The sequence below is a fragment of the Papaver somniferum genome, chromosome 9 (genome assembly GCF_003573695.1).
Source record: "Papaver somniferum cultivar HN1 chromosome 9, ASM357369v1, whole genome shotgun sequence".
In the NCBI taxonomy this organism is placed as follows: Eukaryota; Viridiplantae; Streptophyta; class Magnoliopsida; order Ranunculales; family Papaveraceae; genus Papaver; species Papaver somniferum.
In genome coordinates, this window is record NC_039366.1 from 139,290,423 (window position 1) to 139,362,511 (window position 72,089).

General features: G+C 35.9%; 1 protein-coding gene across 1 annotated transcript; it reads right to left on the minus strand.

Moving 5' to 3' along the window:
* Window positions 1-41,289: 41,289 nt before the first annotated feature.
* LOC113308606 (kinesin-like protein KIN-5C) lies at window positions 41,290-47,556 on the minus strand. Its single transcript, XM_026557065.1, has 23 exons — window positions 47,366-47,556; window positions 47,126-47,255; window positions 46,764-46,922; window positions 46,295-46,644; window positions 46,075-46,213; window positions 45,882-45,979; window positions 45,640-45,796; window positions 45,276-45,345; window positions 45,081-45,157; window positions 44,831-44,884; window positions 44,646-44,726; window positions 44,440-44,551; window positions 44,275-44,361; window positions 43,985-44,160; window positions 43,724-43,885; window positions 43,489-43,596; window positions 43,215-43,373; window positions 42,964-43,047; window positions 42,676-42,881; window positions 42,449-42,550; window positions 42,161-42,270; window positions 41,883-42,034; window positions 41,290-41,731 (listed from the first exon to the last, which is right to left on the minus strand). The coding sequence occupies exons 1-23, from the start codon at window positions 47,422-47,424 to the stop codon at window positions 41,534-41,536; spliced, it is 3,030 nt and encodes a 1,009-aa protein (XP_026412850.1). The 5' UTR covers window positions 47,425-47,556; the 3' UTR covers window positions 41,290-41,533.
* Window positions 47,557-72,089: the final 24,533 nt, after the last annotated feature.

Genomic DNA, 72,089 nt, shown 5'->3' on the forward strand with positions numbered 1-72,089 from the left:
GACATATGCATACTCTTGGTTCCCGGTTTATGGATTTATACACTAATGTGCGAACACACTATATATGCTTATATCCAAAGATGGTTACATCATCAACTCTTTATTTCAATCATTGAAACATTCTTCTATAATGACAATAGACGTTTTCACACTCTATTAGCATCAAAGCAATTTTCAAGATATTAAAATAATCATTATCGAAACATTCCAAGCCTACATCAAATGATTGTATCACACAAACCATGTAAGATGTTACTCGGCAATTTTCTCATGATATAAGATGAACTTGGTCGAAGCGAAAGCTTACCAACACATATTTTGAGAAATATGTAAGCGGGATATTCTCAGCTCGAAATCTCAAATGTGTATAGAGAAAACTATATCGTAACACGATGTCTCGATCTAGGAGATAATAGAAATAGACTTTCCAAGTGATAGATAAGTTCAAGTCTCCACATACCTTTTGTCGAAGAAATTCCACAAGCTCCCCTTAGTAGTTCTTCGTCTTCAAGAAATGAATGTCGAGAGATCTAAGTTCAACTACATTATCTATGTCCTAGTCTGAGACATCTATAAATAGGCTAGAAATCAAGACTTATAGTTTTGATCACTAACATTGACAAACATGCTTGAGATAGCAACTCATGCAAGTTCGACCGAGCAATGCTCTAACAATCTCCCTCTTTGTCAATTTTAGTGACAAAACTATCAATACATATGGATTACAAAAAAGATAAAAAATGTAGCTTCTCATCCACATGCTTGATCTCCTTGGCATCTTCAACGCGACTCGAAATCTTCGTCACTTCCAAGTACTCCATGATCCTAAAGGTTGTAAGTTCAGCATCTCAGTTGTTGAAGATCCGTAGCTATAACAATGAGAAAACAAAATGCTTTCAACCATTGTTATACAGTGTCATAGTATTATTACACAGCATCAAAGTTCAATTGTATCACAACTTTGACAACAATACTATGGTGATATGTATCACTCCCCCTTAGTCAATACATATCTCAACATGAAAACCACCCCCCCTTACATAATGATTCGTAAACTATATGTATTTGTAGTGTGAACTACACATTAATTCTCCCCCTTTTTGTCAAAAAAATTGGCGAAGGTACGAAAATTAGTGGGATCCTAATGAAATTTCCACGGAGATACTTCATGACTAAAAGGTGTATTAACATACCAACAAATTTAGATGCAATCATAAAGCCGAAGCTAAATGCATTCATCAAGGAGTTAATAAAGATACAAGATAACCCCTTAATATTCCACAGCCGCACTCCCCACAAAGATTTGTCAATTAAGCACAAGTTCAAAATGGACTCTCCCCCATAAAATGTCATCCCCGAAGGAACAACAAAGGCAACCTTACTTTTACAAGAAAAGAAGGATTTCTTTTGGACAACCAAATCATATGAAAAACATGAATTTGAATCCAAAAATATTCAATTGAAATAACCACAAGAAAACCCATGGTTAGTTCAATCGAGAAGTACAACCAAATTAATCACAAGAAATCCCATGATTAATTTAATTGAAATACACAACCAAATTAACCACAGACTGATCAATTCAATTGGTCATGCTCGACATAAGAGAACTTACGGAGCAACAACTAAACTAACCAAAAGAGAATGATTAATGTAGTTGGTCATGCTCGACATAGGGAACCTCACAGAGCAACAACTAAGTTAATCATAAGAGAATGATCAACTCAGTCGGTTGTGCTCAACATAAGAAACCTTATGGAACAATCACAGTATATGCACAAAAATGTGGATCGGAGATCGACCAAATACTGCGGAATAGACAAGGATTCATCCTATTTTCCATCACTATTTGCACAATGACATACAATAGGCTTCATCCTCGTAAACAAAAAATTTATCCTTTCTTCCATCAAAATATGACATAAAAGGCTTTAACTTTTGGCCAAAAGTTCATTCTATCTTTCATCAATACATTCATATCGACATAATAGAGATAACTTTTGAACAAGTATGGGACAGTCACAGGTTCACGGACGTAAACAACATATCCCATAACAATTTGCAATATATAAAATCATAAAGATTAAAAATTGCAAAAATTATCTTCCAAAAAACTTAGAATTTAAATAAATAAATCTAAAAACATGAAGATGAAAAATCATTCGACATAGCTATGTGTACTCACAATAATGGCTATTCCAAACCCTAGTTATTCTTCTAAAAACATAAAAAGAAGATTTACTAGATAATAAAAGTTCATTGAGAACTTCATACCTTTCAATGAATCCATCAAAGAAGGTGTCACTGATTTCCTTTATTCTCTTGACCGTAGACACACCATGTTCGTGAGTTAGAACACAAACTTTTCGATCAACAACCCGAGCAAGTTGTCTAGCTTTGACACAGTCCATGATGAGTTTTTCTGATTCCGTATCAGAATATTTTGATCTGCAAGGATTTTTTCCTGACCATCTAAGAGTTGGTTTATTTGCAGTTGAAGATTTGCAAACTCGACCTTTGAATCGTTCTGAAACGAATTAAATCCTTGATAGATTCACCTATCCAGGATTTGTGTTCCTTCCTTTCAAGCATCTTCTTCAGAACCATCTCTTGAATCGAATCACATCCTTGAGTGTCTTCCTCCATATCAAGATGCACAATCTCCTGAGATTTTGCAGAGTTCTCCATATAATTTTTATTAGGGATGGATTAATACAATATAAGATGCATATGTATTATGAGAAGACACTTCTCATTAAGGAAACCCTATGAACTCACAGGAGTAGGACACAGACGATTACGGACCGTTCACAAGAGAAGAATGGATTTAGACTAAATCCAGTAAGAGGAGAAATACAAAGTTTGTCAACATTTCTCAATAATCCTTAAAATTAGAGCCTGAGTCATGAGACAGACTTGCATAACTTTGATTGATTGACAAAAGAAAACAACACACAAAGATGTACAATAAATCTTGAGACTCCCATAGTCATCATCCATGTACCTCTCAAGATAGATTCAAGTATGAGGTTACCTAAAGTTAGGTAAACGAATGAGAAGTGATCTCACTATCAAACATGGGAGAAGGGTTGTACAGGTTGTTTGACCGTTTTACTTGTATATTCCATTCTTTCCATCGATTAAAACGTATTCCAGAGGAATTAGTCATAAACCCTTTCAAAAGTCTATCCGAAGGATTTTTCTGAGGACTGAGTCTAGGACCTCTAGAAATAGGTTCCAGAAAAGGGAATTTGGAGGATTTCCATTTTCTTGATCTAGACTTACCAGACTTATTCTTATAAACACAGGGAAAGTCTTCATTAGTGGCACAAGAGTTTATACCTTAATGAGGAATATGCAACCTGTGATGATTTCTTGAAGAGAAATCATTTTTATAAGATTTCTGGGTTTCTGTAGGTAAGAAACTCACTTTAGATGTTGTCAGACAGTTTACTCCATTGACAGTAGAAAAAAGCAAATTATGAATATTAGAAATCTGTTTCCTTCTGATAAAACAATGAAGAGCATAGTGATTCTTTTTCCCACAGAAAGAACAACATCGTGGAATTGAGACATGATTGCCTTGATCCAAACCTTCATCCTTCACACACACATTTTGCAAGTGATTCTCAGTAGGTACTTCCTTGTAGGAATTTTTATTTACACTAGGTAAAACCTTGTGAGTATCAGGAGAAGGTGTAGAAGATGACTTAGGCATCAAAACAGAGTTTTCCTTTTTCAAGGCGTTACACTGTTCTCGGGCAAGTTGCAGAGATGCAACAAGTTTCTCTTTTTCAACACTGTAGCCGTTTATTTCTAATGAATGGGCCTTGATCAAACGCTTTTCTCTAACAAAGTCTTCTCTAACAATATTTTCAAGAGTACTAATGTTTTCACACTGTAGAGTAGTTTCTTGAACATGTTTTTTGATGTCGTGAGAGAGAGATTCAACGAAGAGATAGAGTTCACGTTCCCTTTCAAGAGATTTCTCAAATTCATCAATGAGTAGATATTTTTTTTCTTCAAGAGTCATAATTTTAGAGAGTTGAACATCAATGATATCAGCATATTTTTTTAATGATATGGTGTGTTCCATTTCGGATTCTGATACAGTCCCACAAATCTTGTTTTTCCCTTGGGACTCGGAAGAATCTACTAAGGAGTTATCCTTTGAGCCAAACCCAATATTTTTTGCATAATCCGAACTTTTTGAAGACATATAATATGCGTTTATCTTAAGAGATACTTCTGAAGTACTCAGAACATAGATTTCTACAAACACAGACTTATGAGGTCTTTAACGTGTTTGCCTGCTCTGATACCAATTGAAAAGGCAGGGGGGTCTAACAACCACACCCAACAATTCGTTTGGCAATCTGAGAGGATTTACTCCAATACACTTTCTAGAAAATCAACTAGACAGTCAAACTCAATCTGAAAAGGCGAGGGTACCCAAATGTACCTCAAGCTAAAACTTTTCCTACCTATTAGTCCTTTCTCTGAAAGTGATTGTCTATGGACTGAGTCGAGTCAATCCAACTAATCGCTTCACACTTCGTGTGATCGTCTATGGATACGAGATCGAGACAATACAACAACGAAGTATGTTTACTTGATAAAAAGATTCGGACTTAACCAAACACAATAGGTTTGCTTATCAAGTAAATAGGAATTAACGTTTGTGTAATGTACTTTAATTATAATAAAACAATTATAATGCAGAAATATAAAGTAAATGACACAACAAGATTTTGTTACGAGGAAACCGCAAATGCAGAAAAACCCCGGAACTTTGTCCAGAATTGAATACTCTCAGGATTAAGCCGCTACACAAAATTACACCAACTTCGTATAGTTGAGACCAAGCAACTAAACCTATAGTTCACCTAGTTCCGTATGTATTCCCACGCCTCCAACTTATGAATAAGTCACGTACTTGGAACAATTCCTTTGGTTCGTATTCCAAACAGTAAAGGAACAACAAATCTGATTGGTATCAACTCTCTTCAACCAAGTGATGTGAGTTCGACAAAGGCTCTTCTGTTTATCTGAAATAAACTCATTCGTCGGGTTCTTAGATCTATCTTATGTTCAACTAACAAAGTTAATTGTTAATATTTTGCAATCAATACTTTTAATCACAAAGAATTGCATTGGTGCCGATCTACACAACTAATCAATCCAATCTACCACAAGGATAAACCGATTATAGTTGGATCCTCTTATACCGAAAAAAGTATTGTGCACACCAAAGATTATGAACCCAAAATCAGAAATCTTCAATATCTTCTTTGTCTTCAAATATTCTTAGATCTTCAATAAACACCTGCACACAACAACTTGAATCTCTTTCGATCAATCACGCACAGAACGAAGTCTGTTAACAATGGATTATCACAAAGATCCCTGTCGAAAATTCGATCTAGTTTGAGTGAATCTCATATCAGAAGAGAAGATTCTCAAGCATAAACAAACTAGGTGCAATCAAAGTTCAATCACCGTTAGTCAATCAAACCAATCGAAAACACAAGATAAACCGCAATTATCTAGTTTCCCACCAACGATACTAGTATAGCTTCTCAATCCCAAAGAAGACTTTAAACTGAGCGGTCGTAAGAGATTTCGCCTAATTAAGTTACTCTCCTCTCGGAATAGGCGGCTTCACCAATAACAACACAACCGAGGAAGTTTGCTGTCACGAAGGATTAGTTTGCTAGAAATGCAAACTTCAAGTATTTATAGACAAGGAAGCTTGGACACCAAGGAATTTCCAAAACCGAAAATATTCTCAAGGTATGCAATATAATTCCAAATTCGGTTTCCATAATTCCTGGAAATGCTCTGTGCAAAATAATGACCGAAAATCTCTTTAAAAAATCTTTAACTAGTAAATGCACATTACTAATTCTCATTTTTCTAAAATAAAATTAAGACCTTAATTAAAAGATTCTTAACTTATTTATGTTTCGATCCTGGGATTTTCTTCCTTTATCTATTAAGGAATAACTTTGAACAATTAAAGATAAACATTACTGCATGTGTTCAAAGTGTGTCGACATCCTTACTTTGTAAGTCCTCTTTCATACTTATAACCTTGAAACCGATTTGCCACACTTCCAAACAAGTTTAGAATTGGTTCATCTGAGTTTCAAGAACTATGTGATTGACCAAGAACACTCAATCACAAATCATGGGTTTAACGGTTCTACCAAAACAAGTTTCGGTTCTACCTCCATGTGAGTATTGTGCAGAGTCACACTAGCTTTCCAAAATTCTGTTGACTAGGTACTAGGATCGGTTCTCCACATATATATGGTATCTAACTTATATGTGTTGCACATGTCCATATGATCGGTTCCCCTTTGCCTAAAAATGTGTTGCACATGTCCATAGGATCGGTTCCCCTTTCTTCTACAAACTTGTTGCACCTCATACAAGGATCGATTTCCCTTTGTGATGTGTTGCACCTCTTACTAGGATTGGTTCCCCTTTACCCAAATTTGGTCATACACAAATCATAAACTCGATCATACCATCTCAGGTGATTACTTAAGATCGGTTTCACTAATAAAAGTCATACCAATACATAAGTCAGGCCTTTGTGAATAGTTTTACCAAGAACACAAACAAGTCATGATCGGTTATAGTAAATCACACATATTGGTTGTTCACAAGATATGCAAAGAGTAACAATACCAATAACGCCTGGCGATTTCCTTTTCGATTCATAAACAAGTTTATGAACTTACTTCCTTAAAACACATGTAAAACATTGTTTCCTAGGATGAAATCCTCACCTCATACCCATACATAAAATCACAATAGCATTTACACGATTATGTCGATGTTTTATCTACAAAGTTTAATGGTTAAGCAATAAACCTCGTATTGTATTCCTTAATACTATGTCTATCTAGAGTGTTCATACTTCGCAGTTTTGTTTTCAATATGCACGACTTGAAAGATACGTTAGGGAATGAAACAGTTCAAGTCAAATATCACTAACCTCAAGTGGAAGGATGATGTTGTCGTTGTAGCTTCTTACTTCTTCACTTCTTCAAATCTTTGCAATACTTGTAATGTCTCATATCCTAATACTTTCAGGCTAACCTATACGAAGTTGACTCTAGTACATAATCAAGTGACTCTTAAATGAGTTTTGATTCACTAAAATATGACAACCAAACTTGACATACCAACGGTTGGTGGGTTTAACCGAGCTATGCTCTAACAATCTCCCCCTTTGTAAATTTTAGTGACAAAACTCTTACAATTATATGGATAAACAAATTACAAGAATTCATTACACATACGCTTGATTCACGAATTCAACAACACAATAACCTATATACATTCAATCCTTAAATGTCGTTGTTGATATTATAATAACAAATCTAATACTCCCCATAAAGGTGAGATAGGTATATTTTATCAATTCGCACGTCTTTGTTATACCAATTAATATGATATGTTACTCCCCCTTAGTCTATGCTTTCACTCTTTCGTTAGATAAACGTTTAAGCACAATTGTACTTTTCCTTGTGATACCAATCAATATAAACTTAATGCCAGTATCACTTGTTTACTCCATATATTTCTCCCCCTTTTTGTCAGAAAATGACAAAGAAACGAAAAAAGAAAGCACAAACCGAAAAGAATCTTACAAATCTCAAAATAGACTTGCAACCTATAGAGTTAAGCGCGACGGTTCCACACACCATTTTTGATAACCAATATCAAAACCAAAACTACAAAGTAATTTTTTTTTGATATGTTATCAAGGAAATAATTGCCCGAAGAAATTTTCCCAATTTAGTTTAGCAAACCAAAAATCAACTAAGCACCTTAGTCCCTTTGCTAAACCGATTGTACAAATACAATCGCTTCATTCGATAAGACCAAAATAAAGATAACTCTATTTTTCTCATCAGGTTCTAATTATCCATATAACTTAGACCTTTAAATTTTAAACAAGACAAGTACTAGGTTAGTTAACTAGCATTTCCTGTTAAGGCATTCGATTAGACTTGAATAACCGAAACCTCCACTTTGATAAGTCTAACTAAGATAAACTTAGCTTCTCTTACCCGGAATCAAATTGGACTAAACAATCCATCCCGTAGACTTTTTCTTTCGTTAAACCATAAATAATTCATACAAACCAAAATAAATCAACTTGCATAATTATTCACCTCAACACCGCAATTGCACCAAAATTTTGTAAGCCTAAACAATTGATACCACACAATAAAGCAAGATAACAATAGTTTTTCTTAACCAGAACCAATTGAATTACACACACATCCATACACACATAATGGAATAAATCATCAATTGTACCGAAATTTTGTTAAGCAAAAGCAAAATATATATGAAATAAAATCAGGCTTTTCTTAAACAGGAAAACAATTAACTAACAAAATTGTTACCTCAAATTTCGCATCCACTTCTCCAATATGTTTGCATCTTCTTCCAGGGCGAATTGATATCGAAATATCATTATGTTGTCATCCCCATGCATAACAAAAGAATAACAACAACCAACCTTTACCATAGAAAGGTTGAAAACCGGTTTTTAACTATTGCAAGCAAAAGTTGAAAATCCCGAAACACATATGCTTTTATGCTAAACCAAAACCGATTCAACATATTGTGAATTTTTCGCATATTGTTTCTACCAGAACCCCTCATGATCCTTTGATAAAGCCTACCAACATGGGCTAGAACTTAATCCCGCTAAATCAAAAAGTCACCCAAACCATAAGGGTTCACAATATTATGAGATCGAAATATCAAGGTAATAAAACCGAAATCAAACATCCCATAAACATCCATAGCAATAATAAAGCATTCAAGCATAGGCTATGTAAATCAAAAACCATCACAAGAAAAATTATAAATCAAATAATTTTATTCATAATAGTTTTATTCATAATAGACTTAATACAATCATTGAAAGAAATCAAAAATTGATGTCTATTTTCTTAGATTAAGTATTACATCATATAACTTAATCTCTAGTGGTGCTCTTGTTGTTCACTGAGGTTTCTTCAGTGTTCAAACTTTTAAAGCACGTCTCAAGAGACTTGTCAGCAACCACTTCTTGTTTCTCAAGCTTTTCAACTTGAATCTTCACATCAGCAATATCAACTTTTGTTTCCTCAATCTTATCTTTGAGCCAATCTTGATTTCGTACCGTTATTATGAGATTGGTTCTTAGTTCCTCAAAACCTTGGATATAGTCAATCATACCGTCAGAACGAATCCACTTGGTTTTGGTTGGATCTTATAGGTATAGACATGACTCATATTGTGATCCAACCGAACTATCAGAATCACAATAAGACATGATATTTGATATGAGTTTCTTTTCCCTCTCTGTATTGATTCCTTGACAATCTTTAACCTTCTGAGCTTCCTCCTTATTAGCCTTTGAGATACTGCGAGTTATTGGAGGCATGCTTGCTCATATATATAAAATGATTGATCAGGGTATCGGAATACAAACAAGAGATGGTTTCCCTTTTAAAAGAGACAACTTTCGGACCGAAAGATATCAGGGGAAACCGAAAATATTAAACAACATATTTCGTTTCCTTTTTCCAAACTTCTCAAGTTGGAAGGTTTATTAAAATTCGAAAATTCAAAATATAACCTAATTTTTGGAAAATTATGATAAACATGAACATTTTTATACAACTATGGATTCGCAGCTATCCATAAAGTTTCACAATTTTTCTGATAAACAACTGCACAAACAGATGTGCTCCGGATTTGTTGTGCCTTTCCCATCCATGAATAAGAGCACGAAAGAGGATGAGAATGCACAATTTTGATACAACTAGGTTGCATCTTTCTAGCTTACAGTGAATATCAGAAACATAGTTCATGTTTCTCTTAGGGAATTTCTGCCCAAAAAATTTTCTCCCAAGACGATGATCTTTACTAACTCTAGAGATATGATCATGTGGAGAAACTGTACTGACGTGAGAATTTTCGGAGATACATAAATCTTTCTTAATTCTTTCAATGAGATTTTCATAGGATTTTCTCATTCTAAGGACTTCCCTATGATTCACATCAGTGTGATTTTCTGAAACAATTATCGGAAACTCCTGATTGTTTCTCTTGGCAGAGATTCTCTGTTTCCCTTTCTTCTGGATTCGTTCTTCATCAAAACAAGGATTGTTTCGATATGGATGAGAAGGAACATTTTTCCAGAAGCGATTATCAACCCTTTCCTCTGATTCATTTGAGTTGATCTTATCGGGTAGTGGTATAATCTGTCTTTCTACAGAGGAATGGTCTTTCAGTTTTTTAAGACAAGAAACTTCCTTCAATATTTTTACCACCGTATGTTGAACAAGTATAAGTTTTCTTTCAAGTGACTGAAAGTTGTATTCCTTAAGATCACGATTACGGAATCGGTTCAAAGTTTCCTTTGTAAAAGATTTCGTTTGATCATCAGTAGATCTAGAAGCTGGTTTTTCATCCTCTTCCGACTATATGTAGTTAGGAAAACTATCATCATCTTGATCTGTTTCAGATGTGACTAAACCGGTTTTATCACAGTCTGTAAAAGTCGAGCAAGGAATTTTAGTTTCCCCAGCATCATAAGAAATCACAACAGCATCATTAGACAGAGTCATATGACGTGTCTCTTTAACAGCAAGAGATTTACCGAGAGCTTCTAGTTTGACAGTGAGATCCATATTTGCTTTGGCCAGACAATTCAGTTGAATGTCTTTATCTCTGATCTCCTGTTTAAGAAGATTTGTCTCTGTCTTTAATAACACCACTTTAGAAGACTGAGATTGTATAGGCTTTAGGAGTTTTGCCAACTCTTTATCAGCATCTTCCTTTCCATCATAGATGGACGTAGATGTTTTCGCAACTCCTGGATCATGAGTCAACGAAGTAGTAACATCTTCAACTTTTGAGTATTCAAACTCTTGCATAACGTTAACTGAATCACACATAGATTCAATTTCTTATAATTGGATCGCACCAAACACAGATTGTTAGATTTTTTCGTGTTTGCCTGCTCTGATACTAATTGAAAAGGCGAGGGTGCCCAAATATACCTCAAGCTAAAACTTTTCCTACCTATAAGTCCTTTTTCCGAAAGTGATTGTCTATGGACTGAGTCGAGACAATGCAACTAATCGGTTCACACTTCGTGTGATCGTCTATGGATACGAGATCGAGACAATAAAACAACGAAGTATGTTTACTTGATAAAAAGGTTTGGACTTAACCAAACACAATAGAATTGCTTATCAAGTAAATAAGAATTAAAATTTGTGTAATGTACTTTAATTACAATTAAACAATTATAATGCGGAAATATAAAGTAAATGACACAGCAAGATTTGTAAACGAGGAAACCGCAAATGCAGAAAAACCCCGGGACCTTGTCCAGAATTGAATACTCTCAGGATTAATCCGCTACACAAAATTACACCAACTTCGTATAGTTGAGAGCAAGCAACTAAACCTATAGTTCACCTAGTTCCGTCTGTATTCCTACGCCTCCAACTTATGAATAAGTCACGTACTTGGAACAATTCCTTTGGTTCGTATTCCAAACAGTAAAGGAACAACAAATATGTTTGGTATCAACTCTCTTCAACCAAGTGATGTGAGTTCGACAAAGGCTCTTCTGTTTGTCTCCAATAAACTCCTTCGTCGGGTTCTTAGATCTATCTTATGTTCAACTACCAAAGGTAATTGTTAAGATTTTTGCAATCAATACTTTTAATCACAAGGAATTGTATTGGTGCCGATCTACACAACTAATCAATCCAATCTACCACAAGGATAAACCGAGTATAGTTAGATCCTCTTATACCGAAACAAGTATTGTGCACATCAAAGATTTTGAACCCCAAATCAGAAACCTTCAATATATTCTTTGTCTTCAAATCTTCTTAGATCTTTAATAAACACCTGCACACAACAACTTGAATCTCTTGTGATCAATCACGCACAGAATGAAGTCTGTTAACAATGGATTATCACAAAGATCCATGTCGAAACTTCGATCTAGTTTGAGTGAATCTTATATCAGAAGAGAAGATTCTCAAGCATAAACAAACTAGGTGCAATCATATTTCAACCACCGTTAGTCAATCAAATCAATCTAAAACACAAGATAAACCGCAATTATCTAGTTTCCCACCAACGGTACTAGTATAGATTCTCAATCCCAAAGAAGACTTTAAACTGAGCGGCCATAAGATATTTCGCCTAATTAGGTTACTCTTCTCTCGGAATAGGCGGCTTCACCAGTAACAACACAACCGAAGAAGTTTGCTGTCACGAAGGATTAGTTTGCTAGAAATGCAAACTTCAAGTATTTATAGACAAGGAAGTTTGGACACCAAGGAATTTTCCAAAACCGAAAATATTCTCAAGATATGCAATATAATTCCAAATTCGGTTTCCATAATTCCTGGAAATGCTCTGTCCAAAATAATGACCGAAAATCTCTTTGGAAAATCTTTAACTAGTAAATGCACATTACTAATTCTCATTTTCCTAAAATAAAATTAAGACCTTAATTAAAAGATTCTTAACTTATTTATGTTTCGATCCTGGGATTTTCTTCCTTTAGCTATTAAGGAATAACTTTGAACAATTAAAGATAAACATTATTGCATGTGTTCAAAGTGTGTCGACATCCTTACTTTGTAAGTCCTCTTTCATACTTACAACCTTGAAACTGATTTGCCACACTTCCAAACAAGTTTAGAATTGGTTCATCTGAGTTTCAAGAACTATGTGATTGACCAAGAACACTCAATCACAAATCATAGGTTTAACGGTTCTACCAAAACAAGTTTCGGTTCTACCTCCATGTGAGTATTGTGCAGAATCACACTAGCTTTCCAAAATTCGGTTGACTGGGTACTAGGATCGGTTCTCCACATATATATGGTATCTAACTTATATGTTTTGCACATGTACATATGATCGGTTCCCCTTTCTTCTACAAACTTGTTGCACCTCATACAAGGATCGATTCCCCTTTGTGATGTGTTGCACCTCTTACTGTTAGAGCACTGCTCGGTTGAACCCACTAGCGTTGGTATGTCAAGTTAGTTGTCAATTTTATTTGCCAAAATGCATTCTTTATTTAGCATACTAAATATAGTTTCGGACTAGATTAGATCTAAGAATTTGAATCGAAGTTATCCTTAAAGGGTGAAGATTGAAGATTGAAGACTACAAGAAGACATCATCAAGTACTTCATCAACAAAGGTTTGTGATTGATTTCATTTGGATTCTTGTTCAATTCTACCTTTCTAATCTATCAAGATAAATGCTCACTCCATGGAACAATTCCAATGACGGTAAATGTACATTTATGTATATATACTTGAGGTTATTTGATTCATGACCTTGGAGACAATAACCTTTATTCTTATAAAGAATCTCATGTTATATTGAATGAGCTTATGAATCCAACGAGCAAAGAATCACTCAATTCCGAGTTATAACGATGAAGTTATGAGTGATTTATTAAAGTAACAATTATAAGTGTTGCTGTGATTGTTACAGTTCGTTAGTAGGAAACAATCCATGGGTTGTTTGCAACAGTTCACGGACTTGGGCCCAATTACGTGACTAAAAGGCATTTTTGGTCAAACTGGTGATGTTTCCTTATCTAGGCAAGATGGCTATTGGTCCAAACATTTTTGATTGCCATATTAAAGTGTTTGTGATTCCTTACTAATTTAATTTGTGATTTATTCACAAAAATACAATTTGCTAAATTAATTATTTATTTAATTATTTTGGCAAGAGTTGTAACTTTGGAAAGACTTCCTTATTTAGGAGAGTCTTGAAAAAGGGAAATAGCTTTGCTTAGCTTCCAAGCTATTGTTCATTATAAATAAGGAGTTCGTGATTTTACACGTTTTTTATCCCTTTGGAAAATTGGCGTAAGCTCTGCAGGTTGTTTTCCACGTCTTCCGTTCTTCGTGAACGAGAGTGAGATAAAAGTCTTTGTATTAGGGATCACAAACGCCAAGTTGGATTTAATCTTCGTGATTGATCATACAACTTGTAATCTAGGTTTTTCACTTCTTGTCTATTCTAAGGTTTTCTCTTTTGATATAAAACCATTCAAGAGTTGTTGATCATAAACCCTAGTTTTTGATAGATTTCAGTTTTCGATCATATACCAACACTTGTTAGTCGAAATCGGAGACTAGAAAGAAAAACTTCTTTTGAGGCATCTCGTAAAAATCCTTGAGAAGTTTTTAAACAAGATATCTCTAGATTTATTCTAGTTGTTCTTGTTGTAGATTTATTAGGGTTTTCTTAACTTGGAAATTGATCTTTGGAATCACCCAAGTTTACTTACGGAAATCAGGTTCACGGACTCCTTGTGTGTACGCATACTGATTGTAAGTTAAAACTCTAATCTACAAGTTTGTTTTGATATTACTTTTACCTAGTAATTGTTTTTATCAAAATAAACACAAGATTTCCAAAACCTTGATTTACATCTAAAGGGAAATCAAACCGGTGTTTTGTGCAAAAAAAATATCGATCAATCGTGATGGTGTATCTTCTAAAGAGAACCTTGGGTTCTGCTAGAAGATTTTTGTGAAGAATTTTTAAAGAGAATCAGTATTCTGCTAGGAGTTCTACAAGTTCTGAAGAAGGTATTACATCTAGTACGAATAGGTAGTAGGAAATTGGTGTAACATCTTATTATCAGTGTGTGTTTATTCTGGACTAGGTCCCGGGGTTTTCTGCATTTGCGGTTTCCTCATTAACAAAATTCTGGTGTCTGTGTTATTTATTTTCCGCATTATATTTTATCTATATAATAGAAATATCACAGGTTGTACGCTAAGATCAATCAGTTCTTGTATCTGGCCTTAGGGTTGTTGAATGAATTGATTGACACTTAAACATTGGTCTTTGGTACCATTCAAGTTAATCCTCTTATATTCAATCGGGCTCGCAAATCCCTATTTGCTGATTGCGGATTGAATCAAGATATAGAGATATAAAACTCTATGATATACTTTTTATAGACTGAGTTTAACTGTCTAGTTGATTCTCTTGAAAGTGTATTGGAGTTTGTCTATTCAGATTGCCAAACGAAATATTGGGCGGCATTGTTAGACCCCCGCTTTTTCACTTACTAGGATCAGTTCCCCTTTACCCAGATTTGGTCATACACAAATCACAAACTCGATCATACCATCTCAGGCAATTACTTAAGATCGGTTTTACTAATAAAAGTCATACCAATACACAAGTCAGGCCTTTGTGAATAGTTTTACCAAGAACACAAACAAGTCATGAGCGGTTATACTAAATCACACATATTGGTTGTTCACAAGATATGCAATGAATAACAATAACGCCTGGCGATTTCATAAACAAGTTTATGAACTTACTTCCTTAAAACACATGTAAAATATTGTTTCCTAGGATGAAATCCCCACTTCATACCCATACATAATCACAATAGCATTTAAACGATTATGTCGATGTCTTATCTACAAAGTTTAATGGTTAAGAAATAAACCTCGTATTGTATTCCTTAATACTATGTCTATCTAGAGTATTCATGCTTCGCAGTTTTGTTTTCAATATGCACGACTTGAAAGATACGTTAGGGAATGAAGCAGTTCAAGTCAAATATCACTAACCTCAAGTGGAAGGATGATGTTGTCGTTGTAGCTTCTTACTTCTTCACTTCTTCAAGTCTTTGCAATACTTGTAATGTCTCATATCTTGATACTTTCATGCTAACCTATACGAAGTTGACTCTAGTACATAATCAAGCGACTCTTAAATGAGTTTTGATTCACTAAAATATGACAACCAAAATTGACATACCAACGCTTGGTGGGTTAAACCGAGCTATGCTCTAACACAATCTAAAATAAAGTATATCAAAGAGTTTAATATCTCTAACTCTTAATTCAATCCACAATCAGCAAATAGAAATCTGCGAGCCCGATTGAATAATAGGAGTAACTTGAACGGTACCAAAGACCAATGTTCAAGTGTCAATCAATGTAAATCAACAACCAAAGGTTGGATATTATAATTGATTGATCTTAACGCACAACCTGTGATATTTCAATTATATAGCAAAATATAATGCGGAAAAAAAATAACACAGACACCAAAATTTTGTTAACGAGGAAACCGCAAATGCAGAAAAACCCCGGGACCTAGTCCAGTTTTGAATACTCTCAAAATTAAGCCGCTATACAAAATCTAAACCAACTCCGTATAGTTGAGACCAAGAAGACTACCCCCAGCTTAGTTTCCTCCATATCCCTGCGCTTTCGACTTCTAGAGTTACACACGTGAATCACCAATCCTTTATATCATATTCCAAACAGTAAAGGATAAATATGTTTGGTATCCACTTTATTCAATCTTGGTAATAAGATATTATGAGTCGTTGACAAAGGCTCTTCTGTTTAATCTAATAAACTCCTTTTTATGGTTAGATCAATCAATTTTTTGATTACCGAAATAATCAAATTCTAAATTCGCAATCAATCAATATAGATCTCAAAAAAAAAAAAAAAACTATAAGGTGATGATGATATCATACAACTAATCAATCAAGTCTATCAAAGATAAACACGATTCTAGTTGGATCCCAGCCGGTCAAAGTTTGTGCACACAATTCACAAGATACGAAAACTAATAAGAAAAACCTCGTCGTCTTCAAATCTTCTTTTGTCTTCAATATAACGTGCATAACACCACTTGAATCCTCTTGTGATCAATCACGGACAGAAAAGAGTCTGTTAACAATTGATTATCACAAGATGTCTTTAGATCCGAAGATGGTTATAAGATCCCGTCAATACTTTGATTTAGTTTGAGTGAGCCTTATATCAGAAGAGAAGGTTCTCAAGAATAAAAAAAACTAAGTGCAATCAAAGTTTCAACAATTGTTAGTCAGTCAAATCAATAATCGGAAACTACAATAACAATGCAAGTATATACTTTCCCACCAATAGTACTCGTAGAGCTTCTTGATCCCACAATCGGTTGTCATCTTGAACTCAGTTCAAAGACTCCGAATATCTTAAGATTTCGTATCTATTGAATTAAATTGGTTCATCAGTTGCTAGGAAAGTTAATGAAATTGGATAAACAAAATGCAGTGCAGTGGTTAAGTTAAACCAATTGTTTAATAACTGCTACTAATAGGTTAAGCAGGAGAAGACTTAATTGCCATCATACTCAGCTTCAACCTAATCATCCCCACCAACAATCCAACTGCCAATACACTTTAAAAATATGATTATAATAATTTAGATAATTCGCACGTTTAGGTTTCCCGGAAATTTTGAGGCTAAAACATCTGCAAAACCAACAATTGATGGTGCAGGTCCATCGAAATTGCAAAATCAACTTTCTTTTGCTCAATTACTGCATTCTGAATCTCTGTATTGCAGTGTCCATAGGAAACATAAATCATTCCAGCAAATTCATGATAATGCCTTCCATTCACATCAAACAAAAGTTGCATCTTGCTTCGACTATATTTAGTTGTAAATATGTAACATCGAAATTTTAAAAATAAGTAAAACACAAAATGCCAAAGGAAAAATAATAACGTTAATACGTCATCTTACCATTATGATTCCGTTGAGATATACCATGTGTGATTTTCGGAAGGGCCGTAAGACTCTTAATAATTAGTGACGTCAAACCTTAACATAAGAAATCTCTATTCCCCATTTAGAAAAAGAAAATTTTGTCGTAAAAAAAAAGCATTGTGTTTTACAGTATAATTCATATCAATTTCAGTACATAGGATTGAGAAAATGAAACTTTTCTACGGGCTACTCATTTGGTCTGATTGCTTCCATAAAAAAATCAATGTCTAGCTACAGTCAAAGAACCTGCAACATACCATTTTAATTAGAAGTGCATTATCTTATTACCATTTATACTGTTGTATGAATTATTATGTAAAAGACATTATTGAACCCATCAGAGAGATGTTGGAGTTTTCGTCCATAAAGCGACACATTTTGGATGACCTGGATGTCTACATTTTCAACAGTGACATACAGTTTGTCGTTCTTCTAGTTTGGCCCCAAACTGGTGAGAAGACCCTTTTTTGGATTAGCCGAAAGAAAGCTTATATATCAGCAAAGTAAATAGAATTACTCATAAATATCAATATATGATATACACTCCTTGTACCTCGGAAGCTACACTTAAAGTTAGACTTCTGTTGTCAAATACTCAGACGATCTCGAAATCATTGTCAACAAATAAAAGGCTAGATTCGTTTCCGAAAAATATTGAAATCCTCAACTCACCCAAAATCATAGAAGTGATAATTTGGAACTGCCTTTCAATCTCTTCTTCATCGTGCATCAAGTAGTAGGCATTCATATTAGTGACATGATGTTAGGCTTAAGGTAAGAACTCAAACTGGTAGTCAATATGTTGAGAGCTTTATCTGTAGAGAAATGGTTTCTTATCCGCTTACCATCACCCATCTGCCGATCACTATCACAAAGGTATTGAAATGGTCAGTCACACACTATTAATCTTACAGACTATTAAGAAAATTAAGACAACATACATGAAGAAAATATCGATTGCACGAAAAATAATATTAATAAGCAAAATATAAAAGCTAATTTGACATTGATCTTGAAAAACACAGTGGCATACTTACTTTTGTTGGCGTAATGCACTGGATGACAACTCCAAAATATGTTAAGTACTTCTTGTTCCCTGGAACAAAAATATTAACCATGGTAGTTAAATGCATATGATAAAGTAAAACATAACATAACAAAAAAGATAGTATAAGTTCACTGTCGACATATGGCAAAGGAACATCTTACTAAGTATTGAGTAAGAAATGGAAGTCAATAAAGTATATTTCAATCACGCCCGTAATATATGGTTACTTCCTGAAATCTGAGTGCCTGAGTCACTAATTAGAATCTATATATTCATCACTGTGGGAACCGATTTCAAGCTTTCCCCAGCCCCTTCTCATCAATGGACCATCCATATCAATATATAGGAAAAAGAATTCAATTACTTTAGAAGAGATTGTAAAAAAAATTCATGAATATCTCGCGGCGTAAAAATAAAATTAGAAATTCCTTCAATTGTCTAACAACAACAAATCATAAACCAAGTGAACTTTAGGTACCCCCAATAGTGTATGAAAAACAACACCATTCCTAGTACATACTAAGTAACTTATTGCCATGTCCAACAACCCTAGAAAATCTTGTTTCAATTAAACAATAAGTAACAGTCAATACCTAAACAACATTTAAAATTCAATACCCACAACGTAAAGTTCTAACAACAACAAAATTTAGTTCAAAACCACCTAAATAAACACCAATTTGGTTAATAAGATAACTTCATCGAGCTAACCAACTCTAGGGTCTTGGGTTGAAATAACAAATGGAGAAATGGAAGTATGGAATTTACCTCACTAGCTACTATGGAGGAAACATCATCATTCATCTTTCGATTTTTTTAACCGAAGTTGGGTTAGTATTTATATTTCTAAGAGAAGTGAAATCGATTAGACGTACAAATACTAAGACACCTCAGCTAATAGTTGTATTCTTTCATATTCATCAATCAAGCCTGAAAGTAAAGAATTGTAAGCTTCATCATTTTCGTGTTACGCTGAAACTCGTAATAGTTTTGTGCCTTTTCTGTGTCCTTGAATTTCTAATAAGACCAAAAAAGATAAATAATCAGTACTCAAAAAACACAATAAGTAACCAAGTATCAACAAGTATCGGCAAAACCCAATCCACCGACTGTGGAAAGTATTTAAAAAATTTACATCTTGTCTTTGAGTTGCCCAAATGAAGATATATTCTCATAATTCATATAGTGTATATATATTCCACGATTAAATAAATAACACCAATTGTTACTCTTTAGTATCTAACACTGAGCACTTTCTGCTATAAAAACGGAAAATGGAAACTGTTATTAAGAGCCAAATGAGGTAGTCAGAGTAACGTAATAGCAGAAGTTTGCAAGATGGGGAAGAATACTTTACTTAATTGTAGAACCATCGAATTTAATATATAAGTGTGCTAAGGACTTCAAAAAAGTAGAAATAAAACTTTGAATTTGAATTGGAACGCTACTTAAATAAAGCACTGCTAATTTACGACCATGCTAGTTAATTTTTTTCATACAGGATTGCAGACCCTAGATTCTAAAGCTCCATCAAGATGTGTTTATATATGATGTATCATTAAGGATCATTTTCAATCAATCAAGTAAAATCAAAATAAAAAGTAGATGTTTGACAGCGGTGACACCTAAAAGCGGTTAAAGCCAAGTAATCACCCTTCTGGCTGACATATGGATACTGTCATGTTTAGGCGGTGGTTCCAGAGGATTGTGCTTTCATGTTGTGGAAGCTAATATGAAAACAATTAATAATCCTATAATTAGGTTGAAACATTAAAACCTAAACATTTAAGTATGTAGGTTGTTTAAAATGGAATCAAGAACCCTATTTATATTTCTGTTTAGAGTTTCCTCTAGGTTGTGGTTTGCTAAAACAATAATTTCATGAACCAAGACAATAATTGCATAAATTTGTGAAGGAACTAAGGAATGTCTTTGAGGGAATACAAAACAATCAGTGACCCGGATTTGTTGTCGACCTATTACACATCAAAACTGAAGATAGAAACATGAGAACTTCTATTAGTTGTTTCATCAAAAAACTCGCACGCATCTATATGGAATAATTATGCGTCAAAAATTCAAAGAATTATAAGAGATTTTCACAATTAATAGTTTTTACACTATCGATTTGGAAAAATAAAAATTATGTTCATAGGGTATTCTCTAGTTAAACCTAAAGCTCTCCGTAAAGGGTATTCTCTAGTTATTCGCAACTACAGAGCATGGCAAAAGTTCAACTTATAAATTAATGGATATGATTATGTACATAACTACCAGAGCTCATGCCAATGAACATAGAATACACATGATCTATAGTCCAGCTTATGTATTAGAGGAAATGATTATGCACATAGCTACCCGAGATCATGCCAATAAACATAGAAACCACAGGATCTGACAGGATTTGACAGGTAAAGCAAACGCTCCAAGATCAGATGAATAAAACCAAGTTACAGTACTAACGCTTATTCTAGATCAATAACTTCATTAAAAACATCTGCTAAAGTCCTTATAAAGCAATATAAAATATTAAAATTATGTAATAATAACATTTAGAGTATTGCTTGGTCGATCTCGCAAACGTTGTTATCTCAAGCTTGTTTGTCAAGTTTAGTTGTCAAAACTATAAGTCTTGATTTCTAGTCTACTTATAGATAATTATCGGATTAGGATAGAAAGTGTAGTTGAGCTTTAGACTTCACGACGTTCATCGATTGAAGACGAAGAACTACTAAGGGGATCTTCTGGAACTTCATCAACAAAAGGTATGTGGAGACTTGAACTCATCCATCACTCAAAAGTCTATCTACTCTATCTCATATTTGATATTTAAAGTTAAACTCAACAAAAGTCGTATAGCTATATAGACTTTAATTATACACATTTGATATTTCGAGTTGAGTTTAACTCGCTTACATATTTCTCGAAATATGTGTTGGTGAGCTTTCATTTTAACTAAGTTCATCTTATATTCTTGAAGAAATTCAAAATATGATCATGTGAGAATCGCCTGGTAACATCTTATATGATTTGTGTGAGACAATCATTTGGTGTAGACTCAGAATGTTTCGTATTGATCATTCGATCACTTGAGAATTTCTTTGAAGCTAATAGTTTGGGTGACACATCTATTCCCGTCTTCTAAGAATGTTTCAATGATTGAAATGGGAGTTTAGAAAAATTAACCATTAGTTGGATATAACACAGTATGGGTACTTGTATGCTAACTATTGCAAGTTCTTCCAAATCCGGGAACCATAGTATGCATACCCGTATGCGTACTGGTTGGTTAGTTGAAGTACGGGAACTTAGTATGCATACCCATATGCATATCGGCGTAAGTTCAAGTCCGGGAAGTCAACTGAGTTTGGTGGTGTACGATAGTATGCATACCCGTTCGCATACTAGCGAACCCAGACCAAGTCCGGCTACTTAGGTATGCGTACCTGTTTGCATACTTGAGTAGGTTATGTTCTAAAATCGGTTTGTTCATGAACTAATACATTTATAAATTAAGGAATGCAATCTTTTGCAAACCATGGCTATAAGTGAATCAAAATCGATTTTGCTTTAATTGTGTCTTATATACTTCTATGAGAATGTAAACAATTGAACAACTCCATAACTAGTTTCATTTGAGTCATTTGAACTAGTTGTGTTAAGATGAACAAGGTTGATATGAAAGTGTTTATACGGCTAACTTCGGTTAACTATTGTTGAGCCAACAAGGTGTACATGTTTAGGTACGTTTGCCCATATCTAAATAAAGTGACATTTTATTTTTATATAACAAGCTAAGTTCGATCTAACGGTTGAAAGATATTAGCTTGAGTCTAATCATGTGTTCATCTAACGGTGAATATTGAATGTTCTATCGTGATTGAGTACTATCTTCTCTAAGATTTGCTCGAGATTTAATCTCCGATAGGAAAGATAAAAAATAATCACAAACATCTTTGTCTCATCGTTTGTGATTCCACAATATCTTGTTTCGCTACCGTACGATTAAGATTATTATTAGGTGATTGATATTTCTAGGATCTTCTTCGGGAATATAAGTCCGGTATATCAATTGGTTCTTGTTCACCTTGATTTATCAAAGGACGGAACAAAACTTATAGGTTTATCTGTGGGAGACAGATTTATCTATTCGATAGACTTTTCTGTGTGAGACTGATTGGTTTATCAAGTCTTCGACTTTGGGTCGTAGAAACTCTTAGTTGTGGGTGAGATCATCTAAGGGAATCAAGTGTGTAGAGTCTTTTTGGGATTCAGAGACGTAGGGAGCGCAACTATACCTTGATCAATGTGAGATTGGTTAGGGCTCAACTACATTCCATTAAGAAGTTAACTTTGAGTAGGTTAGTGTATGTAGCGACTTAATACAGTGTGGTGTTCAAATCTGGACTAGGTCCCGAAGTTTCTCTACATTTACGGTTTCCTCGTTAACAAAACTTCTGGTATCTTTGTTATTTCTTTTCCGCATTATATTTGTTTATATAATTGAAATATCACAGGTTGTGCGTAAGTTCAATCAATTGTGAATCCAACCTTTGGTTATTGATTAATTGACACTTGGATATTGGTTTTTGATACCATCCAAGTTATTTCTTATATTCAATCGGGCTCGCAAATTCCTTTTTGTTTGATTGCATATTGAATTGATAAATTGAGATACAACTCTTTGATATACTTTTCTTAAGATTGAGTCTGACTGTCTATTTGATTCTCTTGAAAGTATATTGGAGTTTGTCCATACAGATTGCTAAGCGAAATATTGGATGTGGTTGTTAGACCCCCGTTTTTTCAATTGGTATCAGAGAAGGAAAACACGTTTAAGACCTTATAAGTCTGTGTTTATAACGATCTGACTGTATGGACAGAAGTGTTATCTCTATAAACGTACCACCAGTCTTCGATGGCTCGAATTTCTTGTGGTTGAAAATTGCTATGCATGCCTTTCTTCAAGCGCTTGATTTTCAATCATGGGTTTATGTTGTTAATGTCTATTTTCCTATGGTTGTTACAATAGGCAATGTAACTGTTCCAAAGGATATTGGTGATTATGATGTTGTTGAGATTCTTGCTGCAAAACAAAATTCTGACGGATTGAATGCAATCATCCATGCCATTACCCCAGATCTTCAGCACCATGTGCCTAGGTGCACTCGTATGGCAGATGAAGATTCATTTGATGAGTTTAATCACAAAGTGTCTGAAATTGTTAATGCATCTTTTGCGTTGCGTAAGACTATTCCTGAAAAGGACATTGTGATGAAAATTCTCCGATCATTGCCATTTAGATGCGATACTAAGAAACATGTCATTGTTAAAGGAAATAACCTTGATACACTTTCCAGAAATACTCTTGTTGGAAAATTAAAAATTCTTGATCAAAACACAGTCAGAATATTTGCGTTCAAAGTTGTGACCAACACAAGTGAATCTTCTAACTTGTCTTGGGTTGATGAATGTTGTTCCAATCATGTTGATTTTGATAAATCACTGATTACACAAAAGATCAAGGATATTGTAAGAAGAAGCAAAATATGTGAGAAAAGTCTCTCTCTGGTTAATGCTTCAGATGATTCAATACAAGAAACATCATCCCAGGTTGTCAAAATTGTGCATACTTTCAATGTTTGCAATGAACTTTCAGCTCTCGCAGAAACTTCTTCCTATTCAAATTTTGATTCAGAGTTTGAGTCTGACACTGATATTTTTGAATTCTTGGATCAGTGTGGAGAATTTCAGCAAGAAAATCTCCAACTAAAGGCTTCAGTGGAGAAACTTGAATCATCACTTCAGGTGAAAAATCTTGAGATAGATTGTCTTAATGATGAATTCACCAGAACCCTGTCTCTGAAGGAGAAAGAGATTAATACCCTTAAGTGTGACCTGCAAAGGTTGTCTTGAAGTTCAGACAAAATCTCAGCAAAGTTGTTAGAGCATAGCTCGGTCAACCTCGCATGCGTTTCTATCTCAAGCATATTTGTCAATGTTAGTGATCAAAACTACGAGTCTTGATTTCTAGCCTGTATAGCTAAATCTCGGACTAGGATAGAAAAGTTAGTTGAGCTCAAGGAATTCATGGAGATTCATCATACAACGACGAATATCTATACAAGGAACCGTGGAACTTCATCAACAAAAAGGTATGTGGAGACTTGAACTTATCTATCACTCAAAAGTCTATCTATTCTATCTCCTACTTCTTATGAGACAAAGTCGTATGCTATATAAATTTCGAGCTGAGCATTCATTGCTTATCTTTTTCTCGAAATCGTGTGTTGGTAAAGCGTTTCACTTTGATCAATTTTATCTTCACCTACTGATGAAAGTCATGAAAAGTTTCAATCACTTTGAGAATTGCTATGATGTGAATCGGTCTGTGAATAACGGCTACATAGCGTCCTATAAGAATGTCTCAATGATTGAAATGAGAGTTTAGATTACATAACCAAGTATTCCTTGAACCCAAGTTTTCGAACTTTGTTGATCAAGAGAATTCGGAAGGATTGTGGAATTGGCTTGCCAAGTCCACGAACCCAGTCCACAGACTTAGTCCGCGAACTGTCGGAAGTTCTTGACCAAGAATTTCTGTTGGATTTTCCAAAACTCGTTTGTGTGCTAAGTCCGCTAACTCAGTCCGCGAACTGGCGGAAGTTCTCTTTCCGAAAATTTCTGCTGAGTTTGGAAAACTCAACCGATTAACTTAAGTCCGCGAACTTGTTTGTGAATTTAGGAGGTTATGATCTAAAGATATGCTCTGAACATGAAACATTAAATTACTAAGGAATGCTTTATGCAAACCGTGGGTATAATGTTCATGAGCCAATTCAATCGAATCGAATCATCTTTGTTTCAATTGTGTCTTGTGTAGTTACATAATATCTCATAGCAATTGAACAACTCTTTAACTAGTTCATTTGTGTAACTTGAACTAGTTATGGTGAAGAAGAGCAAGGTTAATATGAAATGCTCATATGGATAACCTTTTGGGTTACTTGCTGAACCAACATACACGTACACGTTTGGGCACGGTTTTCACAAACCCAATAAACGTCTATGAAAGTGTGTGTGACAAGATAAGTTGTGAAAAACCCAGTAAACGTCTACCCAAGTGTGTGTGACAAGCTAAGTTTTCAATCTAACGGTTGAGAAATATTAGCTTGAATCTAAATCAGGTTTTCGTCTAACGGTGAACAAGGATTGCTTTGTAACTAAGGCAAAACCCTGATTTGAAGGCTATATAAAGGAGAAATCTAGCTTTCAGAAAAACTAATCCCCACACGTCTGTGTGATACTAGTGCGCTCGCTAGAGTCGATTCTCCTTTAACCTTTGGTTTTCTTTTATAAAACCAGGTTAACGACTTAAAGACTTCATTGGGATTGTGAAGCCAGACCGATACTACTTTTATCGTAGTTGTATGATCTGATCTTGCATCTTCTATCGTACGAGTACAATCGATTGATTGGATTGAGATCGTGAGAGTTCTCCGATAGGCAAGATAAAGAAGTCACAAACATCTTCGTCTCACTGTTTGTGATTCCTCGACAAATCGCCTGTGTAGTCAGGAAGGATTGTAGAGAGGTGATTGATTAATCTAGGCTGTTCATCGGGAATATAAGACCGGATTATCAATTGGTTCCTGTTCACCTTGATTTTATATCTTAAGACAGAATAAAACCTAGGGTTTATCTGTGAGAGACAGATTTATCCTTTGATAGACTTTTCTGTGTCAGACAAATTTGTTTATTATAAAGTCTGCGATTTTGGGTTGCAGCAATTCTTGGTTGTGGGTGGGATCAGCTAAGGGAATCAAGTGCGCAGTATCCTGCTGGGATCAGAGGCGTAGGAGTACAACTGTACCTTGGATCGGTGGGAGACTGATTGGGGTTCAACTATAGTTCAGTCCGAAGTTAGCTTGGAGTAGGCTAGTGTCGGTAGCGTCTTAATACAGTGTGTATTCAATCTGGACTAGGTCCCGGGGTTTTTCTGCATTTGCAGTTTCCTCGTTAACAAAATTTCTGGTGTCTGTGTTATTTCTTTTCCGCATTATATTTTATATAATTGAAATAATACAGGTTGTGCGTTCGTGATCATCAATTGGAAATCCAACCTTTGGTTGTTGATTGATCCTTGGACATTGGTCTTTGGTACCGTCCAAGTTGTTCCTTGTATTTGATAAAGACTCGCTATTGTTTTTAGATTGAGTAAAAATCAAATCAAAAGAGAGATATTAACTCCTTGAGGTACTTTTATCTAGATTGAGTCTGACTGTCTAGTTGATTCTCTAGCAAAGTATTTCGGAGTTAGTCCATACAGATTGCTAAGCGAAATATTGGGTGGTGTTGTTAGACCCTGCTTTTTGAATTGGTATCAGAGCAAGAAAACACGTTTAAGACCTAACAAGTCTGTGTTTGTAGCGATCTGACTCTATGGACAAAGGTGTTATCTCTATTAACGTACCACCAGTATTGATGGCTCAAACTACTCAGCATGGAAAGTTGCAATCCGTGCTTATCTTCAAGCGTGTGATTTTCAAACCTGGGTATGTGTTGTTAACGGCTATAATCCTCCGTTTAATACAAAATACGATGTATCTATACCAAAGGATGTTGGTAGTTATATTCCTGAAGAATATCTTGCTGCAATGCAAAACTTCTTTGGATTGAATGCTATCAGACAGGCTGTTACCCCAGATCTTCAGTACTATGTTGCTACTTGCACTAAGTATAAAGAAGCCTGGGATATCTTAGAAACTGTATTTGAAGACAAGAGATATGTTTCTAAGAAACAAGCCATCAATGGAGGAAACGACCCCAACACTCCTTCTATGAATACCTCCTGTGGACAGGTAACAATTCGTGATCCAAATTATGTTCAAACCTTTGCTTTCAATGCTATTTCCGAGACAAGTAAATCCTCTAACTTATCTTGGGATGATGAGTGTTCATCTGGTTATCAGTTCAATAAACTGTTAACAGAAATGATCAAGGATTTCATAAAGAGGAGCGTTAGATGTGATAAACATCCACTGTCAGCTATTGCTTTTAAAGATTCTATGGAAAATAAATCTCCTTGTGTCGACGTCTTGAATACGTCTGTCGAATGTGAAGTTACATCTCTCGCAGCAGAAACCTCCTTACACTCAAAATCTGATTCAAAAATTGAGTCTGACACAGAGATTCTCGATTTCTTGAACAAAGAGGTCCTTCAAGAAAATCTTCAATTAAAAGCTTTATTGAAGAAACTGGAATCATTAATCCAAGTGAAAGATCTTGAGATAGATTGTGTTAATAATCAACTCACCAGGACCATTTTTTTAAAGGAAAAAGAGATTAGTACTCTCAAAGATGATCTTCAACGATTATCTGGAAGTTCTGATAAAATCTCAGCAATGTTATTTGGTCAGAAATCCTTTGGAAACACCAATGGTTTAGGATTTAAGAGCAAGACTGCAGGTATCGTCAACTATGCTCCTAAGTGTCATGGGAAAACAAAGGTTGACAGTTGCAATAAAAAGAAGGCACTTCAACAAGACAAAGGATCGCCGGGTTGTTCGTTTTGTGGAGATGCAAATCATGTTCAAAACACGTGTTGGAGATTCAAGCAGAGGAACAAGAGAATTTCTAAACTACAAGAGAACATGCATATGTTGAATCTGGATAATCAAAGGTCGTGCAAAACCAATGCTTCCAGAATCAGAAGGAGGAAACCTGTTTTTGCAACAAGCCTTGACAAGCAAGGGGAGCATCTGGCTCACTTTGTCTCTGGTTGAGCTCGGAGACGCCTGCATCCTCATTCTTAGCTTGAGAGGATTGAGGCTCTGCATCTTGTGGCTCAAGTATGTATCTTTGTTTGTTAAATATCCTGCTAACAATTTTGTTTGTGGATCCTTAAACTGTGGAAGAATGTGTCAAGAATTAGGGTTTGACACTTTTAATCTTCTTATCTTCTTCCTTTTCATACGTTTTCATAGCTCCTGTAACTAGAGGCACTTATAAAAGTATTGCAGTAGAAGCAGTCAACGTACATCTATGCAAAGGAATTTCTTCCTCAAGGATGATAAACAAAGAAGTCTACAATCTATAGAAAAAGTTCTTCCTCTAACTGTCTCCTTTCTGGTTGTCGTGCTGATGATCATTTTAGAGGAATGGTGAAAGACTTCATCAGCAAAAGAAATGATTTAAAATCTCGAATCATTTCCTCTGTGGAAGAAATAACTCACTATGAACAAAGGTTGTCTTTAACCAAGAATACCTTGTGTCATCTAAAAAGGGGAACTTAGTGAGTTAACTGATATTTCTGAAGATTTAGAGGAATTGAACGATCCCATAATCAATGGGTTTTTCAATAACAAGAAGGAGTTTTCTGTAGATACTCTGAGAAAGATCTACAATACCTAGTAAGTCTTCTTTTTGATTAGTTGGAAGAATAACTAGTGCTTTGAATAACGATGATTGTGTCTACACATAGCTATTTTTGTTCTCATCTTCTTGTGTTATTTTTTTTAAGTTTATTGGTTTTTAAATTCTAAAAATATTTGGAGGATGATGTTATTGCAGTATTGATCGTTATGATTTTGTGATATTGCAATTTGATTACGGGATATGTATTGTTTGCGTCCATGAACTTGAAGGCCCCATACGCTGTCAAAAGTAAAGTCGTTCATGAATTGGTATTCGTATTGATGAAAGGACGAATGGACTTTTGACAAATACAAAAGTTATGCTTATGCAGTCATGTATTTGATGGAAAATAGGATAAAATCTTTTGTTTGACTAGGATAAAGTCTATTATGTCATTATGTTGGAAAATATAATAAATCTTTGTATGTTATCCACGGTATCGATCTTCATTGATCCATTTTGTTATGTATTACCGTGAAGGCTCCATTGTGTGACTTATGTTGAGCACGATACAACTAAGTCGATTATTCTTATTGGCTTGTTGGTTGTTCCATAAGATGCTATATGTCGAGCATTATGAACTAAATTAATCATCTTGGTTGGTTATTTAGTTATTTGCTTCGAAAGTCTTCTTTTGTCGAGCAAAATCTTTTGACAATTAAATTGATTACTTTTGTGATTAGTTTGGTTGTTTGTATTCCAATTAGAATAATTATAAGTTCTCTTGTAATTAGTCTAGTTGAGTTTTCATATATTCCACAAGTTCTTGTGTTGAGTATATGAACGGCTATACTAATCATGTTCTATTGGTTGATGTAGTCGTATATTCCGTAAGGTTTTCCTTATGTTGAGTATTTGAACGATAAAGGTAGTCATCTCCGTGTGATTAGTTTAGTCGTAGCTCCGTGAGTTTTCTTATGTTGAGCACAATCAATTAAATTGATCACTTTTGTGGTTTGATTTAGTTGCGTATTCCAATTAGATTAATCATGTGTTTACTTGTGATTAATTTAATTGAGTTTTGGATATATAAAATCATTTCTATGGTTTTTGGTGTCCAATTTAAAAATCCTTCTTTTCTTTCGAAATTAAGGTCACTCTTGTTGTTCTTTCGGGAATGACATCAAATGGGGGAGAGTTCTTTTGAACTTGTGCTTAATGGTAATATCTTGCGGGGTGTGCGGCTGTGGAATTTTATAGGGGTTATCTTGTATCTTAAAACTCCTTGATGAATGCATTTAGCTTCGACTTTATGATTACATCTAAATTAAGTTGGTATGTATTTTTCTTTTAGTTTATGAAATGTCTCTTGTGGAAATTTCATTATGATCCCGTTCTTGTACCTTTGCCAATTTTATTGACAAAAATGGGGAGAAATAATGTAGTTCACACTACAAATACATATGGTTTTCGGATCATTGTGTAAGGGGGAGTGGTTTCCATGATCGAGATGGAGTATTGACTAAGGGGGAGTGATACATATCACCGTAGTATTATTGTTAAAGTCGTGATACAATTGGACTTTAATGTTACATAATAATACTATGACACTGTATAATGATGATCGAGAATCTCGATTTCTCTCATTGTTATAGCTACGGATCTTCAATAACGGTGATGCTAAACTTACAACCTTTGGGATCATTGGAGTACTTGGAAGGACGAAGATTTCAGGGAACGTTGAAGATTAGACTATGGAATAAGAGCCACTAAAGTTTATCTTTTTTGTATTCCATATGTATTAATAGTTTTGTCACTAAAATTGACAAAGGGGGAGATTGTTAGAGCATAGCTCGGTCAACCTCGCATGCGTTGCTCTCTCAAGCATGTTTGTCAATGTTAGTGATCAAAACTATGAGTCTTGATTTCTAGCCTACATAGCTAAGTCTCGGACTAGGATAGAAAAGTATAGTTGAGCTCAAGGACTTCACGACTATTCATCATACAACGACGAAGATCTATACAAGGAACCGTGGAACTTCATCAACAAAAAGGTATGTGGAGACTTGAACTTATTTATCACTCAAAAGTCTATCTACTCTATCTCCTACTTCTTATGAGACAAAAGTCGTATGCTATATAGACTAGATCATACACATTTGACATTTCGAGCTGAGCATTCATTGCTTATCTTTTCTCGAAATCGTGTGTTGGTAAAGCGTTTCGCTTTGATCAAGTTTATCTTTACCTAGTGACGAAAGTCATGAAAAGTTTCAATCACTTTGAGAATTGCTTTGACGTGAATCGGTCTGTGAATAACGGCTACATAGCGTCCTCTGATAATGTCTCAATGATTGAAATGAGAGTTTAGATTAAATAACCATGTATTCCTTGAACCGAAGTTTTCGAACTTTTTTGATCAAGAGAAATCAGAAGGATTGTGGAATTGGCTTGCCAAGTCCGCGAACCCAGTCTGCAGACTCAGTCCGCGAACTGTCGGAAGTTCTCGACCGAGAATTTCTGCTGGATTTTCCAAAACTCGTTTGTGTGCTAAGTCCGCGAACTCAGTCCGTGAACCCAGTCCGCGAACTGGCGGAAGTTCTCTTTCCGAGAATTTCTGCTGAGTTTGGAAATCTCAACCGATTAACTTAAGTCCGCGAACTTGTTTGTGTACTTAAGAGGTTATGATCTAAAGATGTGCTCTGAACATAAAATATTAAATTACTAAGGAATGCTTTATGCAAACCGTGGCTATAATTTTCATGAGCCGATTCAATCGAATCGAATTATCTTTGTTTTAATTGTGTCTTGTGTAGTCACATAAGATCTCATAGCAATTGAACAACTCTTTAACTAGTTCATTTGAGTCACTTGAACTAGTTATGGTGAAGAAGAACAAGGTTAATATGAAATGCTCATATGGTTAACCTTTTGGGTTACTTGTTGAACCAACATACACGTACACGTTTGGGCACGGTTTTCACAAACCCAGTAAACGTCTACCCAAGTGTGTGTGACAAGCTAAGTTTTCGATCTAACGTTTGAGAAATATTAGCTTGAATCTAAATCAAGTTTTCATCTACTGGTGAATAAGGATTGCTTTGTAACTAAGGCAAAACCCTGATTTTAAGCCTATATAAATGAGACATCTAGCTTTGAGCAAAACTAATCCCCACACGTTTGTGTGATACTAGTGTGCTCGCTAGAGTCGATTCTCCTTTAACCTTTGGTTTTCTTCTCTAAAACCAGGTTAACGACTTAAAGACTTCATTGTGATTGTGAAGCCAGACCGATACTACTTTTATCGTAGTTGTGTGATCTAATCTTGCATCTTCTATCATACGAGTACAATCGATTGATTGTCTTGAGATCGTGAGAGTTCTCCGATAGGCAAGATAAAGAAGTCACAAACATCTTCGTCTCACTGTTTGTGATCCTCGACAAACCGCCTGTGTAGTCAGGAAGGATTGTAGAGAGGTGATTGATTAATCTAGGCTGTTCTTCGGGAATATAAGACCGGATTATCAATTGGTTCATGTTCACCTTGATTTTATATCTTAAGACGGAACAAAACCTATGGTTTATCTGTGGGAGACAGATTTATCCTTTGATAGACTTTTCTGTGTGAGACAGATTCGTTTATTATTAAGTCTGCGATTTTGGGTTGCAGCAACTCTAGGTTATGGGTGAGATCAACTAAGGGAATCAAGTGCGCAGTATCCTGCTGGGATCAGAGGCGTAGGAGTACAAATGTACCTTGGATCGGTGGGAGACTGATTGGGGTTCAACTATAGTTCATTCTGAAGTTAACTTGGAGTAGGCTAGTGTCTGTAGCGGCTTAATACAATGTGTATTCAATCTGAACTAGGTCCCGGGGTTTTCTGCATTTGCGGTTTCCTCGTTAACAAAAAATTTCTGGTGTCTGTGTTATTTCTTTTCCGCATTATATTTTATATAATTAAAATAATACAGGTTGTGCGTTCGTGATCATCAATTAGAAATCCAACCTTTGGTTGTTGATTGATATTGATTGATCCTTGGACATTGGTATTTGGTACCGTCCAAGTTATTCCTTGTATTTGATAAAGACTCGCTATTGTTTTTAGCTTGAGTAAAAATCAAATTAAGAGAGAGATATTAACTCCTTGAGATACTCTTATCTAGATTGAGTCTGACTGTCTAGTTGATTCTATAGGAAAGTATTTCGGAGTTAGTCCATACAGATTGCTAAGCGAAATATTGGGTGGTGTTGTTAGACCCCCGCTTTTTCAAAAGTTATTCGGTCAGAAGTCTTTTGGAAACACAAATATTTTAGGGTTCAAATGCAAAACTGTGAGCATAAACAACCCATTTGTTCCAGCCGGTTTTGGAATAATTAATGATGAATGTTATGATAAACATGAGGCAAATAAGCAAGACAATAAATCTTTCTTGATTTGTTCGTTTTGTGGAAATGAAAATCATGTCCAAGATAAGTGTTGGAAATTTAAGAGGAATAAAAAAAGGATTGTCCAACTTCAAAATGACATGCAAAGAATGAATCAGGCACTGGGTAATCAACATGGCACTCCTGAAGACAAGAGAAAATCCAAAAGAACCAGGTTCAGACGAGGTAAGAAGTTTGTTTATACAATGAACCTTGATATATCACTGTGTGATCACTCTGTCACTATTTAATACTAGTGATGTTTGCATCCTCATCTTTGTCTTGAGAAAATGAGGATTGCATAAAGGTTGCTCAAGTTTTATATTATTATTAATTTCTTATTTTATTTATGTTAAGAAAATATCTTCTTGTTAAAATAGATAATGGATCATGAACCGTAAAAGACTTGTTCAAAGTTCTTCTAGGGTTTGGATGTCCATAGGTCTAGTTATATTCATTTGCGATCGAAATGCCCTTCACTTCTCTTATCTTTGAAAAGATACAGTTTCATGGCTCTTGTGACTAGAGGTACCACAAAAAGGGATGCAATTGAAGCACTTAATGTGCATCTTTGTGAAGGAATCATTTCCTCAAGGAAGAAAAAGGAGAGATCCACAAATGATGAAGAAGGTTCTTCCTCTAACTGCCTCTTATCTGTTTGTCATTTTGTTAATAACTTTAGAGGTATGGTGAAGGATTTCATCAACAAAAGAAATGATTTAAAATCTCAAATCATTTTATCTTTATAAAAGATAGCTCACTATGAATGTATGTTCTCTCTAACAAAGAACACCTTGTGTGGACTAAAAAGAGAACTTAGTGAGTTAACTGATATTTCTGAAGATCTGTAGGAATTGAACGATTCCATAATCAATGGGTTTTTCAATAATGAGAAGAAATTCTCAGTAGATGCTCTGAGAAAGCTCTACGATGTGTAAGAAACTTCTTATGAGAATTTATTCTTGTTTTTTAAAAAGGATAAATAGGGTTAGGAATAACAATTATTATGAGTACACATAGCTATTTCCAACGATTTTCATCTTGCAATGTTAATGTTTTTAAGTTTGTTTATTTAAATTCTAAAGTTTATTTGGAAGATGATTGTGCAGTATTAATCTTTATGGTTTTACATATTGCAACTTGTTATGGGATATGTGTGTTTGCGTCCGTGAACTGTGATTGTCCCATATTTGCTCAAAAGTTAAGTCTATCATATGTCTTTATGCAAATATTGATAAAAGATAGAATGAACTTTTGACAACAAAAGTTAAGCCTATTATGTCATTGTGCAAATATTGATGGAAGATAGGATGAACTTTTGTCTACAAATATTGATGAGAAATAGAATGAATCTTTGAATATTCCGCAGTATTGGTCTTTCCCTGATCCACATCGTTGTGTAAATACTATGCGGCTCCGTAGGTTCTCTTATGTGAGCATTTCCGATTAAATTAATCATGGGTTCTCTTGTGGTTAATTTAATTGAGTATTTTGGATACAAATTCATGTTTCATGTGATTTGTTAATGTCCAAAGAAATCCTTCTTTTCTTGTGAAAGTAAGGTTGTCCTTGTTGTTCTTTCGGGAATGACATTTTATGGTGGGGGGGGGGGGGGGGGAGTTTTTAATTGAAGTTGAGCTTAATTGCCAAATCTTTGTGGGGAGTGCGGCTGTGGAATATTGTAGGAGTTTTCTTGTATCTTTATAAAATCCCTGATGAATGCACTAGTTTCGGCTATGTGAAATCATCGAAACAAAGTTGATATGTACTCTTTTGGTCATGAAGTATCTCTATGGAAATTTCATTAGGATCCCACTAGTTTTCGTACCTTTGCCAATTTATATTGACAAAAAGGGGGAGAATTACTTTGTAGTTCACACTACAAATACATATGGTTTACAGATCATTATGTAAGGGGGAGTGGTTTTCATGTGAGATGAAGTATTAACTAAGGGGGAGTGATACATATCACCATAATATTGTTTTCAAAGTTGTGATACAATTGGACTTTGATGTTGTGTAATGATACTATGACACTATATAACAATGATTGAGAGCAACTGTTTTCTCATTGTTATAGCTATGGATCTTCGACAACTATAATACTGAGTTGAACACGTTCAGAATCACTGGAGTACTTGGAAGTGATGAAGATTTCGAGTAATGTTGAAGAACCAATGAAACCAAGCATTTGGATGAGAAACTACAAAGTTTATTTATTTTGTAATCCATATGTATTGATAGTTTTGTCACTAAAATTGGCAAATGGGGAGATTTTTAGAGCACTGCTCGGTCGAACTCGCAAACGTTTCTATCTCAATCTTGTTTATCAAGTTTAGTTTCCAAAACTATAAGTCTTGATTTCTAGTCTACTTATAGCCAAGTCTCGGATTAGGATAGAAAGTGTAGTTGAGCATTAGACTTCACGGCGTTCATCGATTGAAGACGAAAAACTACTAAGGGGAGCTCGTGGAACTTCATCAACAAAAGGTATGTGGATACTTGAACTCATCTATCACTCAAAAGTCTATCTACTCTATCTCCTATTTGAGACAAAAGTCGTATAGCCATATAGACTTCAAATATGCACATTTGATATTTCAAGCTGAGTTTAACTCGCTTACATATTTCTCAAAATATGTGTTGGTAAGATTTCGCTTTAACCAAGTTCATCTTATATTCTTGACGAAATTCGAAAGATGATCATGTGAAAATCTCCTGGTAATATCTTACATGATTTTTGTGAGACATTCACTTGATGTAGACTCGGAATGTTTCGCATTGATCATTCGATCACTTGAAAATTGCTTTAAAGCTAATAGTTTGTGTGATACAGCTATTGTCGTCTTCCGATAATGTTTCAATGGTTTAAATAAGAGTTTAGAACAATTGGATATAAGCACAGTATGCGTACTTGCATATGTGTGATCCAAGTCAGAGAACCATGGTATGCATACCCGTATGCGTACTGATTGGTTTAGTAGAGGTCCGGGAACTAAGTACGCATAGTGTTAAGGAATTCAATCTTTTGCAAACCGTGGATATAATGTTCATGACTTGATTCGAGTGAATCAAAATCGATTTTGCTTCAATTGTGTCTTGCATACTTCTATGAGAATATAAACAATTGAACAACTCTAGAACTAGTTTCATTTGAGTCATTTGAACTTGTTATGGTTAAGATGAATGAGATTGATATGAAAGTGTTCATATGTCTAACTTCAATTAATTATTATTGAGCCAACAAAGGTGTACACGTTAGGTACGGTTACTCATATCTAAATGAAGTCACTTTTCATTTGTGTGTAACAAGCTAAGTTCGATCGAACGATTGAAAGATATTAGCTTGAGTCTAATCAGGTTTTCATCTAACGGTGAATATTGAATGCTTTGTTACCAAGGTAACATTGATTGCAAAACCTGATTTGAAGGCTATTTAAAGGAGAACTTAAGAAACTGGGAAACCTAATCCCCACATCTCCTGTATGATACTAGTTGCGACTAGAGTCGATTCTCCTTTAACCTTAGGTTTTTCCAAAACCCTGTAGGTTAACGACTTGAAGACTTCATTGGGATTGTGAAGCCAGACCCAACTATTTTGCGTGTTCTGATCTTGCTGTTTTTTTATCGTGATTCAATACTATCTTCTCTAAGATTTGCTCGATATTTAATCTCCGATAGGCAAGATAAAAAGTAGTCACAAACATCTTCGTCTCATCGTTTATGATTCCACAATATCTTGTTTCGCTACCATACGATTAAGATTATTGTGAGGTGATTGATATTTCTAGGTTGTTCTTCGGGAATATAAGTCCGGCATTTCTATTGGTTCTTGTTAACCTTGATTTATTTAAAGACGAAACAAAACTCATAGGTTTATCCGTGGGAGATAGATTTATCTATTCAATAGACTTTTCTGTGTGAGGCAGATTGGTTTATCAAGTCTTCTACTCTGGGTCTTAGCAACTCTTAGTTTTGGGTGAGATCTGCTAAGGGAATCAAGTGCGTAGAGTCCGACTGGGATTCAGAGACGTAAGGAGCACAACTGTACCTTGATTAGTGTGAGATTGGTTAGGGGTCAACTACATTCCAGTCCGAAGTTAACTTGGAGTAGGCTAGTGTCTGTAGCGGCTTAACACAATGTGGTGTTCAAATATGGACTAGGTCTCGGGGTTTTTCTGCATTTGCGGTTTCCTCGGTAACAAAACTTCTAGTGCATGTGTTATTTATTTTCCGCATTATATTTATTTATATAACTGAAATATCACAGGTTGTGCGTAAGTTCAATCAATTGTGAATCCAACCTTTGGTTGTTGATTAAATTGATTGATACTTGGATATTGGTTTTTGGTACCATCCAAGTTATTTTTTGTATTCAATCGGGCTCGCAAATTCCTATTTGTTTGATTGCAGATTGAATTGAGAACTTGAGATATAACTCTTTGATATACTTTTCTTAAGATTGAGTATGACCGTCTAGTTGATTCTCTTGAAAGTATATTGGAATTAGTCCATACAGATTGTTAAGCGAAATATTGGGTGTGGTTGTTAGACCCCCGCTTTTTCACTATTATATATTTATCTACTGGCCTCACAATAAAAATTTATCTTATGTAGTAAAACCAAGGGGTGGGCTATAGCACGGGTTAGCCCCTTGCTAGGCCCATCCCTGAGCATAAGTTTGCAAGATGGAGAAAATATAATTTACCTAATTGGAGAAAGCTTTATATATAAAATATAATTGTAATGAGGACTTCAAAAAAGTTGACATAAAACTATGGATTTGAGTTGGAACGCTAGTTAACTGAAGTACTACTTATTTACTACCTTGCACTTATAACTGCGAAATGACATACATACAACTAAATTTGCTAAACACATAAAATTCCCAGAAAAAAATACTAATTTTTCCAAAACCTAAAACCTAAATGGCAACAATATTACGATTCTTATCAGGACCAGTAAACAGGAGGAATTCGAATAACTCAAAATAACAACAAATCAAAAACCCAGGTATCGTATAATAAATTGAAAAGATGAGGTATTGATGCTTTCGCTAAATTATCTTATGAGAAGGATTTGTTGCTTCCATTATTTAGAGATTCAGACCTCTTCGAAGCACTACATCACCTTTCCCTTGACGATGTTAACACATACGAATCAACCAGACAAAAAGCTGCTCGAAGTGGTTTCAGAGAGGCAAAAGAAGGAAGAGGGTGCTTCAGAAATCTTAAGAAAAAAAAGTTTTACATGACGAATTCCCACCCAACCCTGTTTCTTTTGACCCACTCCCTATCTCGTACATTACTGAAGTTCCCCGACCGTCCATTAAAAACTCCATCCGGATAATTGGGACCGCATGATCGATCGGCCTCCCGGTTCAATCCTAACCGTTCTATGACTTTTTGATCTCAAAGTCAAAGACCATGTTTTTTTATAACAATGATTCCCACAACTTCACAAACTTTCGCCAAGATTCATGTACTAAAGCGGCAATTTAATTACCATTATGCAGCATAAGATAGCTCACAAATCCAATATAGAAAGTAAAAACAAGTCTAGTTTTTCTTAAGTTATTTACCACTTCATATCTACTCAATCTCCAATTCTTAAATGAACAATGATAAAAATTCAAGTAATCCCAAGAAACTTAAAACAAAAGGTACGACTATGGATAAAAATGGGCGCAGAGGGAAAAGAATAAGGTTACTGAGAGATTTGGCTAACAAAATAAAAATGAAGAGGGAGGCAAAACAAGACAAGAAGTCAATATCATACACTTATTAACATTTCAAAATCATGAATCCCATTTTAGTGTACAAACCTACATCTTAATAATCAAATCTAAAAGAATCAATACATGAATAATCAAACATTCATCTTAATGCCATATGCGAAGTCTGTTCGGATGTTTCCGCCACTAGCTAGATTAAATTTCAATCTAAACTCTGACCCTCCTTTCATGAGTCTTTATTCTAACTGGAATGCAGGCAACTCAAACGATAATGTGATTGAAATAGTAGACACAAAATGTTGGATTATTTGGAAAGAAAGATGCATGAAATTTTTTGAAGGAAAATCGAACACTAGTCTACAAACATCTTTAATTGTACTAAGACATATTAAATTTTGGACTCCAGCTTTTTTGGATTTAACTACTGAACTAATGAACTAGACTCAAGGCATACTTCTGACTCAGGAACAACACCAATATAACCCATAAATCTGTCTCCTAATATCCTCAGAAAATGGAATCCACCTGAGCTTAACAATTATAAGATAAACTTTGATGCTTCATAGGTGGATGAAAATAATTTTACAGGTTATAGAATAATTCTACGTTCTGCAACATGCACGGCTATTCAAGTTGGATCTGGGACCTTTTATGCCTCCAGTTCCAAAGAGGCGGAAGCTCTAAATCTACTTGAAGCAGCAAGGTGGGCGACTAACATGACTGTCAACACTTGGATTGAAGGAGATTGCAAGGGAGTAATCGATTTTGCGCAAGACAAGGAAAACACAATACAATTAAGAAACCAGACAATAATTTCTGAAGCTAAGAAGGTTTTAATGCCATTGCAATGTGTTTACAATCTGAGGAAAACAGTTTGTTGGAAGTTTCTCATATCACAGTGTCTACAACTAAGATAAGGGCAGCCAACAGACTAAGCCTCATGTGAATTTTGGTTTCCATCAATATATTAACTTTCAAAAAAAGAAAAAAAGACTTGAGTAAACAGTATATAAATCAAAAGACATTTAGCAAAAAAAAAAATTATACCTTGAAAGCTAGTTTTAAGAGGAAAAGTCGTTATGACAGTATGGCATAATTGAATTTAGATATGCAGTCGAGATAAGCATCACACTCCATCCTTCCTTAATGAACAGAATAATATAACTGATGAGTTTTGTTGGATATCGTTGGAAATCAGAACCAGAGAAAGATACGTATAAGAGAAACGGCGGACGAGGCAGAAAGAAAAGATTTATCAATCTAGCAATCTTATTCTTATTTATAGTGAGGCACATCCTAAAGTTAACCCTAACAGGTATGCCCTTATCTAGTCCAGGAGCTCAATAATCATAGCACTCCGAGTATATATATTCTCACACCTTCTTTAACTTGAAGTTGTTGACTGCAACTCAGGCGAAACCGTCGTCGACATATCTAAGAGCATCTCCAACAGAAGGTGCAAAAAATCCTATGTGTATTTTTTATTTAGTCACATAGAGTAAATGTAGGACCTCATATCAAAAAAACCATCTCCAACAGTAGAGAATTTGAACCTTAGAATTAAAAGAAAATTAGTGAAAAAGATGACGTGGAGGTGCAAAGGGAGGTGTAAATAACACTTTCTTGAATACCTTCATATTTAGTAATTGGTCCTTCCTATCTTGTAGGACCCTACTATTGGAGATGAATTTATGCCAAACGAAGGTCTAAAATCCTATGTGTCACTAAAAAAAAAATCCACACTCTGTTGGAGATGCTCTAAGAACATTAAGGATTAATAGGGAAAATGATAGGGTTAGTTCTGTCATTTTCATCTTAGTTTGTACTAGCTATTTTTTCTCTTCTATTTTCAACGAGAAGGACCAATTTAGAATTTATCCTAGCTATGATGTATGGATCTGCAAAACTAGTTTAAATAAACTCTGGCAGTCTGCTATGATATGGTTGATGAACATCGTAGCATTCATTCTCCTGGGATTCATAGGATGTTTTCGGGCAATCGCCATAATCTATGTAGCTAGTCATGCCATGTCCGTACAATGCACAATACTTGACCAAAGTTTAACCTCCATATCAAGCAGTTATTTATTTCAGTCCATCCGTGATTTGTTACAGATAGCATTTACATGAGCCTTCTCATACGTACTTATAAGATGAATAGAATTTAGATGCTCAACAGACTCCAGAAGATACATAGATGGGGGGGGGGGGGAGTGCAAGACATTTAGATGGTACAACAAAAAACTAACCTAAAACTAGCTTAACCCCGAGGTGGGATATAATAGACTCAACATATATACAGCAGGCATCAATTGAGTTGGATGAGAGGTGAGCGTGGAATGAGAGATGGTTTAAGTTCTTTAGAGGGTGTTGGTACGTATGGATGGTTTTCTCTAAATTCCTCGAGCAACGTTTCCATCGGCATAGCCCTGAGCGACTCGATTGTTCCCTTACTAGGTACATCTTGCTCTGATCTTGTTGGTGTTGTCCCACTTGGCTCATAGTCCTGCACAAATGATACAGAAATCCCATTTTTATGCAGTTCAATATGCAGTTCTATTGGATCATCATCATCCTTATCCTTTTATTTTTGAGATCAAATTCCACTGCATAAAGGCCCACCCAAATTTCGGGCTATGAAGGTGAGTCAAACTTACCATGTATCTCTTCTGCAAAGTGTTGTGAACTTGCCTCCCAATCTCTGATGCTTCACCGGCATGGTTTTCCAAAAGTTTCTCTTGTGCATTTGACTGAGCCTTGATAGCAGTCATTATCCCAGAGACTGATTCTTGGTCATGTTTTGATACACCTGTGACAAATAGAAGTAATAACAACAAACTAATTAAAGATCATCAGTGTGAATGGAAACCATGACATACAAAAGAAATTAAGCATCATCTGAAGAGTAGAGAATAAGAAGTTGTTGAAGACTCACTGTCGAAATGTTGAAGGATATTCTCACTAGTCTTTGTAACGTCCTCCTCTGCTGCAGCTCGTGCAGAACTAATCTCCATGTCGTGTTGTTCATTATTCTCAGAGGCATTCCTACAGTAAGAAAATATTAAAAAAGAAGAGCATTAGTTCTAATAAGAGATCATCGTGCCACCCTACTAATTAAATGTAGGAGCCCGACTATTTTCATTTTAGAGGGCTTATCTGACCATTTTGCATTCCAAGGAACTTAGAAAATGTACACAAGGAAGAAGAGACAACTTAAACAAACCTGACAAGAAATTCCATGGCTGAGACATGCTCACTATCCAGCACAAGAACAGATTCATGCATCTTCTTCCATTGCTTAGAAGCGTTCTCAACATTGCTTAAACTGGAAAAAACAATAAATGAGCAGATAAATTAGAAGTGAAAGAGAACAAAGTAATATACAGGGCAAACAGGCTGTTATATTAAAAGCTAAATTTGGTAAAAAACACCCTAATATAGGTAACTAACCATTGATTTAAGAGTAAATCCACGTGACAGTGAGTGGTAGAAGAATAATCTGCGGCATCTTTTGCATCAGTCTCTGCTTGATGGGAAAACGCCTGCCATTTCCTCTTGGCATCTGTCGTCATACCCTCAACTGCCACTGCATGGTCATCCAAAAATGCCTTGTTTTCTGTGATAGTGTTGCTCAGGCCAAAAAGTTTCTTGCCAACCTGTAAATGCAACAATCAACCGACCATACAAAAACCCTTTGCAAGAAAACACACGAAAATGGAATACCATTAGGAAATATACCAGCTCTTTCTGACGATTAATGTGGTTTGAGACCAAAATAGCCATATCTGCCAAAAGCTGCTCAGCTTCGGTTTTTGATTGTTCCTGCACGCGCATTATGCTAGAATGTCAGATAATGCAGGAAAATGCCTTTCCCACATAAAAAGGCAATCTTTTGTGGATAAGTCCTTTTCTGTTTTCTTTTTTCTTTCTTTCTCTCTGAAGCACTGTGTGCTTAAAGGAACATTTGTAGCTAAACTCCAAATACATACCTCATAAGCCGTCTGAAACTCAGCTATGTACTTTTGCTGAGTTTCATGAACTTGATCTGTGTGCCTGTCAAGCCTACATGATTGTTCCTTTATCCTATCAAGAAATCCAAGTATGGATTGTGACATCTCCTTGGTTTGTTCAATACTAATTTGAAATCTCTGAGGAGCACAAAGCAGGAAATTTGATGCATTAATCACTGAAATTTGCAATCTCAGAATTTCACAAAGACAGAACTGTCTAGATATATCATAGAAACAGAAACGAGAGACATACCTTATGCAATTCCTTAGAGAAGAGTGACATCTCCCCCTGGTGACTTGAAATAGTGCTTTGCAGTTCACCATGTATTGAGTTTGTTGTTTCCGCTACTGTGGATAGAAACTGGTGCAGATGGAAAAGAATAAGATTACTGAGACATTTGGCTAACAAAAGAAAAATGAAGATTGAAGCCAAACAAGAAGGAAGTCGATACCATACACGTAGTCCGTAGTTCAGATATGGAACTTACCTTTTCAATTGTATCGGCGTTGGCAGAGGTGACAGATGAGATCTCATCTAGGCTTGCATTGCTGCTGGCTTTGTGCAAGCGCATCACATTTTGCATTGCTTCAATATGAGAGACAAGCAGACCCCTCGAGCCTGCTACTTTTTTCTTTAAATCCACCGCCGACTGCAGGCAGAGAATGGCAAAAGGCAAGAAAGTTGATATTAGGATTTAACCATTTTAAACTGGAACTGGCAAATGCAAGCTATGATATGCTTACTATACCTGATCATGGTATTCAAGTAAAGACTGACATAGTTTTTCAACACTATGTATGTGTTCATTTTGCTCAGACAATGATGTAGAAACGGTACTACAAAGAGCATCAATCTTTATCGCAAGCTCTGCCTGGAAATTATCCACCACCGCTCTGTTTTTGACATTAAGTTTGTCTTCTCTATCTATGGTAACGATGTCCAGAAAAGCATCAGATAAAGAGATTATAGACTGGCTAAAGTCAAGGACCAACAATCCAGGTCACAGATTAGCAAATTACGGAAAATAGCAATGCTTACCAAGTTTAGAAAACAGCAAAGCATTTTCCTGAAGGGTTTTCTCCAGGTCAGAGCGCAGAATACAAGCTTGATTTGACAAAGCATTTTCTGCAACACCAAAGCAATATAATGAGCTGGAGTAGACTTAAACGTGTGAAATTCAATTAAGACAAGTATGTTCTGTGCCTGCTTTTTGCTGTTCTGAGATAATATAATCTCTCTCCTTCAGTGCATATTGAGATTTTTTGAGTTCCTCCTCCACTCTAGACAGTAATTTGCAAGTGTGGTCCAAATATTTCTGTAGATATTTTCACTATTAGCACAGCTTCAAGAATGAATTGGACAAAATCTAAAACCAGATTACTCAAGTCAAGAAACATGAAATAGCTCACCTGTGTGGTATCGAGTTTGCATCTTAAATCGCTAGCTTGTTGAACTTGACCATCATATTTTTCTTGAAGCTCCTCAATTTGCTTTTGTAAACACCGAAAATAATTACAGGAATGTATAAACACATAATAATAGTCCACATCGTAGACCCATATGCAAAAGGATATGAACCAGACCATGAACTAACCTTCTGATTAGCTTCCAGCGTTACTCCCATTTGTTCAATTTGATCAGCCATAGCCTAAAGCCAAAGGAAACCACGAACTTCATTAAAAAGATGAGTGTCAAAAGTAAATGAATTAGAAAAGGACGGCTTTAGCGTTGCTCCACTCTACTTAGCTTTGATATCTTCTTACTCACCTAAATATGCATTGGAATCTAAAGAAACATTATACAAAGCAAGCTCGTGTATATGTAAACAAGAAAGAAGACAATACCTTTCTTTCACTCTCCTCCTGATAGTACCGTTCCTTCGGAATGTAAACTCCATTTTTTTCACGTGTAGCATAAACCTCTGAAACAAAGTGATCAGTTGACTAGAGTGATGGTTGTAAGAACCAAAAGAAGATACAGGATAACTAAATTAAAAAAAGGTTAAATCTTGATAGTGTTGGAAGAGGCAACAAAAGTACCTGCTTTAAGCCGGTCAATTTCTCCATACAAGTCCTTGATTAGAGTTGTTTTCATCATTTTTTGGTTGACCTAACCATAATAAAAATGCAGAAATATGACATGTCAGTAGTGGAATAATGTCCATTTTATGTCCGATGTGAGTTACAATCTTACAGAAACTAGCTCCTCTCAGTCCATTTTACCAATAAAAATCGTGATAAAAACATGACACAATTTCATCTTGTGGTATTGGTCCAGTCAGTAAATAAGAGGAACACAATTTCATCTTGTGGTATGGCACAATAACATACAACATATGATCCGTGACAGTATAGTACTCAGTAATAATGAAAGCTGTGGAAATTAGCAAATAGAATTACCAACCTCGGGCTTATTTTTAATATTTTTCGCCCTGTGTGCATAGTCCAATGTACTTAACGTCTCTTCGAGACAGTGCACAGCCGGTGAGACGGTGGCAATTATGCATGTTTTTGTCCTCCCACCCAGTGAATCACGAAGTAATCTAGTGAGTTTACTATCCCTGAATTACAAAATATTATCGGATAAAGTAAGCAACCTAATTTAATGGATGAAGTACAACTCTAATTCAATGGATGAGAATAAACCTGTATGGAATGTGCCCAAGATGTTCAACTAGAGCATTTATTACACGACCTAAAGTAAGCAAGCTTTTGTTTATTTCTCCAGCTTCTCGAGCACGACCCTGGCAATAAAACCCATGTATGATATATGTTAAATCAACCCCATTTTGAAACTGCTGAAAGTTCCCTATAAGAAAGAAAAAATAAATTTGACTACCTCTCTAGCACCGGAACGACAAATGTTCTCTGACCCAGCCAAATCAACCAAATTCAACTTCCCACATTTAATTAGTTCCTCTCCTTCAGGTGTTGTTTCTTTAATGTGGATTGTGATCGAAAATAGAGAATGTGAACGACTGAGATAGAAACGCAAAAAGTTATAAAGAATGTGGAAATGTAAACTAAACATAAACACTGTGAAGAGAGTGAATCCTGACCTAGATTGCTTGTTCAATAGTGTTTCTGCGGTGCGACGTTTGGCAGAACCCCTTTCTAATAAAGTGAAAATCTCATTGGTGTTTGTTACAATTTCTTCCTCTAGTCCTCTTACCAGGACTCCACCCTTGCCATCCTCCATGAGAGGTAATTGCTTTTTTTGCTTCTCCTCCACAGAAAACTTTGTTATTTCTTCATGAGCCAGCAAATCAGTAATCTCCTCATTGTAAAGCTCCAAAAATGTAACCTTGACACTATACTCAGCATTTTGACTTTCCAGCGTGTCGAAAATCTGTTTAACGGCTCTTGGTATAACACCAGCTTCTGCTGGCAATTGGTCTGAAGCTCCATTCTGCAATAGTGATAGCAGCACAAAAGCAGAAGCCAATCAATCTTATACCCATAAACTATATTAAAGGAAAAATTCCCAAAATTCTCAACAAATAAAGACAGATAGCATTAACTCATTACCTTGGATTTCCTGCTTTCCCCTTCCATTGTAAAGGTTTTACCGGTACCAGTTTGACCATAGGCGAAAATGGTACAATTGAATCCTTCTAATACCTCATTTACAATAGGAACTACAGCTTGATCATATAACTCTTTTTGTTGAGCTGCTGGACCAAACACCTACAGATCAACAATTCAATATTTTAACTAACCAAAATAAACAAATCAAAATCCGCGAAATCACAAATAACAACATATATTTATCTAATTCATTTGCTTAAACTCGTACTACTAAGTAACCAGTAACAGTTATTCAAGATGCAAATGATACCTAAAGTTTCACATCAAAGTAAACCTAATTTCAAGGAAAAAAGAAAAATCACCTTATCAAAAGTGAAAACCCTATCAATCTGTTTCCCGGCAATGTTTTGAGAAACAGCAACTTCTCTTTGATAATCATTGCAGGTAACAACCTGTGGTGCGTTATTACGCAGCTCATCGTCACTAAACGGCCTGTAAAATGATTCCAACACCTATGTTAATTCAAAACCCCTAAATAAACTAACGACGCATTTTTCATAAGATAAAATGAAGAAAAAAAACCCTAGTTTTGGGGGATTTACCTGCAACGAAGAAGGACTTGAACATTTACGCCTTTTTCCTTCTCCTGCCGACTTGACATATTTTTCTTCAGTATATGTAAAGATGATCAGAAGATATAGAGAAAGATCTTGTGATGATTTATGTGTAAACCCTAGAAATGCTCTCGAATTTTAGAAGATCTACTTCTCTCTCTATCTCTCTGAGACGGAGCGGGATTTGATTGATATTTGAATTTCTGAGACCAACGGTGTTTAAACTTTAAACTATAGATACGAGATTAGAAAAGTCTATATGACAATTTTAACCCTTATGAACTAAGTTAATTTCAGATGCTAACCTAATTTTGAATTTCAAAAGCTACTCGATACTGTGCGTATGACAGTGTTACAAGGAAATATAGGTGACACGCTTCTATTATCGGTACCGTGAACCAGAAATTTTGAAAAGTTGGTGAGATTCCGTCATTTACCAATGAGAGCAAGCCTTTCCCGCTCCATAGGTCCCAGTCGTGCCTTAAGAGTCGTACAGTCCAACCTCGATAAACGAATTTTCGATAAATGAATAACCTCGTCAAATGAATAATTTTTTCCAGTCACGACATGGACCAAGGTGATAAATGAATAACCTCGCTTAATACATTAATGAATAAAAAAAATTGGATCCTTAAAGGCCATATAGAAATATAAACGAATAATCACTGAATTATATATAAAGAAATATATAAAAATAAACCACGATACATAATCAGAAATTTTACATAAAAACATATGTGGAAATGAACTCAACAAAATTCATCTATGGTTGATTGTCTTTTTCTTCCACCCAAACCAAAATGTACCGTATCCTTAATTTTATGCAATGCTTGCATAATTTCTGGAATATTTTGCTCGTGTTATAGCAAATAATTTTTTAAAGTGACCATCACTTGAAAAGGATCTTTAGATGACACATTTGGTACGACGCTACTATCATCTGGTTTAGGATCATTCTCAGTATTCATTACCGACTCAATAATTTCTTCGTCTGTTGGAAACTCCATAACTGCATCATCCTCGTTAGGATAGTTCAAATGATGTTCGACGTCCATCACATTTCTATAACGTAAATTAGAAATGACGCCAGTTAATCCTTGGATTTCTTCTTCTAATTGACCATTTTATGGTATACTTGTACATTTTCTCCTATACTCCCTCCGTCCTATTTTAGATGCTAAAATTGAGGATTTTTTTGTCCTAGAATACTTGCTATACTTCATATTTTTCCACCTTTTATCCTGATTTTCCCATAACTTGGAGTCATGCCATAATATGGAGAATTGTGTATTTCAATTTTCAAGACACACTCTTAAATACTTTTCTCTATATATTTCCTCTAATATGAATTTTTCCAACAAAACAACAAAAACCTAGACATCTAAAACTGGGAACATTAAATACTAACCTAGGATAATTGTGGAAAAAAAACTATTCTCTTTGTATTTCTTAATCTTTGTGCAAAATCCTATTTTGGCATCTAAATTAGGTCGGAGGGAGTACAATTTAACTTTTTAATTAAGAAAATATTGTCTAAATGAATTTTATTCATTTATCGATAAATAAATAACCCCGCTAAACGAATATTTTTTCTTGGTCCCGAGAGCATTCATTTATCGAGGTTCGACTGTATATGTGTTAGACAGAGGTTGTTTTCGGGTCCAAAGTCAGATCTTCGCAGTCATATAGTAGTAAATTTTGTCCGTCACTTGCTCTATTTTTAGATAGCGAAAATTTTATTGCTCAGAGTCAGGGTGAAGAAGTATTTTGGCTTCTTACCATAAGGATATAACAGAAGAAAAATTATCAAACTGCACAATTACTGTAGCCGTTAGCGTGACAGATTTGGTTATTGCATTTGTAACCTATTTGTCATCTCGATTTACAAAAAGAAAAGCAACGGTAATTAAAAGGAAAAATTGAAAATATGTCCCGTTTTCACCAATATGTTTGGGGATCTATCCCATACAGACAAAAATTAGTGAATCTGTCCCAGCCGTTCAAAAACTTGTTAAATAGTCAATATTGTTTGTTGACTGGTCAACACGGGATATCCTACCCTCGTAAAGTTACAAAGTATACCCTAAATCCAAACAAAGTTGTTGTCTCTTCGTCTCTTTTGGAAACTTTCACAGGATAATGAAAGCCATTCTTTAATGTTCATCTTCTTCTGCAATTGCTAGGGTAATTGACTAGTCATCACCATCGTCACCAACAGTTTATGAAACTCATCTACTCCAATTTTGGCTATAATCCCTAGCAATAGCATCCTTTCTTCGACAATTTCTTCCTTTTATCATTAAAATAAGAAAAAATTTAAGATTAAAAACCAAACCGGAAAAGAATCTAGTAATGATAGTTGACACTAAAGAGAGTAAAGAAGGAGCAAGATTATCAATTCATAGATTTTTCAATTTACCTGAAACATATATGAATAATTCTTGTTTCTTTAGGTAATAATGAAGCTAAAAATGATCTGAAAACCTTAGTTATTATTGATTGTGGTGTAAAAGATCACACTTGGATTTTCTGAGAATTTTCAGTCCGGGTGTTTATGATTGTCATGATTGTTGTTGGGTTTAGGGAATTGATGGATTTATATTTCTTAGGGTATGTGGTGGTGTTTTGTGGAAGAGATATAGAAGTCTTGCAGGGAACGGAGTGGTTGTTAAGAAGAGGATCGGAGAAGAAGAGTCGAAATTTTAAGTTTAATGTTAACCATCTAGTCTTTTACCTGCTCAAAAAACGAAAATTGCTGAAGTTGGATACTCGTTGATATAAACGATCCAATAAAGATGAAAAAGTTGTAGAAGTGGTGGCTAGAGGTGAAAGCTTCTTCAATGGAGGTATAACAGACTTTTTTTCGCATGTGCAAAACAACATGGGTGGAATCTTGACTACTTAACTAGTGGGATAGATTCACTAATTTTTACCGTTATCGGATAAATCCCCAAACAAATTAGTGAAAACGGGACATATTCCCAGTTTTCCCATAATTAAAAGTGGAACTCAAATGTTTGATCTCTTATATTATATTTCGGTTTTCCCGTTGTATGGTTAATAATTCTCCAGCGATAGCTTGAATAACTAACTTTGCATCAGCTCCGACGTGAATCCTCTCTAAAAGCTTTTCCTTTGACATATCAAAGTCGGACGAACAACCATGCACTCCCTTGCTTTTGGACTTAAATCTCCAAATTTCCTTTAATCCTTTTACACACACTTGTATGATCACGAATTACAATCCCAGTACCAAGTTGGTTAGTATAATGGTCAAGAGAAGCATCAACATTAAATTTAACAATGCCTTGTGGAGGAGGTAACCATTGGGAAATTCTATTATCATTATTGTACGGATGACTAGCGCAATTATTATGCAAACAAGAAGCTAAATGATAATGTATCTTATTAATCGAGTTAAAGGTGTTAAGAGGTACTCCCTGAAACACAACTTCACATCTGTTTTTCTAGATAACCCAGGATCCAATCAATAAGAATATAACTGAGCCAACTAGTAACCCATTTAGAGACGCTACTGCAATGACTTCTTACTACATCTATATCAATGTTAATACCTCTCCAAAATGCTCTATTGTGTGTTTTCATTCAAGCGGTAAATGCTTAATAGTTTCTTCACTGTGACCATATACACACCACACTAAGTCTCAATGTTACTGTTATGAATAGCCAGTATGCTTCCGGTAGGATGAATTTCACGAATGCATTTCCATGCAAATAGTAACCTAGTGTGCAGAGCTGCAATTCTATAAGGCTTTCTACAATGTATGCTATATAGTTCTCCCATTAATTTTAACTTCTATGGAGCACTTTGTCATGATTGTATATAAGCATTTTTTTTACTAAGAATTACTATCTTTGGTTGGTGTCCACATCATCACATCTTCTTTTAAGGTATCATGACAAAGTGCTCCATAGAAGTTAAAATTAATGGGAGAACTATATAGCATACATTATCTCAAAACATGTTTTGAATTCTTTTATAAGTATCAGCCTCAAACATTTGATCCAAAAGATTGACATTCCAGGTGTTGGTTTCAGGAACTAGTAATTCAATAACATCTTGATAAAACACGTATAAACCATTAATTAGAATTGGTGGATTATCACTACCAAGTATCCATTTATCCAACCATATCTTAGTTCTCTTGCCATTGTTGATTCTCATGAAATAATTTTGTTGAACAATTTGAAGACTTTTAGTGATACCATTCCATGTATAAAAACAATTCTTAGCTTCCACAATTTGATGAGGAATATTACCATTTTTGAAGTATTTGCTTCCAAGAAGTTGCACCCGGAGTTGATCATCTTTATTACACACTCTCCAAGCAAGCTTAATGAGCAAAACTAAGTTAAGTTTCTCTAAATCTATGAATACAAGTCCTATGATGTCTTTAGGCTTACACACCTTATGCCAAGCAATATGATTAGCACTTCTACTAGAAGTATGACCCCGAAAGAATTTTTTTTGTCTAGTAGTCAACTTATTAATGAGTTGATTTGGTAGCTTGAAAATACCCATTAGGTAGACAAGAACAATATTAAGAATATGTTTAATCATAGTAGATCTACCTGCTTGAGTGCGAAAGATTGATGAACATGTGGATAATTTCTTTTCAAAATTTTCCTCAATTGACTTGAAGGACTCCTACTTAGAGTGACCAAGTATAAGTGGTGATCCCAAATAATTTTCTTTTGGGATCATTATCTTGACACCAAGAATGTATAAGTGTATCAACCACTTCAAGCTTAGTGTGCTTGCCGAAATGTACTGCAGGGTTCTCAAAATTTATCACCTGGCCAGATTGAGTGCTGAAATTGTGTAGTAGCTCAAGAAGATAGTTAACTGAAGAATGATTAGCTTGAGTGGAAATCAAGTAGTCATCTGCAAATAGAAAATGATTAATGGATGGAGAATTAGATGCCACTTTAATACCTTTAATGTTATTGTTCTTTTGAGAAGCAATAAGATGTCTGGATGAAAATCCATGGTAAGGATGAAAAGATAAGGTGATAATGGATCATCTTGTCTTATATATATATGGGTATATATATATATACCCCTAGTTCGATGAAACTCTTCACGTGGAGAACCATTTAACATCATTGATAGGAAGGTAGCACTGATCAATATATTGATGAATAAGCTCACAAAAATCAAGTTAAAATACTTGAGAACCTTGATAAAAACTCTCATTCAAGTCTGTCAAATGCTTTTGACATATTAAGATTTAACGTCATCCAACCAATTTGACCTCTTTCTTTTTTCATATAATGAATAATATTTCGAGTTTGTCACTAATAAGTCTACCTGACACATATACAACTTAATATGGTGAAATAGTTTTCTCCATGAATGGTTTTATCCTGTTGATGATATAATCTTATAAGAAGTATTGCATAGCCCAATTGATCTGTAATCTGCATCACATATTGATTTCTTCTTTTTTTGGTATAAGAGAGATATGAGTTATGTTAATCTGCTTGAGAATGTGATTAGTATGGAAAAACCTTGAGACCATCATACAAACATCTTCGCCCACTATGTTTCATTGACTCTTATAGAAACTAGCTTGAAAACCTTTAGGTCTTGGTGCACTCCAATTTTTCTACTTTTTTGAGTTTTAAAGATTTCTCGATTGGTTTGTGATCTGGTAAGGAGTATATTTTCTTCAGCTGAGATAATAGTAGGTAAGACTTCATAAAAACCTTCTTCAAGACTTGGATTTATAGAAGTACTAATGTCCATGAAATGTTGAGGATGTGATATCCTCTCTAGAATGCAACCACTATTTGTTATGCTCTTGTATGGATATTTCTTGTAATCTTTCTGTTAGTTTTGTTCTACAAGTAATTTGTGTTGTTGTCCATGTCTTTCATAAAATGATCTATGGACTTCTGTTGATAGAATTCACTCTGAACTTCATGCTAGTTGTTCAACTCTTTGTTGATAATGATAACTTGGTCATGGATGTTGGAATATGGAGGCTGAGCTTGAATAACACTTAATTCTTGTTGTAGATCATCTATTTTTCATTGATATTACTAAAATGCTCCTTATTCTATATTGGTAATTTTTTCATTGTTGATTGCAGCTTCTTGACTAGTTGAAAAATAGGTGAACCATTGACAGTCTTCCAACCACTAGCAATAACAGTAGCACAAGCATCATCATTTAGCCATGTTAATAAAAATGAAAAAGGTTTCCAGCAACTAGGAATTGCAACATCAGTGACAAGCACGATCGGGGTGTGATCACTACCTACTTCGTTAAGATGTATAAGTTTAGCATTAGGAAAATTTATACTTAATTTCTTAATCTATCTTAGATCTCCCAGTCCCTGTACCTAAGTTGTTGCTAGTCCAAGTATAATTTTTCCCCAACATAACCAATATCTTCAAGACCACTATAAGAAACTATCTTGTTGACCCAACTATCAGTGGAGGAAGAGGTACTGTTACCAACATCCATTAAATGAAAATTAAGGTTCCTATAAGAATTCAAGGAGTGTTGTTGGATCTGCTAATTTGGTTGATGTAATTTCATTGATATTTCTAGTGTAACTAGAAAAACCATACATACATTTGAGCAAGAATTCTGATTTGCTAGAATCAACTTGTACCAGAACATTAAACATATCATTTTTCAGCACCTACTATGTCACAAGTGAATCCGTTTTTCATAAAAGTACTGAACCACCAGAGAGACCCTCAGGCTCAATGAAAGCACAATTGGGGTATTGAAATTGTTTTAGCAGTGGTTTACTCTTAACTTGACTAAGTTTACTTTCACATAGAAAAATGATGTCCGGATTTTGAGATCGAATCAAATCACTAAGATGATTTCTATTCAAAGAGAATTTGAATCCCTGGACATTTCATTAACAATACCAATGAGACAAAAAACTAGAGACCAAATAGATATATTAAGGTTAAAAAAACCAGTGGAAATGATTATATATGCGCATAGCGGGTATATGCAGATTGATAGTTATGCTTATGTTGAAAAAAAGAATATGCAAATTAATGAGCTGATTAATAAACTAAGTAGTATGCTTAAAAAGTGTGTGCAAAGTACAAAAACAATTACTTAGAATTGAAAGTGTAATAAATACCTGATTCTCATTTTCTATTTTAGTTGTTTGTTTATCTCCAGTTGTGAACCTTTGCGATGTTTGAATGTTTTAGTGTTATCAGAGATGGAATTTGGGAATGTGGATTGAGTCATTAAATATCATATGTGTTTTTCCAAGTATAATGTCATTTGTGATTTCTGGATAATATTTTTTGAGCACAAAATCCATGTTTATAGCTACACCACATCTTTAAGAGGCACAAAAACAATTGGCTTGATAAACTTCTTCCGATTCTTTTTAGATGCAGGTGCAGTATTAGTAGTGACAGTCGAGATGTTTTTCCTCTTATTGTTAACCTTTCTAAGGAAGTCTCATCTGCTTTGACTAAGAAATTGGCAACATCTTTACAGTCCTCCTTTGAGTGGTTAATGACATAACATTCAGGATATATATGCTATTTGGTTGCCTCTCATAAAAAATTTGATCCAGCGACTGATGCCTGCATTTGTAATAACCTTGACTCCCCTTAAATATGGATTTGAGAGATCAATTAATGTTGACACAAACTTTAACGAGATTTCAACCAGCTGGTATTGCATCTTTAGGTTCAATATCAGTTATTTTTCATATTATTTATCCCATCTTAGTCACAGCAGCTACATTCATTTTTCTGGCAGAAGATACTTGAGTTGAATTCATAATTGTTGAAAACCTCAGTATTTCTCAGTGTAAAGCATATTTGGAGTGTAGTCATGTACAAAAAGCAGATGTTTATTGATTCTCCATGGTAGATCCTCAATTACTTTATTCAAGAATGTCTAGCTGTTGAACTTATAAATCAGTATATTAGGGTCAATCTCTACTATTTTTAGATCCTTTGGAGCCATGAAAGGCCAAGTAAACTTGATGAATTTCTCTACGGTTTGATAACTCATCCTTCCTTCTATGACAATTTTTCCAATAACACTTTCTTTCCAATTTGATTCCTCTTATTCTTGATTGGTGTTATCTTGCTAGAAGACCACAAATTCATTAGAATCTCCTAAATCCAAAGTTGCTTGCTTGAACTTGTTAACCTAGTCACGCCAACTTGACTAGAGCTTCCCGCCTCCATTTTGCAGATAGTTTTAGGGTCTGTTGTTAGAGCATAGCTCGGTCAACCTCGCATGCGTTGCTATCTTAAGCATGTTTGTCAATGTTAGTGATCAAAACTATGAGTCTTGATTTCTAGCCTACATAGCTAAGTCTCGGATTAGGATAGAAAAGTGTAGTTGAGATCAAGGACTTCATGGAGATTCATCATACAACGACGAAGATCTATATAAGGAACCGTGGAACTTCATCAACAAAAAGTTATGTGGATACTTGAACTTATCTATCACTCAAAAGTCTATCTCTTCTATCTCCTACTTCTTATGAGACAAAAGTCGCATGCTATAAAGACTAGATCATACACATTTGACATTTCGAGCTGAGCATTCATTGCTTATCTTTTTCTCGAAATCGTGTGTTGGTAAAGCGTTTCGCTTTGATCAAGTTTATCTTCACCTAGTGACCAAAGTCATGAAAAGTTTCAATCACTTTGAAAATTGCTCTAACGTGAATCGGTCTGTGAATAACGGCTACACAGCGTCCTCTGAGAATGTCTTAATGATTGAAATGAGAGTTTAGATTACATAACCATGTATTCCTTGAACCGAAGTTTTTGAACTTTGTTGATCAAGAGAAATCAGAAGGATTGTGGAATTGGCTTTCCAAGCCCGCGAACCCAGTCCGCAGACTCAGTCCGCGACTTGTCGGAAGTTCTCTACCGAGAACTTCTGCTGGATTTTCCAAAACTCGTTTGTGTGCTAAGTCCGCGAACCCAGTACGCGAACTGGCGGAAGTTCTCTTTCTGAGAATTTCTGTTGAGTTTGGAAAACTCAACCGGTTTACTTAAGTTCGCGAACTTGTTTGTGAACTTAAGAGGTTATGATCTAAAGATGTGCTCTGAACATGAAACTTAAATTACTAAGGAATGCTTTATGCAAACTGTGGTTATAAAGTTCATGAGCCGATTCAATCGAATCATCTTTGTTTCAATTGTGTCTTGTGTAGTTACATAATATCTCATAGCAATTGAACAACTCTTTAACTAGTTCATTTGAGTCACTTGAACTAGTTATGGTGAAGAAGAACAAGGTTAATATGAAATGCTCATATGGTTAACCTTTTGGGTTACTTGTTGAACCAACATACACGTACACGTTTGGGCATGGTTTTCGCAAACCCAGTAAACGTCTACCCAAGTGTGTATGACAAGCTAAGTTTTCGATCTAACGGTTGAGAAATATTAGCTTGAACATAAATCAGGTTTTCATCTAACGGTGAATATGGATTGCTTTGTAACTAAGGTAAAACCTGATTTGAAGGCTATATAAAGGAGACATCTAGCTTTGAGCAAAACTAATCCCCACACATCTGTGTGATACTAGTGCGCTCGCTAGAGTCGATTCTCCTTTAACCTTTGGTTTTCTTCTCTAAAACCAGGTTAACGACTTAAAGACTTCATTGGGATTGTGAAGCCAGACCGATACTACTTTTATCGTAGTTGTGTGATCTGATCTTGCATATTCTATCGTACGAGTAAAATCGATTGATTGGCTTGAGATCGTGAGAGTTCTCCGATAGGCAAGATAAAGAAGTCACAAACATCTTCGTCTCACTTTTTGTGATTCCTCGACAAACCGCCTGTGTAGTCAGGAAGGATTGTAGAGAGGTGATTGATTAATCTAGGTTGTTCTTCGGGAATATAAGACCGGATTATCAATTGGTTCCTGTTCACCTTGATTTTATATCTTAAGACGGGACAAAACCTAGGGTTTATCTGTGGGATACAGATTTATCCTTTGATAGACTTTTCGGTGTGAGACAAATTTGTTTATTATCAAGTCTGCGATTTTGGGTTGCAGCAACTCTTGGATGTGGGTAAGATCAGTTAAGGGAATCAAGTGCGCAGTATCCTGCTGGGATCAGAGGCGTAGGAGTACAACTGTACCTTGGATCGGTGGGAGACTGATTGGGGTTCAACTATAGTCCAGTCCGAAGTTAGCTTGGAGTAGGCTAGTGTCTATAACGGCTTAATACAGTGTGTATTCAATCTGGACTAGGTCCCGAGATTTTTCTGCATTTGCGGTTTCCTCGTTAACAAAATTTCTGGTGTCTGTGTTATTTCTTTTCCGCATTATATTTTATATAATTGAAATAATACAGGTTGTGCGTTCGTGATCATCAATTGGAAATCCAATCTTTAGTTGTTGATTGATATTGGTTGATCCTTGGACATTGGTCTTTGATACCGTCCAAGTTATTCCTTGTATTTGATAAAGACTCGCTATTGTTTTTAGCTTGAGTAAAAATCAAATCAAGAGAGAGATATTAACTCCTTGAGATACTTTTATCTAAATTGAGTCTGACTGTCTAGTTGATTCTCTAGCAAAGTTTTACGGAGTTAGTCCATACAGATTGTTAAGCGAAATATTGGGTGGTGTTGTTAGACCCCGCTTTTTCAATTGGTATCAGAGCAGGCAAACACGTTCAAGACCTTACAAGTCTGTGTTTGTAGCGATCTGACTCTATGAAAAGTAGTGTTATCTCAATAAGTGCACCACCAGATCTAGGGATTTCAGAATTCTCTTCCATGACTGATTTAATAAAATGTGTAGAAGAAATTCTATCTAAACCTCCACCAGGTTTAAAATCCCTTGAAGTGTTTTCAGGGCTTGAAAAGAAGCTTGAGAGCTTATCTCTTGATGTTTTGTTATACCTCCAGAAAGAGCAAGAATCTCTTAACAGGCTAAATCAAGTTATGATGAATAATATTCATGTTGAGGTTGATATTGATTTACTAATAAGTGAGAGAAATGCTCCTCCTCTGCGTAATCCAATTAGTTGTGATAAACTAAACGAATTACAAGAGGAGTTTAAATCTCAGTCATCTGAGTGTATCACCTCGAAGCATGAATTGATTCGTTGCTCAATTCCTGATACTTCCTATCAAGATAGTAGTATTGTCTTCTTTTATGAAGAATCTAGGACGTCTCTTTTCATCAAAAGAGTTTCCCTTCGCAGTACTAAAAACTATCTGCAGAAACTGTCTTTTATAAGTTGGAAAACAAGAAATCAGAAACACAAATATTTTTGGGTTCTCTTGAAGTTCTTTGATAGACTTATAAAAACAGTTCCTTGGGTGTTTCTCAACACTACAATATTTTTGAGTTGTTGGAAAGAAACTCTTTCTTGGTGACATGGTGAGAAAGACATTGTCACCTCAACACAACTTGTTTGTGTTGAAAGTGCTTCCTCTCCTAGAAATGCTCTACTATGTATACGGTGAGGGAAGCACAAGAATCTGAGGCACACAGATTATGTTCGGTAAGGCTGTAGAGTTCAATTGGATTATTCTAAAGGTATGTCTATAAACTTGAGAAATATTTTTGTATTTACTTGCTTAGAGTACTTATAATGATCCATGTACCTTGCTTATCGTTCATTTCTACCTAACTTGATATGTGTTTAAGGTTCTTATATGTGTAGGTTTGAAAATAATATTTCGGGATGTTTGGACTTCATGGTAGACATACCAAGTATGCATAACATCTTTTAAAATCAAAATCCAGGGGTTTAAGTTCGCAAACCCAGTTTGCAAACTGCTCAAAGTCATGAAAATTCGTTTGCAAACCCGTATGCATACTTGACGTCGATATTCGGTAAACTTGTTTTGGCCGTAACTTCTTCGTCCAAACTTGGATTGACCTCATTCTTTTTGCACTCTCTTCCTCCTTGAATTCTCTTCAAAATGGATATGAGAAACCTTGAATTTGGATGAGTTAAGATTGGTATTTGTCCTGTATCTTGTTTTTGAGTATTTTGCTCCGGTTCGTTGCACTTGTTCCACTTCTCTTGGACTTGGGCACTTGGATTACCACTCTTATAAGATCATTTTTAGATTTTAAAAGAATATTGTTGGTGAATCACAAAGAAGAAAGTTTAAGATGGGAAGTAGTACGTATTACTATGAGATTCTTGAATGTGCACAATTATCTTGTGTGAACTATGATGCATGGTCTTTATTGACTTTGTATGTTCTTCTTTGTCAAGAAAATCTTTTTATACGCCTTTGGTAGCTATTTTTGGTGTAAATACGGGCGAAAAATATTGATTCTACCCTCTAAGGACAAATCATCTTATATGTGCATTACGAGTTTGTCTTCATGCCTAGGAAACTTCTTATGAGAATTTATTCTTGTTTTTGAGAAGGATTACTAGAGTTTGGAATAGCCATTATTGTGATTACACATAGCTATGTCCAACGATATCATCTTCATGTTTTAGATTTATTGGTTTAAATTCTAAAAATATTTAGATGATGACGTTATTGCAGTATTAATCTTTTTGATTTTGTGATATTGCAATTGGTTATGGGATATATATTGTTTGTGTCCGTAAAATTGAAGGTCTCATATGTTGTCAAAAGTAAAGTCGTTCATAAATTGGTAGTCGTATTGATGAAAGGACGAATGGAATTTTGAAAAATACAAAAGTTATGCCTATGCAGTCATTTATTTGATGGAAAAGAGGATGAAATCTTTTGTTTGACAAGGATAAAGTCTATTATGTCTTATGCATATAGTGATGGAAAATAGAATAGATCCTTGTATGTTATCCACGATATTGATCTTCATTGATCCATTTTGTTATGTTTTACCGTGAAGGCTCCATTGTGTATCTCATGTTGAGCACCTTACAACTATGTCGATTAATATTGGCCTTGTTGGTTGTTCCATGAGATGCTATATGTTGAGCATTCTTGAACTAAATTAATCATCTTGATTGGTTATTTAGTTATTTGCTCCTAAAGTCTTCTTTTGTCGAGCAAAATCTTTTGATAATTAGTTTATTCCAATTAGATTAATTATAGGTTCTCTTGTAATTAATCTAGTTGAGTTTTTCATATATTCCACAAGTTCTTGTGTTGAGTATATGAACGGCTATACTAATCACGTTCTATTGGTTGATGTAATCGTATATTCCGTAAGGTTTTCCTTATGTTGAGTATGTGAATGATTAAGCTAGTCATCTCCGTATGATTACCTTAGTTGTAGCTCCGTAATTTTACTTATGTTGAGCACCTTCAATTAAATTGATCACTTTTGTGGTTTGATTTAGTTGCGTATTCCAATTGAGTTAATCATGGGTTTACTTGTGATTAATTTGGTTGAGCTTTGGATATAGAAAATCATTTCTATGGTTTTTGGTGTCCATTTTAAAAATCCTTCTTTTCTTTCGAAATTAAGGTCGCTCTTGTTGTTCTTTCGGGAATGACATCAAATGGGGGAGAGTTCTTTTGAACTTGTGCTTAATGGTAATATCTTGCAGAGTGTGCAGCTGTGGAATTTTATAGGGGTTATCTTGTATCTTAAAACTCCTTGATGAATGCATTTAGCTTCGGCTTTATGATTGCATCTAAATTAAGTTGGTATGTATTTTTCTTTTAGTCTATGAAATGTCTCTTGTGGAAATTTCATTATGATCCCGTTCTTGTACCTTTGCCAATTTTATTGACAAAAAGGGGGAGAAATAGTGAAGTTCACACTACATATACATATGGTTTTCGGATCATTGTGTAGGGAGAGTGGTTTCCATCATCGAGATGGAGTATTGACTAAGGGGGAGTGATACATATCACCATAGTATTATTGTTAAAGTCGTGATACAATTGGACTTTGATGTTTCATAATAATACTATGACACTGTATAATGATGATCGAGAATCTCGATTTCTCTCATTGTTATAGATACGGATCTTCAACAACGGTGATGCTAAACTTACAACCTTTGGGATCATTGGAATACTTGGAAGGACGAAGATTTCAGGGAACGTTGAAGATTAGACTATGGAATAGGAGCCACTAAAGTTTATCTTTTTTGTATTCCATATGTATTAATAGTTTTGTCACTAAAATTGACAAAGGGGGAGATTGTTAGAGCATAGCTCGGTCAACCTCGCATGCGTTTCTATCTCAAGCATGTTTAAATGTTAGTGATCAAAACTATGAGTCTTGATTTCTAGCCTACATAGCTAAGTCTCGGACTAGGATAGAAAAGTGTAGTTGAGCTCAAGGACTTCATGGCGATTCATCATACAACGACGAAGATCTATACAAGGAACCGTGGAACTTCATCAACCAAAAGGTATGTGGAGACTTGAACTTATCTATCACTCAAAAGTATGTCTCTTCTATCTCCTACTTCTTATGAGACAAAATTCGTATGCTATATAGACTAGATCATACACATTTGACATTTCAAGCTGAGCATTCATTGCTTATCTTTTTCTCGAAGTTGTGTGTTGGTAAAGCGTTTCGCTTTGATCAAGTTTATCTTCACCTAGTGACGAAAGTCATGAAAAGTTTCAATCACTTTGAGAATTGCTCTGACGTGAATCGGTCTGTGAATAACGGCTACATAGCGTCCTCTGAGAATGTCTCAATGATTGAAATGAGAGTTTAGATTACATAACCATGTATTCCTTGAACCGAAGTTTTCGAACTTTGTTGATCAAGAGAAATCAGAAGGATTGTGGAATTGGCTTGACAATTCCGCTAACCCAGTCCGCAGACTGTCGGAAGTTCTTGACCGAGAATTTCTGTTGGATTTTCCAAAACTCGTTTGTGTGCTAAGTCCGCGAACCTAGTACGTGAACTGGCGGAAGTTCTCTTTCCGAGAATTTCTGCTGAGTTTGGAAAATTCAACCGGTTTACTTAAGTCCGCGAACTTGTTTGTGAACTTAAGAGGTTATGATCTAAAGATGTGCTCTGAACATGAAACTTAAATTACTAAGGAATGATTTATGCAAACCGTGGCTATAAAGTTCATGAGACGATTCAATCGAATGGAATAATCTTTGTTTCAATTGTGTCTTGTGTAGTTACATAAGATCTCATAGCAATTGAACAACTCTTTAACTAGTTCATTTGAGTCACTTGAACTAGTTATGGTGAAGAAGAACAAGGTTAATATGAAATGCTCATATGGTTAACCTTTTGGGTAACTTGTTGAACCAACATACACGTACACGTTTGGGCATGGTTTTCGAAAACCCAGTAAACGTCTACCCAAGTATGTATGACAATCTAAGTTTTCGATCTAACGGTTGAGAAATATTAGCTTGAATCTAAATCAGGTTTTCATCTAGCGATGAATATGGATTGCTTTGTAACTAAGACAAAACCATGATTTGAAGGCTATATAAAGGAGACATCTAGCTTTGAGAAAAACTAATCCCCACACGTCTGTGTGATACTAGTGCGCTCGCTAGAGTCGATTATCCTTTAACCTTTGGTTTTCTTCTCTAAAACCAGGTTAACGACTTAAAGACTTCATTGGGATTGTGAAGCCAGGCCGATACTACTTTTATCGTAGTTGTGTGATCTGATCTTGCATCTTCTATCGTACGAGTACAATCGATTGATTGGATTGAGATCGTGAGAGTTCTCCGATAGGAAAGATAAAGAAGTCACAAACATCTTCGTCTCACTGTTTGTGATTCCTCGACAAACCTCCTATGTAGTCAGGAAGGATTGTAGAGAGGTGATTGATTAATCTAGGATGTTCTTCGGGAATATAAGACCGGATTATCAATTGGTTCCTATTCACCTTGATTTTATATCTTAAGACGGAACAAAACCTAGGGTTTATCTGTGGGAGACAGAATTATCCTTTGATAGACTTTTCTGTGTGAGACAGATTTGTTTATTATCAAGTATGCGATTTTGGGTTGCAGCAACTCATGGTTGTGGGTGAAATCAGCTAAGGGAATCAAGTGCGCAGTATCCTGCTGGGATCAGAGGCGTAGGAGTACAACTGTACCTTGGATCGGTGGGAGACTTATTGGGGTTCAACTATAGTTCAGTCCGAAGTTAGCTTGGAGTAGGCTAGTGTCTGTAGAGGCTTATAATACAGTGTTTATTCAATCTGGATTAGGTCCCGGGGTTTTTCAGCATTTGCAGTTTCCTCGTTAACAAAATTTCTGGTGTCTGTGTTATTTCTTTTTCGCATTATATTTTATATAATTGAAATAATACAGGTTGTGCGTTCGTGATCATCAATTGGAAATCCAACCTTTGGATGTTGATTGATATTAATTGATCCTTGGACATTGGTGTTTGATACTATAATCAACGAGGATCAACTTTCTATGACTAATAAAAGAAATCTACTTGGACGATACAGCTCCATCAGCAGGGTTGTCTTTGCGAGATGAAGGTACGCTACCACCTGAAGAAGGCCCAGAAGAACCAGGCAAGGGCGCGGATGGGAGACGACGCGGATAATTCTTGACAAGACCATGTTTGGCTTTAAGATCAAGTTCATTCTTGTCTAGGACTTTGTTTGTCTCCTCAGCTAACTGACATCGAGCTTTATATGTGATAGCAGCGGTCCGCTGGTGGGCCTGAGATAACAATGAAGATAGGCGTTCCGCCTCTTTGGAGGCAATCTCTGCTGCTTCCTCACAAGACGCGGCCAAACCTTTGAAATAGTTGGTTTGTCCCTCCTGCTGCACTAAGGCAGATTTAGCTTTTTCAAGCTCATCATTTTCTGCGTGAAGTTGTCCCTCGAGCGCTGAAAACAAGAAATACCAAGGGGTTAAAACAAAGAAATAACAGAATCACACTCGATAAAACGAGGTTATACCTTCGACATTAGCCGAAGCCTCTTCATACTCATTAACAACTGCGTCCCGTGCCTCATCAAGAAAGTCATACTCGTCGGATAATTTCTTATAATCCATTTGAAGGTTCGTAAGAGCAAATTGACTCGCATCTAAGTCTACCTGCTTCATTGAATCCAAGTGACGAAGATGGTTGACTTCATCATTCATCTCCCCCATCCTTTTATGGAGTCGATACACATTTACGTTGAGATCTCTCTCAGACTCCACTTGGCGGGCAACATCATCTCGGGACGCTACTAGGGATTTACTAAGAGGGCCGACCTCAGCCTAGCATTATCTCTTTCTTCGGTAATACGCATCATACTATCCCTAACCCCGGGGCCTAAGAAGGAACGAGCCTGTCGTAACTCTTCTTCCAAAAGGCGCACTCTATCCTCTAAGTCTGAAGCATGCCCTCGAGCTTCCCGCAGGTTATCACGCGTCCATAGCAGCGTACCATTGAACAGACAACGGTCATGGTTGTAGTTATTTTGCATATCGACCATTGGTGTTCGCTTTTCACGCCACTCAGCTGCTAAGGCGTTGTGCTCATCAGCACGAGCATTCCACTTTACGGCTTCGCTTTTCAACTTCCCCACCAACTCTACAATATGGGATTTCTGTCGTTCCCTTTCTTTCCGAAGCCATATCAGCTCGGGGACTCCACCCACTGAAGATAGGGTGGGGAGACTCAGACAGAACACCAAAGTACAAATAGGGAATCACGAGGAGTGAAAGATTAGTAAAATACGAACCTATGAGGGACGAGACATTTCTGCGAGTCTGCTCCAATTCGTTGCGGACTGCAGCAAGCTCTGAACGAAGACTCTCCTCAGCGTTACCTAGCCGTTCTTTTTCCTTAAGACGGCCCCTCAGTTCATTTATCTCCACTTCAGCCGCAGACAATTCCTCTTCTCTATGACGAAGCTTAGCCTCCAACTTTAAAGACTTTGCTTTGAAGAATTGGTACAGAACATGGTTACAATGTTCGCTCCTCATCATCTACGTCTCAAACAACAAACATTATTACACCGAAGGGTTCAGATATCACGAAGAAAAAAGTACAAGGATTGACCTCCAAGACACGCTGCTGGGGAAAACCGTACTGGTACCCATCAGCTATGGCCATCATATCAGCAACAGAGGATGGAGGGTCAACCACCAGGTTAGCTTCCGAAGCTCTCAAATTCTTCTCCCACATCTCAGCAACACGGTCCTCAGAAGAAAATTGCATCATCTGACGAGTATAAGCGTCAGAATTCTTCTCACCAGTGACCACTGGGGCAGGATTAGGTACGAACATCAGATTCTTCTTCTTAATCCAAGCCAATATGGCATATTTACCCTCAGGAATCAACGAGTGAGGGAAATCTTCCGAAGGAGACTCAACCACAGACTTCTCCTTGGCTGTTATCTCCTCATCCGCGCAAGTTTCGACATCACAACCCTCAGCATGACCACCTGCGTTTTAAGCCTGCTGACCAGTGGCTCCCTCTTTACCAAGATTCCCAAGCACATCCCAATCATCATTTGGGGAAAGCAATGAGAAGTGTTCGGCAAGACCCATGGCAGCGTTTACATCAAAGGATTCCCCTACGGAATATATCCTACCAAAGGAAAATTCTGGGGAAATAACGGGCAGAGTACCTACAAACTCATTCCCACCAGCAGCAAATCCTTCACCACCCACACCACCAGTATTATCGCCAACAGGGGCAGATCCCTCCTCGCCAGTACCACCTGCGGTAATATTACCCTCAGCTTCACCATCACCACCCGCGGAAACTTCTTCTTCACCATTACCACCCTCGTCATCAGGAGGAGAAGTATCAGTGCGTTCTTCCCCATCGGACATTTCTTCATCCTCAGCAAACCCTTCGTTCACAGGACTAGTAACCTCCTCATAAACCTCAGCCTCACCAGTCACAACAGTAGAAGATTGCTTGGGTCCAATTTTCTTCTTCTTCGACACCTAACAAAGCAGTAAACGTCCCAACAAAAGCTCATTTTCTCCCTCACTTAAATTTTTTTTTTCCAACCAAGGAGAAAAAGGGGGCAAATAGAATAGAGAATATAAGAAGAAACTGTACCTTGGCAGTAGCAGCACTCTTCGGTGGAAGGGTAGCACCAGAACCCTCCTCCTCATCTCCATCAACGAAATCAAGAGCGTAAGGAAAATTCATGCCCGCAAAATTCAGACGTCAAGGACAGAAATCTCCATAACGAGCAGGAGAAGTTTCACGAGGCTTGCTTTTTTCAGAAGGACGCCAACCGCGCGGACCAGGAATCCAACCGTAAGCCCAAGGACCAACAATTTCAATGACAATAGCATGCCACTCATAATCATGATCACGCTTAATCCTTTCACGAGCAGGAAAGAGTTTCCGTTTATCAAATCCCTCGGTGCCAGGAACATACTTCAGCTTGGCATCGTTCACCTCACTTAAAAGACGAATTTCACCCCGAGGAGCGACAATGTTACGAAGACTAACACTCCACAGTTTACGGTTCATACTGTTGACATAATCCCCAAAGGAGTTATTAGAATTTTGAGGAGTGTACCACTCTCTCTCAACAGGATTTGGAACGTAGCAGGTCATCATCGTCTCCCACTTGCTCTGCAGATAACATTCCTTCAGTGCACGAAGATAATTCCAGACAATTGCGACACAAAACGATTATGAGTGTTTGTGGAAGAACCTTCACGACTAGCCAGCTCATCATAATAAAAGGAGTCACCCGACTTATACAGGGGCAACATGAGACCCTCCTCGAAGGCTCCAACCGTAGTCAACAGATGAAACTCATCAAACTGATACTTTGATATCATCATCAGGGGCATAGAAGCGAACCTCAAAGGATTGAAGCTCATGTTTTTCCTGGAACATCTCAAGATCAATATGCTTGAACGTGACCTTCTTCTTACCAAATGAAACGCTGCGTATCACTGGGGCAGCCTCTTCCTCGTCCGCGGAATCTGACGTGGGACTCAATTCCGAGGCCTTCCTTTTGGAAAGAAGATTTTTAGGTGGATCAGCTTTCAACATATTACCCTTGGAGTACTTCCCCTTGAAATAAACCTTTGGGGGAGGCGGCAAAGAACTCTGTAGGGGCACTGAAGGAGGAGCCATGGAACGAAGGGGCAGAACATCCAATGTTTCACTACGAGGAGGAGGAGCCCGCGCACTCCTAGAATCATCACGAGGGGAAGCCTGTGTACTCCTAGAATCTTCACGAGGACGAGAAGGAGCGCGGTTAACAGCGTACCTAGACCCAGAAGGACCCTTCGGAAGATCCCCTTTCTTAGTAGGCAAAGCCTTCGTACCAGAAGAAGATGAAACCCTATGACCACGAGGATCCGTTTGCGAAGATTTAGAGGAACCTTCCCCAAGTGGAGATCTATCAGAGTCTCTACGCGGAGGGGATCTTGGCGGACTAGACGGTGGGGTCTGGTAAGGAACCCGCGGACGATCAGACATAGCTACGAGGAAACACAAAAACAGTTTAGGGGAGAATACGAGGGGATCACTAAAGATCAAAAAACTCAGAAAATGATGGTTCATCCGGATTAACATCAAAAACCCTAAAATTTGAAAATAATCAGAAATACCCCATCAGACTCCAGAGATGACACTTAGATACAGACTTATAGACTTTGTAACAAAGAACAGGGGCAAGCATATATGCTTCGACATATGTGTTCTTCGTCACAAAGACAAAAGTACAACAACAGAAGACAAACGGGTAGATACAACAGGAGATAGATAAATCAATGATAGAAATAATGAAAAACCCCATACTTGTATAAAAGAGGACGACAAGCACCAACCACAGGCGAAGATAGAAAGATCAGAGAAATCAAAAACAAGTTATCTTTAATACAGAGGCAACAACAGTCGAAAGCGAAAGAGTCAGAAAATTGAAAATAGGTTATCTTCCTCACGAGGACGACGATAATAAATGACTAAAGAACAAGAATAGAAAACAAAAACCACATGAAGAGGATGAACACTGACAAGAAGAGGATGAAAGTTATTTTCACATTCTCTTTCCTATTTATAAAGCTAGAGAAGACAATAAATGTCCCTCGTACCAAGGAGCAGTTAATACAAAAGTGGGAAACGTGCCCGTATTTATAGGGGAAGTTATTTCAGGAGAGATGAAACATGTGCGACGATCTTTCTTCTTCTAAACTGAAAAATACGCCTAGGTCAGAAGAAGAGGGGCAAATTGTATGTACACATTTCATTGTCCACCACTTGTACAGGATGAGACGTGGAAAGCATGCAAAGCGAGACATCAAAACATGATAACAAGCAGTCATAACCTAGGGGAGCATCTCATCAGAAAATGTCACCGGTCAGCAGATCTGACGGTCAAGGACTGAGGATCACAGAGGTATGATGGCAAAGAGGAGTACCAGATAATACCCCTCGGGTTTTAGTACATCCTATCCCGAGGAAGATCCAAGATCAACGGCTGAGGGAGAGATTGACTGACACGGATGTGACCAGACTAAGAGACACTTGTCTGACACGAGCGGACGTTCAACTGCCCGCATTAAATACCAAGAGATAAACACGCGTCAATCAGCTCGTGGAACAAGCGAGGATAGATCTTCATATTCAAGCTTAGACCGCAGGATATAGCGAAGACCTCTGCGCGATGGGCACAAAGCACAAGAAGATAAGGTTGTAACGGCTTCTCAGAAGTAGGACCCACGTTTCAACCCTATAAATACCCCTCTCCACTAAGAGAAAAGAGGTAGACCAATCCACAATCCTTAGAAGAGAACATAAGAGAGAGAGAGTAAGTAAATCCCTTGCTTCCGCAGACTAATGTATACTCAAAAATCATTCGACTATCTTTGTAAACATTCAATACATAGTGAAACACCAACCCCGTGGATGTAGGCCTTAGTGCCGAACCATGTAAATCTCCATCTTATTTATATTTCAGCACTTTTATATTCATCGTATATCCCTTATGATTCGTATTTATGTTCGTATTTGTAGTCTTACTCCTTATACGTTCAATTCCTGGTATTACTCGACTAGGCAGTGATGAGCCCGAAGGCTTTGAATCGATAGTATCATCCATTCTATGCATGTGTCATTTAATTCACGAGTTTTTTATATGTGCGAACATTGTTTGTGAACACGTGGGTTGTCCTCGTGATTTACGTGTTCACACACACCACCACCGGAATTTTTACATTTTACAATGTAATTTTCTCACCACTCACCAAACGACTCTATTATCATTTTTCTAATTCAAACCATTGGCTACACGCATTCAGACATATTGAATCATAGATAGAATTTGATACCATTAACTTTTATGACAAAAAGGTTGCAAGAGCCCATCACCACAAGAGAATTCTCCCCTCAAAAGGTGAAGAAAATGAGCCCGGGATAGATCGGTTATGTCATATTGTGCCTGTTTAAAAAATATATATATATGTCTGTTTTAAATTAATACATTTCAATTGTGTCTGTTTTAAATGGAAAAAAAAAACGGGAATTGCTTCAAGAGTTCAAAAGTAAACGAACTAAATTGTTAATTCTCTCCATTTTATATATTCGTAAAGCAAACTAATACACTGCTAAACTTATTTCGAGGACTCCATATGATTATTATTTACATTTTATGAAAACTTTTACCAAAACGTTTGGATTTTTCTAATTCAGTTTACGTAAAAACTACTAATTGAACTCTTCGACCAAACCTGCAAGATCAAACTGCCCACGAGTACATTCAACAGCACTCACAACTTCTTCAAAAGTGGAAACCGAACATGGAACAACCAATCCATCTCTTTGTGTATATCCAAATTCATCGGAAGCTTTCTCTAACAACATCTTGAAAAGAGGATGATCCAGAAAACTAGTCGGCACAACAAACCTCTGTCGTTCTTCTCCAACATACACTGCGAAAAATCCTTTTGGAGTTGTTGGTGGCGATTCTTCGTAATCGCAACATACTAACGATTCATAACGTGATGTCTGCCGGTTTCCAGTCTTCACCTTCATCATCTTGGCAAGTTTCTTTACTGAATCAATTCTCTTTAGCATGACTTTTGGAACTAGTTAAAACAAAGAGAAATGTCGAAGAAGACGAACAAGGTTAGAGAAAGGGTTGGAAATTGGTTAGTTCTTGACTATGTTTTTGTAGTGGAATAATTGAGGTTGAGAATGAATTTATATGCTTTTTGTAGTGGAATAATAATTGGAGAATGTCTCAATATTTTGACTTGTAGAAACCGAAACCTATGGTTGTGAATTGTGCCTTTTATAAGTTTTATTCTTCCGAGTCGACTGAGCTGACTTTTGTTTATTTCTGACTTACTAACAGTTCAAGAACAATGGTGAAATGAAGGTAACCTCAAAGAGTCAAACTTCATGCCTTTAACATATGTACGTATCAGACTTCTTTTTGCTATCTTAGCAACATGTACACAATTTATTTATTTATTTATTTTTGATTTTGTATTAATTTCTTTTTAATTTTTTTTATTATATTGGATAAAGGGCATTACATTAACTAGTTGGAAACCTACCAGACTAAACTCCAACAACGTACTATTACATTAATTGAATATGTTGTTGTGCTAGCCTACCAGCAAGCCTCATGAATAAACTAGTCAAGGGAGCCGAAACAGATGAATAACCGAAATCTGTCACAAAAAGGACAAACTAACTCTGTCTTTCATGTTAATTTCTGCAATAATTCTTGCGGTATTATTTTGTATTGTTTTTTCTTATTTTTATTGTCAGTTTTAACATCTCACATGAAGTTTAAGAGTTTGAGTGGTTAACATTACACATCTGTGCTAGAATATGCCCGATTAATCTAGTTTGCACTTTGCATTATTGGCCAAACCGGCAAGAAACTTGTCAATCGTCACTACTAAAAATACTATTTAAACTGATCTGCTTAGGTATTTGGACACGCACCACATCTTTACTTAAGTAATCAGGGCACTCCAATCATAGTCGTCACGCGCTGATGTGATGCATATCGTGCTACCATTATTGAGGAAATCCTTCTATTTTTAGTTCTCTTGTTCCAAAGGAATAGGGCAGCACTAAGCATTGCTGAGAGCAAACAGGGGAATTTTTTTAGAAGAATGATATTTTTTTTTCTTTATGAATAAACTAGGGTATAATCCCTGTCGTAACGGCACAGGTTAGTGGTGTTTTTCATACTTGGATTCAGTATATGCATCTCACATGTATCTAAATTTTATAATAAAATCAATATAAAATTTTTGGATATATTTTAATCTTGACATTTTTAGGAGCGATCCCGAAAGAATAAGGGGCGACTAATTAAACAAAATAGGATCTCCCCTTATATCCCGTTTTTCATAGTCACAATTTTATCCTTAACAATCGGTAGTTAAATTTACGATCTGGGGAAATTTGTTATATAGAGGATTTTCCATTTTCGCGTGACTGAGAACTACCCAGAATCAGTAATAATGGAGTATCATATTTACGATTGTAAACTACTTAGCCAAAATATATCTATAATCGGTACAAAATGATATTTAATTGGCTTCCGATTACAATATAGTCCTGAAATTGGATTGTGCCAAAATTCTTAAATTTTCGAATTCTTTACACAAACATAATGGGTAGTAAATTTTCGAATTTTCGTGATTTTCATTATCTACCGATTGTGGTAGTATCCCCAAATTCAAAATTTTCAAAAACCAATGGAATTTTGGATTTTGAATATCTCTATTTTTAAAAAACCAATGGAATTTCGAATATCTTTATTTTCACAATCGGTAGTTTCGTGATATTCATTATCTACCGATTGTGATAGTAGTCCCGAATTTAATTTTTCAAAACAA

What these genes read in the sequence shown, in the direction of transcription:
- LOC113308606 (XM_026557065.1), bottom strand. Translation starts at nt 47,424, where the DNA reads ATGTCAAGTCGGCAGGAGAAGGAAAAAGGCGTAAATGTTCAAGTCCTT. An exon ending in CTCAGAACAGCAAAAAGCAG is followed by an intron (nt 44,362 to 44,439) that starts GCACAGAACATA and finishes TTGGTGTTGCAG; the next exon opens with AAAATGCTTTGTCAAATCAA. An exon ending in TATCCTTCAACATTTCGACA is followed by an intron (nt 42,035 to 42,160) that starts GTGAGTCTTCAA and finishes TATTTGTCACAG; the next exon opens with GTGTATCAAAACATGACCAA.